This window comes from Henckelia pumila, chromosome 1 (genome assembly GCF_033568475.1).
Source record: "Henckelia pumila isolate YLH828 chromosome 1, ASM3356847v2, whole genome shotgun sequence".
NCBI lineage: Eukaryota > Viridiplantae > Streptophyta > Magnoliopsida > Lamiales > Gesneriaceae > Henckelia > Henckelia pumila.
The window spans coordinates 155,671,085-155,743,173 of record NC_133120.1 but is presented as its reverse complement, the minus strand read 5'-3'; the positions used below and the strand labels follow the sequence as shown (position 1 = coordinate 155,743,173).

General features: G+C 37.0%; 5 protein-coding genes and 1 pseudogene across 12 annotated transcripts in view; 5 read left to right on the top strand and 1 right to left on the bottom strand.

Annotated features, from left to right (window-relative positions):
• LOC140891240 (chlorophyll a-b binding protein CP24 10A, chloroplastic-like) overlaps window positions 1–3,624 on the top strand; it is a 5,126-nt gene extending 1,502 nt beyond the window's left edge. For 6 of the 8 annotated variants that reach the window (XM_073299661.1, XM_073299670.1, XM_073299654.1 and 3 more), the window contains 4 exons: window positions 1–50; window positions 888–1,081; window positions 1,539–2,906; window positions 3,000–3,624. The exon at window positions 1–50 is cut by the window's left edge and continues 34 nt beyond it. In XM_073299661.1, coding sequence (XP_073155762.1) covers window positions 2,644–2,906; window positions 3,000–3,549 — 813 coding nt within the window. In that variant the 5' untranslated portion in view covers window positions 1–50; window positions 888–1,081; window positions 1,539–2,643 and the 3' untranslated portion in view covers window positions 3,550–3,624. Of the gene's footprint in view, window positions 51–887; window positions 1,082–1,538; window positions 2,907–2,999 lie in introns of those variants that run through there. The other 2 variants (XM_073299630.1, XR_012152476.1) reach the window with 2 other exon arrangements.
• A 15,479-nt stretch (window positions 3,625–19,103) lies between these two features.
• Window positions 19,104–24,532, top strand: LOC140874281 (3-dehydroquinate synthase, chloroplastic-like; annotated as a pseudogene).
• An 11,891-nt stretch (window positions 24,533–36,423) lies between these two features.
• On the bottom strand, window positions 36,424–36,900 carry LOC140874280 (uncharacterized). Its single transcript, XM_073277555.1, has one exon. It carries the CDS (start codon window positions 36,898–36,900, stop codon window positions 36,424–36,426), a length of 477 nt encoding a protein of 158 aa, XP_073133656.1.
• Window positions 36,901–46,196: 9,296 nt separating this feature from the next.
• LOC140874279 (protein FAR-RED IMPAIRED RESPONSE 1-like) lies at window positions 46,197–48,194 on the top strand. The gene has a single exon (XM_073277554.1). It carries the CDS (start codon window positions 46,197–46,199, stop codon window positions 48,192–48,194), a length of 1,998 nt encoding a protein of 665 aa, XP_073133655.1.
• A 1,118-nt stretch (window positions 48,195–49,312) lies between these two features.
• Window positions 49,313–50,291, top strand: LOC140874989 (probable glutathione S-transferase). The gene is made up of 2 exons (XM_073278502.1): window positions 49,313–49,675; window positions 49,758–50,291. The coding sequence occupies exons 1-2, from the start codon at window positions 49,358–49,360 to the stop codon at window positions 50,094–50,096; spliced, it is 657 nt and encodes a 218-aa protein (XP_073134603.1). The 5' UTR covers window positions 49,313–49,357; the 3' UTR covers window positions 50,097–50,291.
• A 6,753-nt stretch (window positions 50,292–57,044) lies between these two features.
• LOC140874278 (MADS-box transcription factor 23-like) lies at window positions 57,045–57,602 on the top strand. The gene has a single exon (XM_073277553.1). The coding sequence runs from the start codon at window positions 57,045–57,047 to the stop codon at window positions 57,600–57,602; it is 558 nt and encodes a 185-aa protein (XP_073133654.1).
• Window positions 57,603–72,089: the final 14,487 nt, after the last annotated feature.

Genomic DNA, 72,089 nt, shown 5'->3' with positions numbered 1-72,089 from the left:
ATGTGCAGGAGGACGATTTAATTTTGTCAAAGCAGTTTCATGATCTTCAGGTTGCAAAACATAGTTTTTTCCCTTACAGATCAAAATATGGGTAAATTGCACGGGCATTGCTTGATGTTATATATAATTACAAAAATCCATCTGTGTTATGTAACCACCATTCAGTAGTATAATGGGTGGATTTTTAGTGAAAGCATTTTTCCCTTACATTTTACCCTTTTTCTTATAACTTTGCTTTCCAAAATTCTCGAACTCCCACCACCACACATTCTGCTTCTCTGTAATTTGGAATACATAAAACATATATTTTTTCTTAAAAAAAATTCACCGTCAACTTAAATTTAAACATGAAATAAATGAAACACATTTAAATTCTACATTTGAATATCTTTGACTTTTCTGACGAACAATTCTTTAAAAAATTTAATCTTTATTTTATGGTTTGTGATAAATGGTCCAGCTTAGAGTTGGTGAGCATGTCTCCTTGATTGAGTACAAAGCTGGACTGAGATTTTTTCTCACCCAATTTAATTTGTTCTGAACAGTGTAATTTATTTATATTTGTAATCTTTACAAATTCAATTGGTTGATTGCATGCAAAAATAGATATTAACTTTATGATACATTAGCTGACATTCATTGATTGGTGTCTATTCCAAGATTCTCTGGTTCATATACTCTGTTGCTGTTCTTTTACTGGTTGCATAGGTTTTCTGAAAAGATTTAACTTTTCTAGTTGCTGATGGTGGTGCTGTGTTGTTGCCAATGTTCTTAGAGGGGAGGTTATCTCCCTTCATAAAAATGTGCCTTGGTTTCTTTTCATTTCTGGTCCTCAGAAGAGGCAACAGAGATTTTTTCTAATTTGTTTCCTATATTGCTATTATTAGCATGTACTGGAGCATGGAAAGCCACATGGACAGTCTGCCATTATTAGGAGTTAGCTGGAAGGATAGTTCAAATGAGCCAGCAGAGGTTTGCATCGAATGTGGTTGAGAAATGCTTAGCTTTTGGCGACCAAAGTGAATGCCAACTGTTGGTGAACGAGATGCTTGGAACAACTAATGAAAATGAGCCTCTTCAGGTTATTTCAGTCTATTCATTTGTTTTATTTTTTACTGTGCTATTATTTTCTACTAGATTTAATTGCATTTTTATCTTACGTTTTAGCAGTCATATCTGCATTTTGTGTCTTAGGCTTTACTTTCTTTGCTTTTTGGGTGGGTGAATTTTTTCGCTCAAAGACCACGAACTATTTTATATTAATCCACTTGAAGAAAATTTGAAAAATTAGTTAGCCAGATATGTCGTCTAAATTGTTGATTGTAGCAGTTAGTTTAGAGCTCTGAGTTCCAGCACCTTGAGAGAATAGCTTGCGCCTTATTTTTTATTTTTTTATTTATTTCTGCAGTTTTTTCGTATGATTGGAATTTGGAACACAGAAGAGCATTAAATTTTCTTACTCTTATAGTTTTGTTCCTCATTTTTCTAGCTTATTCGATCAAAACTTAAAAGTGTCCTAAATTTTTTTTTCCAACCAGGCTATGATGAAAGATTAATTTGCGAATTATGTCGTACAGAAAGTGCATGAAACTTGTAATGATCAGCAGCATGAATTTATCATGTCAAGAATCAAAATCCATTTGAATGCCGTAAGTACACTTATGGAAAGCATATAGTAACTCGTGTAGAGAAACTTGTGGCTGGTGGAGAAATCTTTATCACTAGGTGCAGAACCAGAGAAAGGACCTGGTAGTTACTCAAGTAAGAATGTTTCCATTGATTAGTTGTAGTGATGTACTGTGATGCATATGCTTATGTTGATCTCAATTATTAATTAGAGTCTGTTTAAGTTTATTTTAGAAAGTTACAAGAAGTGATTTTATCACATTACCAGCCATTTAATCCCAATATTTATGTGATTGAAAAAGAAAAGGAAACTGTGGGGCATGTCTCATACTAAAGAAAGGGATGGCTAAAAGCTCATCAAAATTCTGAGTTTTCGTGGCCTTTGAAAGATCTTCTATTTTAAGTTCATGATTTATCATATGGTCTTGATTGATGTTATGGGTTTGGCTTTTTTTGTGTTGTAAATGTAAATGATTTGTTCTTGTGGATCTATTATTTCCACTGCTAGTCTTTATGTGTGAACATGCCCTTGTGATGTTGTCTTGCTAGTTTGTATGGACTATGGTATGCAAGTGAGATTAGTTCATGCTTTCACATCTCATTAATCATCTCATAGTCGTCATATATTTTTGTTGATTTCCTACTTCTGTTTGTGGCTCTCATTTGTTTTATTTTGAATTATTTACTCAGGCGCACACCAAATCACGTCTATGCTTCATTGCGCATTTGCCCCAAGTTTTATGAAAGTATCAAGTCAAGAACGCCGACTCTGGTTTCACTAAATAAAAAATACCCATACCCACGTCCTCATTGGATGGTTACTGGTTACATATTTTGTTGCATCATTGAAAACTTTAGTCGCATTTTATAAAATTAGCCATTTATATCTTTCATCTCTAAAGTTTTTGTTCCCTCTTTCCCAGTATTTGGTTGTAGAAAATAAAAAAAACATTGCTCTTATGCTTCAGTAGTTAGTAATGCTTTTGTGATCCACTTAAATTGAAATGAATAAAATACATGTTTAATTTTGTTTTGAGTAAATACATGGAAATGGCTTCTACTTCTGCAGCATTGGTCAATGGCTTAGGATCTGCCTTCCTCACCGATGGCAAGAAGAGCCAGGCCTTGTTTTCTGCTCCCGTCTCTGCCAGAGTCGGCGGTGTTGTGGCCGCCGCTCCCAAGAGGCTCATCGTGGCAGCTGCCGCAGCTGCTAAGAAATCTTGGCTCCCTGGTGTTAGAGGCGGCGGAAACTTCGTCAACCCCGAGTGGCTCGATGGCTCGTAAGTGCTCTGTTTCAGATGTCAACTGATGCTGATTTGTCCTTTGGAGGATTTGTTTGCTGATTTTTTTATGAATGAGTTGATTTTTCGCAGGCTTGCTGGTGACTATGGATTCGACCCATTGGGTCTAGGGAAGGATCCAGCTTTCTTGAAATGGTACAGGGAAGCTGAGCTTATCCATGGGAGGTGGGCGATGGCGGCTGTAGTCGGCATCTTCATGGGCCAGGCATGGAGCGGCATCCCCTGGTTCGAGGCCGGAGCCGCCCCCGGCGCGATGGCGCCGTTCTCTTTTGACACGCTGCTCGGTACCCAGCTCCTTCTCATGGGGTGGGTGGAGAGCAAAAGATGGGTCGATTTCTTCAACCCGGAGTCGCAAGCTGTCGAATGGGCGACGCCATGGTCAAGAACTGCCGAGAATTTCACCAATTCTACAGGGGAACAGGGCTATCCTGGCGGCAAATTCTTCGACCCCTTGTCAGTTGCCGGTACATTGAAGGATGGAGTGTACATCCCGGACAATGAAAAGCTCGAAAGATTGAAGCTTGCTGAGATTAAGCATGCTAGGATCGCAATGTTGGCTATGCTCATCTTCTACTTTGAGGCAGGGCAGGGGAAAACACCCCTTGGTGCACTTGGCTTGTAATTTTCTTCAATCTTGCATAATGTTTGTGTAAAAAGATCGATTATTTTTTTATCTGAATGATTTATAATATTGAAATACTCTATATTAAATTTTATTTACAAATTTTTGAATTTTGAGTGATTTATAATATTGAAAATTTGTGAATTATTTTTTTTGTTTTTTATTTGAACAAAGACAACGCTGTTTTTGCCAGAAAAGACAACGCTTCTTTCCAGATACTACGACGGTTAAAAAACGTTGTCGTTTCCAGAAACGACAACGTTTTTTCCGTGTTGTCTTTGAGCGTGGTCTTTTACAACACTGGCTACGACAACGCTTTTTTGGGGACATTAACAATGCGGAAAAAGCGTTGTCTTTAGCCATTTTTCTTGTAGTGCATGTTCTCCTCATACTCTTTCATCATCTCCACATCAGATTCATAATCATATGGTATGGGAGAAGGCACAGACACCTCAGCTTTTGATTTCCTGATGCTATCAATGAAAGTAGCCAATGAGGCTTCATCGTCATAAAAAAAATAGAGCTCATCAGGAGCAATAGCAGAAACATCTTCTGTAGAAGCAGAGGGCTTATCAGCAGTAAGAGCCACACCAGATGGAGCAGCCTCATCCTCATCAGAAGAGGAACTCTCATCCGCAGACCCCACAGCAACAGTGCCAGAGGTTTTTGGCCAAGCCACAACCTCAAAGTCTTGATCACCAGAATCATCTTCAAAGGAAAAATATGGGTCGTCCAGCAACCGGCGAGAAGTCTCCCCTTTCCTCGGAATCTTTTCAAAGGACTAAAATCCAGATTGTATCATTCTTGACGCTTTGACCGTTGTTCTATCACCGATGTGAAAGAGTTGATGCCCCGTTAGCCAACTTGTGGCTAAGGGCTTTGAGAGTCTCTTTTTGTAAACAATCTTTGTTTAATATAATATACGTTCTTTAAATGACGTTCACTTTATCTTATTATTATATAATGATATACTATTGCTATTTTGATAAAGACCTTGAATATACTAAAGTAAGATGTGGTAGCACATGGGGATGGCTATCATGAAACACATCTTATAGTCACTGTATATTCTAAACAGTTCCTAGTCGATTGAGCCGTCCATTAATAAGGATAAGGATCGTTCGAGATTGAGACTAGCATTTGCGATGCCGAGTACCACGTTTCATTGGTATGGAACATAGAGATGTTCAAAGCATGCAAATGGATATTCATATGATGAATGATCGAACTACCCTATCCGGACTTTCCAAGTGGTTATCACTTATCGAGTGGATAAAGTCCGCGGTTTTGGTTGTACACCATTAGTCCTTACTACTTGAAACATCATTGAGACTCTATATGCTAGTACTGTACTTTGACTCGTTTACCGACTCTATTGGGGTCATCAGGTGTCGGAATTGGGTACAGTTACGACACATATAGGAGTCGATATTTTGTTGTCAAGGATTCACCACATACTTGCGAGTGTGGATATCCTATGCGATATGAGGAGATATTAGTGTGACGAATCTCTGGCCAGAGTACATGATGTGTTTTAGGTTACTCGGTGTTCCTAGTAACACATGCGATGTCACTATTTGATCTCCAAGATGTAATGCATAGTTATCGAATCTCGAACGACTCTCGATTTACCAATGGTTGTTGATTCGATCGGGATATATGGATGAAGGGACCGTACTGTACGCTAACCAAAATCTATTGGTTCTTGCAGACACTATCAGTGATACCTAGGGAATCATGGGGCGATGTTGCTAGGCGCTCTTACCATGATTCGTTGGGTAAGTCGAAAATTGTTGTTTCGAGTCACAAGGAGTTGTGAGCCCACGGCTAGCTGTATCCCTGAACCATTGAGGGTTACACAAGTAATGGATTTTTAATCCCCGTTGAGATAATTAAATTTAAAGAGTTAAATTTAGTGAATAAAGAAGTGGGACTTCTTATTTAAGAGAAGAGGGAGTAAGATTTTCTAAAATGACATAGTGATGGACATTTTTGGAAACCACTGAATTCGGATTCAGAAAATTTGTCTTGACTTTAAAAGATGCAGAAATGATTTCTGTGCACATTGGTGAAATTGGTTTATCAATCTGAGTCACGATGAATTTTATATTAATTTCTGAACATGCGGGCTTTGCTTGTCAGGCTTGAACTTATGACTAATGGGCCCTAAGCTGTTAGCAGCCCACATTATAAATAAGTTATTGCAGTGCAGAAATTACACAACAGAAGGTCATAAATTTTCGAAAACCCTAGAGAGTTTCTCTCTAGTATCGGTCGCCCCCCTTCCCTCTGTCTTTGAGATTTTTCAGTCTGCAAATTTCGAATTTACAGTCTGAATTAGCAGATCAAATCTGTTATTTCTCTTCGTAGAAACTTCTGATAGACTTTCTAGTGCAGTCTATCAGAGGGATTAAACTTCTGTTCGTGGACCTGATTGAAGAAACGTTTGTTCATCAGTTCCTGGGATATACAACAAGAGTAGTTTAATCTGTTGGTATCCATAATCTCGTTTCGAGATTTTAAGGTAAAATTTACATTGTTTAAATTTTATGTTATCAATTTTAATCGTAGGAATTTGATACCCATATGGAATCGTTCCATATAAAATTTTAAAACTTCCGCTGCAACGGGTATCACTTTCTTTTTCGATCCGGAGAACGACCGTGTTCCAACAGTGGTATCAGAGTCAGGTTGTTCTCGAATTTTACGATTAAAATTTATTCGACTGTACCGGCCTTGATTTTTCAGAAAAATAAAACGAAAATTTTAAATTAAATTCCAGGGCAATCGGGCAGCGATCGTCGCTGCTTAGGGCAGCGATTTGATCGCTGCCCACGGGCAGCGATTGGCTGCCCACCTCCACGTGGGCAGCCCTGTCCCACGTGGAGGCTGGGCTGCCCGGGATTGTCCCGGGCAGTTCGGAAATTTTAAAATATAATTTTTTATTTTTTGAAATTTTTGAAATTTTAGTTTTTGGTCCCATTGAAAATTATTTTTGATTGGTCCACGAGGCATCGAATCAAATTGTTTGAGTCCGAAATTTTAAAAATTGATTTTTGGATAAATTTGAATTTTTGGAAAATTTATAAATTTTATCCATTAAATTAGATTTTATAAAATTAATAATTATGGTACAATTGATAATAAAATATGATTTTATGTATAAATAGGATTTTATATGTAAAATATGATTTTATGGATAAACTAGATAAAATATGATTTTATATATAAAATAAGATTTTATGTATGAAATATGATTTTATCTATTTATATTTATTGTCATTGCATGATATCCAATAAATTAATTTTTGAATTAAATATTATTGGATAAGGATGATTGATTGCCATGACCAATGTTATAGGTATATGTTAGGTTGTTTACATTTGGTTTTAATTATTGTTGTTGGATTTATTAATGAGCCTGGTTTATGGCCCAATATGAATTGTCATATGTAATAAAAGTAGGTTTGGTTTATGGCCCGTTCCCACCCCTTAAATATGTATCCCCTGTTTGTCATCGAAATTTATTGTAAATTTTAGACTTAGTGGGAGATGAAGATTTGAAGACAAAGGTGGGCCCAGCAGACAATAAAGATCGAAGAAATGTAAATTGGAAGCTCAATGTAATAGGATTGCATTGCATACTTGCATATTACCTAGGATTGGACTTAGACTCGTGATTGGCAACCACGGGTCGATTAGTAATGGAATCGATCATCCTAAAATAATATATGATATTATTGTTGTATGCATGTTTAGACTAAATTGTATGAATCCCGCAAGCATACAAATTTTAAATGATGAGACAAATTTTCGAAATTAAAATCCCTCATTTTAAATATGATTTAAAATTGATATCAAGATAAACAAAAGGACATTTAAATATTGTTTAAATGTTCTTACCTTCCATCAACGATCAATGTATGAGATGCTACCCGCGGATACGGTCCGGCTCATATTATTGGGGGGCCCGTTCGTCGGAAAGCTGTACATTGGATCGACACATGTTGTAAGTTGGATGGAACTCCCATGGGATTGGCTCATATTATTGGGGATCCACATGGCGACCGTCCATCACAACTTAATATTGATGGGTCATCTTGACGTGTCACAATAAACGGCGTCATATTATTGGGCCCTTATTGGACATGAGGTAAAAAACATGGAGGTTGCTTTGGAAGCAATTGGGCTCTACCATTTGAAAATTATGGTTGGCTGATATTATTCGGGACTATAGTTTGTCAATTGGATTCCATGTTCCCACTAAAGAAAATGTTTCTCGTTTTCACTAGAGGGTAGTGAAATCGTTAAAATAGTGGGAGTGAGATTCATAAAATAAATTTCGCCTTATTTTATGTCTTAGTAAATTAATTAAACAATCACTAATTATTGTCTGTTTCTTTTCAGTATTTCATTAAGATGAATTCGCGCAATCCATTATTCTCTATTCTCGAACAAAACAAACTGACTGGCGCAAACTATACGGAATGGTTCCGTAAGTTGAAGATTGTCTTGACCTCAGAGAATATGTTCTACGTGTTAGAAAAATCTCCTCCGAAGGAAGCACCAGCTGATATAAGTCCGAAAGAGTTGGCCAAACTTGATAAATGGTGGGACCATGATATCAAGGCCAAATGCTATATGCAAGCTTCGATGTCTGATGAACTCCAGAGGCGATTTGAGGATACCGTGAATGCTGCTGACATTCACGCACAACTCAAGGAACTTTTTGGGGCTCAATCGAGAGCTGAAAGGTTCGCTACTGTAAAAGAGTTAATGACGTGTCGCATGCGTAAAGGGACTTCGGTCCGTGATCATGGGGTACGCGTGATTTGGCTCATTCAGAAGTTGGTAACGCTTGAATTGGTATTGGAGCATGAACTCAATGTGGACTTATTACTTCTCTCTCTTCCTTCATCGTTTGACGGTTTTGTGGTGAATTTCAATATGAACAAGATAGAGGCCTCCCTTGAAGAGATGGTCAATATGCTTGTAACTTATGAAGCCACTTTAAAGAAAGATAAACCGGCTCTCTTGGTGGGCTCCTATTCTTCTGCTAAGAAGGGGTCAAGTACAAAGGGTAAGAAACGTTCTGCCCCATCCAAGAAAACCGGACCCGAGAAGAAGAACAAGACAAAGGCTTCAAACATGGAAAAATCCAAGGATGTTTGCCATCACTGCAAGAAACCCGGTCATTGGAAACGTAACTGCAAGGAATATCTCGAGCAGTTGCGAACTGCGAAGGGTATGTTTTATATTGAAATAAATGTTTCACTTAATACTACTTCTTGGGTATTGGATACCGGATGTGGATCTCACATTTGCAATGATTTGCAGGTGAAGACAAGAAGTCGCAAGCTTAGGATGGGTGAGACCCAGCTGAGGCTCGGAAATGGTTCTCGAGTTGATGCCAAAGCTGTGGGAGACTTTTGTTTAATTTTGCAGAATGATTTTAAGTTATTTTTGAGAGATGTTTTATATGTGCCAGATTTGGTTAAAAACATTATTTCTCTTTCTATGCTTGATAGAGATGGTTTTTCTTGCAATTTTGTGAATGAGATTTGCAATATTTACAAGAATGAATGTTTAATTGGATGTGGACAACTTGAAAACGATCTATATAACTTAAAATTAAAAGACGTTCCAATTAATTATGTTGATAAACCGGTAACAACAAATAAAAGGAAAATTGATAATCAAAACCCAGCAAACCTTTGGCATGCTAGGCTAGGTCATATTTCTTCAAGGAGGATGAACAAGCTAGTGGGAGAGGGCATGTTTGATATGTCTGATATTAACTTTCTACCTACTTGTGAGTCCTGCCTCAAAGGAAAAATGACTAAATCTCCTTTCAAAAAGAAGCCAGAGCGTAGTCAAAATCTATTGGATTTGATCCATACAGATGTTTGCGGACCATTTAGTATTGGTACAAAATTTGGTCACACCTACTTCATTACCTTTACTGATGATTATTCTAGGTATGGGTACTTATATTTGATGAAATATAAGTCTGAATCATTTGAAAAGTTCAAAGAATTCAAGGTTGAAGTAGAAAACAAATTAGGTAAGAGTATTAAAGCACTTCGATCAGATCGAGGTGGAGAATACTTAAGTACCGAGTTCTTGGATTATCTAAAAGAGAATGAGATTCTCTCTCAGTGGACTCCTCCTATGACACCTCAGCTGAATGGTGTTTCGGAGCGTCGCAATCGAACCTTGTTGGACATGGTTCAATCTATGATGAGCTTCACTGAGCTCTCACCTTCGTTTTGGGGCTATGCTCTTGAAACGGCGGTATTGTTGTTGAACAACGTCCACACTAAAGCAGTGGACAAAACACCATACGAGTTATGGAATGGCAAAGCTCCTAAGTATTCGTACTTGAGGATTTGGGGATGTCCTGCTTATGTGAAGCAGACAGTGGGAGATAAGTTGGATAGTCGATCCATCTTATGTTATTTTGTAGGGTATCTGAAGAATTCAATCGGATATTATTTCTATCATCCTACTGAAACAAAAGTGTTTGTTTCAAGGAATGCCACCTTCTTGGAGAAGGAGTTCTTATTGGATAAGAAAGGCAAGATGATGGAACTCAAAGAAATTCGAGAAGAACCCGAGATACAAAATAACGATCCTATACCTCAAGAATCATCACAAGACACGCCTATTACTAGAAGATCCGAGAGGACTTCTAGGCCTCCTATTAGATATGGTCTTCTTCTTGAAGGGGATCAAAGTGAACCCGACATTGGATGTGATCCAAGAAACTTCAAGGAAGCAATTTCTGATGCGGATTCGAATTTATGGCTTGAAGCTATGCAGTCGGAAATAGATTCGATGCATACAAACCAAGTTTGGTCTTTAGTAGATCCTCCCAATGGAATTGTTCCAATAGGGTGTAAATGGATCTACAAGAAAAAACTTGGGCCTGATTGAAAGATACTGACCTACAAGGCACGATTGTTGGCAAAAGGTTATACTCAAAGACAAGGAGTTGACTATGATGAAACTTTTTCACCAGTCGCAATGTTCAAGTCCATAAGAATCCTTATTGCCATAACAGCTTGGTATGACTATGAGATATGGCAAATGGATGTGAAGACTGCATTTCTTAATGGAAACATTAAGGAAGATATCTATATGATGCAGCCTGAGGGATACACATCCATGGAAAGCGAGCATAAGGTATGCAAGCTTCAGAGATCAATTTATGGTCTCAAAAAAGCATCAAGAAGTTGGAACTAGAAATTTGATGAAACAATAAAGGATTTTGGTTTCATCAAGAACTCGAAGGAACCGTGCGTGTACAAGAAAGTAGTTAAGGATGCTGTGACATTCTTGGTACTTTATGTTGATGACATCTTACTCATTGGGAATGATATAGGGATGTTGCAGTCAACAAAGATATGGTTTTCAGGTAGATTCTCGATGAAGGATTTGGGTGAGGCGTCCTATATTCTAGGGATACAGATCTATAGAGATAGATCTAAGAGAATGATAGGACTTACTCAAGCTACCTACATCGACACTATACTGAAAAGGTTTTCAATGGATGAGTCCAAGAGAGGACATCTACCTATGTGTCATGGAGTCTCTCTATCCAAGTCTATGTGTCCCAAGACTGACGAAGAGATAGAGAAAATGACACACATACCATATGCGTCAGCCATAGGGAGTATCATGTATGGGATGATATCTACCAGACCGGATGTGGCATTTGCTCTGAGTGTCACGAGCAGATATCAAGCCAATCCCAGTCAAATGCATTGGAAAGCCGTGAAGGATATTCATAAGTACTTGAGAAGAACTAAGAATGTATTCATGGTTTATGGAGGAAGAGAACTGAAATTGGAAGGCTATACCGACTCTAGCTTCCAAAGTGGCGTGGATGACTCAAAGTCAACCTCTGGATTTGTGTTCATGCTCAATGGCGGTGCTGTCTCTTGGAAGAGTTCCAAGCAGGACACCACAGCGGATTCCACCACTGAGGCAGAATACATTGCGGCATCAGCTGCTGCTAAAGAGGCCGTTTGGATGAGGAATTTCGTCCAAGAGTTGGGCGTTATTCCTGAAGCTGTTGGTCCAGTCCCGGTGTACTGTGACAACACGGGTGTCGTTGCTCAGGCAAAGGAACCAAGGTCTCATCAAAGATCCAAACACATACTGAGGAAATACCACATCATCCGGGAGATCGTGGAAAGAGGAGACATCACTGTCGAGAGAGAGGCCTCTGCAGATAATATCGCTGATCCACTTACTAAGCCCTTGCCAGGACCATTATTTGACAAACATCGCGAAGCAATGAGACTACGTAGTATGACTAGTTGGCTTTAGGGCAAGTGAGATATTGAAAGAGTTGATGCCCCATTAGCCAACTTGTGACTAAGGGCTTTGAGAGTCTTTTTTGTAAACAATCTTTGTTTAATATAATATACGTTCTTTAAATGGCATTCACTTTATGTTATTATTATATAATGATATACTATTGTTATTTTGATAAAGACCTTGAATATACTAAAGTAAGATGTGGTAGCACATGGGGATGGCTATCATGAAACACATCTTATAGTCACTGTATATTCTAAACAGTTCCTAGTCGATTGAGCCGTCCGTTAATAAGGATAAGGATCGCTCGAGATTGAGACTAGCATTTGCGATGCCGAGTACCACGTTTCATTGGTATGGAACATAGAGATGTTCAAAGCATGCAAATGGATATTCATATGATGAATGATCGAACTACCCTATCCGGACATTCCAAGTGGTTATCACTTATCGAGTGGATAAAGTCCGCGGTTTTGGTTGTACACCATTAGTCCTTACTACTTGAAACATCATTGAGACTCTATATGCTAGTACTGTACTTTGACTCGATTACCGACTCTATTGGGGTCATCAGGTGTTGGGATTGAGTACAGTTACGACACATATAGGAGTCGATGCTTTGTTGTCAAGGATTCACCACATACTTGCGAGTGTGGATATCCTATGCGATATGAGGAGATATTAGTGTGACGAATCTCTGGCCAGAGTACATGATGTGTTTTAGGTTACTCGGTGTTCCTAGTAACACATGCGATGTCACTATTTGATCTCCAAGATGTAATGCATAGTTATCGAATCTCGAACGACTCTCGATTTACCAATGGTTGTTGATTCGATCGGGATATATGGATGAAGGGACCGTACTGTACGCTAACCAAAATCTATTGGTTCTTGCAGGCACTATCAGTGATACCTAGGGAATCATGGGGCGATGTTGCTAGGCGCTCTTACCATGATTCATTGGGTAAGTTGGAAATTGTTGTTCTGAGTCACAAGGAGTTGTGAGCCCACGGCTAGCTGTATCCCTGAACCATTGAGGGTTACACAAGTAATGGATTTTTAATCCCCGTTGAGATAATTAAATTTAAAGAGTTAAATTTAGTGAATAAAGAAGTGGGACTTCTTATTTAAGAGAAGAGAGAGTAAGATTTCCTAAAATGACATAGTGATGGACATTTTTGGAAACCACTGAATTCGGATTCAGAAAATTTGTCTTGACTTTAAAAGATGCAGAAATGATTTCTGTGCACATTGGTGAAATTGGTTTATCAATCTGAGTCACGATAAATTTTATATTAATTTCTGAACATGCGAGATTTGCTTGTCAGGCTTGAACTTATGACTAATGGGCCCTAAGCTGTTAGCAGCCCACATTATAAATAAGTTATTGCAGTGCAGAAATTACACAACAGAAGGTCATAAATTTTCGAAAACCCTAGAGAGTTTCTCTCTAGTTTCGGCCGCCCCCCTTCCCTCTGTCTTTGAGATTTTTCAGTCTGCAAATTTCGAATTTGCAGTCTGAATTAGCAGATCAAATATGTTATTTCTCTTCGTAGAAACTTCTGATAGACTTTCTAGTGCAGTCTATCAGAGGGATTAAACTTCTGTTCGTGGACCTGATTGAAGAAATGTTCGTTCATCAGTTTCTGGGATATACAACAAGAGCAGTTTAATCTGTTGGTGTCCATAATCTCGTTTCGAGATTTTAAGGTAAAATTTACATTGTCTAAATTTTATGTTATCAATTTTAATTGTAGGAATTTGATACCCATATGGAATCGTTCCATATAAAATTTTAAAACTTCCGCTGCAACGGGTATCACTTTCTTTTTCGATCCGGAGAACGACCGTGTTCCAACACGATGATGGGAACACTTGGTTCAACACTATGAAATATGGTAGATTTTTTATGTAAATATCATTTTCAGGCTTTCCAAAGGCAATGATTTCCAGTGGTTCAGGTTGGACACTGGCTGGAACAATTTGGTTGTATTCTGCTGGTGTAGTAATTATTTAAGTTTTCGCAGTTTATCTATGATTTATTGTTAATTGCATGCATAATTAAGCTTTAACCTCTTATTAGTAGTGGATCCGGGTTAAGTCACTACAAAATCCTATGTCAACGGGTGGATAAAATCTTATTCAACTGGAGTTTTACAATTAAAACGCAAGCTACAACTCAAGAACTCAAGACAAAATCCATTGAAGTCAAATCTTTTGACACCTTTGATCTTCTTTCAATCACTCATGTTTAACAGTTCTTGTACTCACTCACGAATTTGCCAAAATCGCCAAAACCCTCTCTTCTTCCAGCTAACTGATGTATTTATAGGCGCCTTGATTTGTTGTCTATGAGAGATTTTTTCCTGTTGTCTTTGATTTTTTTTAAATTATTCTAAAAATAAAAAAAAGATACGCTTCTCTCTCTCTCTCTCTTTCTCTCTCTCCCCACAATCGATCCCCAACATATTCCCAACCCTACCCTCCACTCCGCCACCTTGATTTGAGGTTGTGGTTGCTAGAAAATCTAAAATTGACCACCGATTTGGGTAGTATTTGATCTAATCTACCTATGGATACTAACATCTCGAAGAAATTTGAACCTGAGCCCATTTTTTTTCTCAAGCGCTCGTTGTGGCCATCATGCTTTGTTGCTTTGGGAGAGAAATACTACTTGGGTGGGGATTTCTCCCATTCCTTGAGCATCGATGCCACCGTACTGCGTCGAAAAGATGTCCGACCGCCGTGCATCTAGGTACGATCGAAAGCCCTAAATCCAATCTCTGAAATTTTAAGTCTTGAGCATGAAATCACAGGCACATGCACCCATAGAAGATTTCAAATATGGCCTGAATCGAAACCTTCTCACCTCATTTTCTCCCTATCTAACCCTTGTCATGGGAGGTACTGTGTGAATTATTTTATGCAAGATTACAGTTGATTGTTGTTGTTTTATCTAGATTTAGGTCATGGATTTCTTAGTTTTGTACTTCTGTTAGATGTAATAACTCAAAAGTTTCTCCTGATGGATCATTTCACCATGAACATGTAAGTCCATGTCTAATTTGTAAGGGGGTTTCATCTAGTATGTAATTTTCATCTACCCATGCATTGACAACTCACTACAACAAAATTGGTCATCGACAACAGTTGAAAGACAACGCTTTTTACAAAAAGCGTTGTTAAAAAAGAAAACACAACGCTTTTATGATAAAGCGTTGTCTTTATTTTTTAAAACTTGTAAAAGACAACATTTTTTCGTCATCCACAACGCTTTTTAAAAAGCGTTGTAGATAAGCGTTTTTTTTATGTACAACAACGTTTTTTGTAGATAATATTTTTTTAATTTTAAATAATAATAATATAATAAAAGTTAAAATACATCTATTATATTACCCTTACCCTTACCCTTCACGTCTGAAAAAAAAAAACCCAAAATCCCCAAACCCTTAATCGCGATTTCTCCCTTTCTTTTTTTGCTATCTTTCGATTCCAATTTGACAAAACCTTAATCGCTATTTCTTCCTCTTCTTTCTGCTTTCTCCCCGAACCCTAGCAGCCTTTCCATGTCGTCGATTTACCACCCTAACGGCCGGAAAGATACAAGCTGAAGCTAGAAAAGGTAAGATTTCGTACTTTGCTTCAATTTAATACCAAAATATTGAGGAATCTTAGGCCAAAGCTCAAACCATGGCGTCCTGTTCGCGACTGGAGCTGCGTGGGTTTTTGTTCTTCGCGACTTTGAACCATTTCTGGTCGTTTCTTGGTTTTCCAGATTTGCTATCAATTAATCGTCTCTCCCCTTCGCTCACTCGATCGTCTCCCCTACTCCGCATTACTCTCTTTGAAATTAGCCGCCGGGAAACTACCGATTGCACAGTTGGTTTGACGCTGGGTAAGATTGGTTATTTGCCTTGAGCTCTTGTAGATTCTCTAATTTGTGTTTATTTTATTAACAATCCAGGATTCTTGACTATGTAAGCGTTGATTCACTTTGTTCTGCTCTGTTGGTTTATTAACTATCTAAGTGTTATGTGACATTGATATTATCCTTCTTATGTTTTCTCCTACAGGAAAGCCTTCGATTTTTCGAGGACCACGCAGGTAGATTTCGAGCATTTAGTTTAGTTTGTATTGTGCCATGTTATTGAGTCGTGAATCTTTGTTTTTTAATCTTGCATTTTTTGGTTGGTGGAATTGTAAATGCTGTCATGTTAGGCTAGTAGTACATGTATCTATCTCCTCATATGGTTTACCAAGAAATTTCGTTTATCAAATATGAATTTTTAGTGAATTGTGCATGAAATCGAAAACTTTATTCAGTTGAGATGAATTCTGCTCGCTGGCCCTTGCTTGTGTGACGAAAGAGAATAAATAGCATACATTAATAGTGGAAATTACTGAATGTGTCTTATTGGATTCTATAAGCTAGGCAATGACTGAAGACTACGGGTTCATATAAACCAATAAGTTTCTGAAGTAGAAGTTAAAATGCAAGCTTTCGGTATTCTTGTTCAAGTAAAATTCACATGGACGATTTGGTGCTAAATACCAGCTCTACTTGTTTTCGCTTTCAGCAACATTGATGAGATGATTGCAAAATATGCTCAACTTACACCAAAAGAAAGGGCTAAAAGGTACACGGTGATAGTTACACTTGATTTTGTTTTTGTCAAGTTGAAGCATTGTGGACGCAACTCGAGAAAGATATACTTGATAAAGCAGATGCTGAACGAAAGTATTTATGCCGAATCAGGTGACTCGACTATTTACTCTTGGAAACTCATGAAGCTATAATGCAAGTATTCTTATTTTCTTTGTAAATTTTTGAAGTTTGTGTTGATATTTAACATCCTCAACCGATCTTTCACTAGGGCTTGATTGATGATGTTTATGTTAATGTTTGGAATTGAAGTTAGGTTCCAGTTTTCAGCCAGAAATTGAACGAGGCATCCGTTGTGAAAATTGAATAATAGCATTAGTGGGGGATGTTAGTTCAGGGGTTAACGTTTAGGACTCAGAAAATTATATATTTGTTATGTAACCTATTTACATATTAGTCTCTGAATTTTGATTGAGAGGAGTTTCAATCACGGAGGTGACATCAGTTGTATCCCAAAATTGATTTAGTACGTATGTTGTCATGAAGGTTGCAATTTGTTGTTGAATTTTGAATTTAGCATAGTTGTCAAAGGGTTTTATAGTCAACCGTATTGGGGTAATTTAATCATAATTCAATATTTATACTTTATATAATTAACTCGATAATTTATCGTGCATGCTGTTAATTCTTGTGAATGCAATTTTTAGGTTAGTGAACTTGATTTATAAATTATGGGGCTAAAATTTTTATCACTGTTTGGTTTGTTTAAACATGCATAGATTAATTTTTTTCCTTTCTTTTTTTTTAAAAAAAGAAATGTAGATTAGTTTTAATGGAGTCCTCCAGTGGTTATTTGATTAAATATTGATGATTATTAGACTCTTTAGCTTTTCTCATTCTCATTTTTAAATCAGTGGGTTATGCATAAAATTGCTTAAATATGTGTGTGTAACTATCAAATTTGGAGTTTTGGATTTGGTTTGATTATTTTTAGGCTATTTATTTGTATTTCATTAGGTTTGATTCACTTTCATGTTAATTATCCTTCCCAAATTATGTGGCTTTCTAACAACTGACACGTTGCAACTGGGATCATCAGGCATGCTTCCGTTGCATTGAACGTTTGGCAGCCGGAGGTCGTTCGAGCCAGGCAAGAGCAGATGGTTCGGCAATGCACTGTACCTGTTAAATCTCGAATCAAGACAGTTGAAATGGAGCTTAGCTCTTGCAAAAATCAGATTGCATGTCTCCGAAAGAACCTCGTAAGCCACGTGTTTTCTAATTATATAGTGTTGCACACTGACTCGGATTGGTCACGCCCTCTTACCGCTATCATCTCATGCTTTTTACAGATCACTGAAAAGAGGAGGAGACAAAAAGGTTTTTGCTCTTAGTAGCAATTCGATAGCTAGCTAGATTTCTTGATATAAATACATAGTTATCCATGCTGCTATATATGCCACACACGAAATTAACCTCTTAAAATAATGGAGTCATTCTTCAATATATATATTATATTATATTATTTTATAACGTAATTTTCATAATAAGCACAATTAATAATGAAATTCGATCTCTCAGTTTAATTAGAGACATGTTTATTATATTCCAGTCATTAATGTTGTAATTTTGATCTGCATGCTTTAAAAATTAATATTAGTTTACATCACTCCAAATAAAAATGTCCACTTGTATCGATCGATCAAGAAAAAATCAAATGTAAATGCAAATTAATTCCCCGTTTAATTAATTAGTCAATGAAAATGGCGAGTACTCTACTATATAATAAGTTGGTTTCAAAGTGAATATCCCTCCCAAAGTCCAACCACCACTGTGCCTCAGTCCTTGTAGCTGATTCAATGTCTGTTTCTGGATTAATCCAAGGTCAACTCCTAGAGATAACATGTATATATCTTTTGATTTTTGGTGTTTAATTTCTTAATTAGTTCTAACTTTTTGTCTCCTAATTAAATTGATCGATCTGGGATATATATATGCATGCAGTTGTTGGTTGTAATAAGTTTAGAAACACCGAGTGGATTTCACGGCAAGATCCCTACGTTTGTGTGGATTATGCCTGCTCCAAGCATCGTACACGTACTCGTCATGGTCAGCCCTGCATATGCATGCATCTATATACATACATATATATAAAAATTTATTATTGATTAATGTATTAATTTTGTTGATGCATGCAGGAGGAGGGAGATATCCTACCTTTCAAGAGAAATTCGAGATTACATTGGTACAAGGGTTATTGGAGATTAATATTACTGTCTGGAATAGCAACAAATTGACTTCTGACGATTTTATTGGAAATGGAAAGTAAATATATATATATATCTGAATTAATATTTTATCTGATGATTTACATATTAGCTAGCTATTGCAGGGAGTTTATTTTAGGGCTACGACGACAGTTGTTGGCCTTTTAAGGATAGGAAAGGCAGGTATATATGGTCCGCGGCGTCATGACTTTCCGATCGATATATATTCAGCATGCATGTAAAAGATTATATTTTTATGTTGTTTGATGTTTTTTCATGAAGCATACATACTTGATGCCACTATTTATGATTTTCAATGGTTACATTTGTTTTTTGAACTTAGTAGCAATTTGGATACAATGACTTGGATTCGTGGTCGTTGTCCGATGTAAGTTTCCCACTGCATTCCTGAATCTACATTATAAGTTATTGACAAGCATTGCGTTTCAGACACTTTATCGTGCAGATTTATTCTACTGTATGTTTTTCATTTTTCTTCCCATGTTCTCTCTGTTTCCCCTCTCCTACAGCTTGAGCAGAAACAGAAGTATGCCACATGGAAAGCGGCAGATATAAGGAAGGCTATAAAAGAAGGGAGGAAGCCTCTGCTAGGCCCGAGAGGTAACAGATGGTTTATGCTTGTAGCATTCGATTCAGCTCCATATATATAATTTCTTTGATAAAAGTGAATCTTGTATTTCGTTCCTCTAAGAAACATGCATACAGAACTACTGTATTTCTCTCATGAGAAATCTCTGCCTTGTTTTGAATCAGCCAATAGACAGGTTTTGAATCGGCCAGTAGACATGTTTTGATGTGTTTCATATGATTTTTCATTCTGTATGGCTTAGGAGATTAAATATAAGGTTTGGATAAATAAATATTGATAAGTTTCATATATTATTCATGAAATGGGATGCTGTTTTTCTTTCGCAAATAGTTGACTCCACACTGTAGTTATGAAATCATTGATCACGGTGGTTGTGAAACTTTGAAAGGAGTATTATAGTGTTTTTTTTAAGTTCTTACTAACTCAATCAAGTTAACTTTTCTCATGGTTTTATTCTTGTTTGCTATTATTGTTCAGCACATTCCCAGTTCTCCAAATGGATTTAGCATTCTGAGAGTTGGTCTGATCGCCGACTCCGGTTTGAAGCAGAAAGCATAGCGCATGGCCGAGATGAACACGAAGAATTCGATTATTTGTTATATTTGAATGATTTTTGTTATATTTGAATGATTTATAATATTGAAATATTGTATATTAGATTTAATTTTCAAAAATTTTGAATATTGAGTGATAATATTGAAAATTTGTGAATTATATTTTTTTTTTGTTTTTTATTTGAAAAAAGACAACGCTTTTTAAACGTTGTCGTAGGTGGAAAAAGCGTTGTCGTTACTAAAAAAGAAAACGCTTAAAAAGCTTTTGAACTACGACAACGCTTTTTTGTGACAAAGACAACGCGGAAAAAGCGTTGTCGTTTTTAGATACGACAACGCTTTTTAAGAAACGACAACGCTTTTTCCGCGTTGTCTTTGAGTGTGGTCTTTTACAACACTGGCTACGACAACGCTTTTTCGGGGACATTAACAACGCGGAAAAAGCGTTGTCTTTGGCCGTTTTTCTTGTAGTGACTTCTTCTCCCAAGGGTTTCATCTAGAATATTGCATGCATCATGTTATTGTTTACGAACCAATTTTTCAGTTTATTATATTGTTGCTCTATTGTATCTTGATAAAAAAAAAAATTGGGCTTTAAATGACCAAAATCCTATTGTCAAAGTTGAGAGCGTAATTTTGCCAGATGGAGAGCAATATAAGAACATGGTAAGTATCCTATGTTTTTAGGACATTATCATCAGGAATCAATTAATCTATTGCAACTCAGGTTCACTGTCATTCTTGTGTGTTTTCATAGGACACTCTCATGAAAGTTTTTGATGAAGCAATCGAGTCAAGAATGGACCAACGTTGTACATTTGTGGCTCTTGGTGGTGGAGTCATTGGTGACATGTGTGGATATGTTGCGGATTCTTACCTGTGAAGAGTAAATTTCATTCAGATTCCTATTAATGTCATGGCACAGGTATAACACTGATAGTCTAGTTTCATCTCAGATAGTTCAGCAAATTTTTATAGAATTTATTCTGCTATGTTTTTTACTTCAGGTAGATTATTCGGTTGGGGGTAAACTTGGAATCAACCACACACTAGGTAAAAATATTATTGGAGCATTCTACCAACTACAATGTGTGCTCATAGAAACTGATACTATGAACACATTATCGGATCGAGAATTAGTATCAGGGTTGGCTGAAGTCATTAAATATGGGCTTATTCGAGATGCCAAATTTTTTGAGTGGCAGGAAAATAACATGCAAGCATTTATGGCAAGGTATAGTTTTTTTAGTTGTATTTGCATATTCACTTGCCTCTAAAATGGCAAGATTTATTTGTTCGTTGGATGTCGAAGTAATAGAAGTATTTGAATGAGACCTCGTTAAATTACCGAGATCTACATTAATCAAAGATTAGGTGAATGAAATGAGCGAATCTCAACTGCTTTTGTATAGGAAATTTTTTTATCTATTGTCCATGAGTATTTGGTTTCATTTGGTGATGATTTGACCTGTACCATTGAAGAGCTATCTCCTTTGCAGGGATTCCAGTGCACTTACCTATGCTATCAAGCGGTCGTGAAAAAATAAGCTGAGATTGTGTGAGGACCTCGGTTCGAATCATCTAATCATAAAATCGATCAAACAATAACAAATGTCGAGGCAGGAATAAGTAAAAAAAATTAAAAAAAAGAATGCACAGACCCCGTGCATACCTCCGTGCCCGGGTCCGTGCATTAAGCTGTAGCCAAAGGTTCGAATACTATGAATACATGGACCCCATGCACACCTCCGTGCCTGGGTCCGTGCACAAAATGCACAAAATCTCAACTATTTGCCTCAACAGTAAACTCACACGAACCCTTACACGGAATTGGCATGGGGTCCGTGAATGTCAAACACAAGAAATCAAACTCGGACAGAGGGCACACGGACCCTTGCATGGAGGTTGCACAGGTTCCGTGCATATCAAACCTCAAACAAAATCCTCGGGCAGAAGACACACGGACCCATGCAGGACCCATGCACGGAGGTGGCATGAGGTCCATGCCCTGTTACACCAATAAAAATAAAAAGCATAACAGAATACTTCTTCAATTCTAACTCAAATAAAAACTCAAACATGCATTAAAACCATCATTCAACATAATAAAATACATGAAGTTCTAGAGATGCTTGTACTTTCAAAGAAGAGTACATGCATCGAATCGAGTCTTGATTTAAACTACAAAGTACATAACAAGTTCGAATACAAAGTTCGACTCCTAAACACCAAGTCCCCACTTATATCATCACAACTCGATCTAGCCATGCGGTCTCTGACTTGATCCTACCCCACCTGTTGTCAAGCACACATACAAAGACAAGACAACAACCGGATAAATTCGATGAGAATAATATTCCCAGTAAAAGAGACATAACATGCAATAACAAATCATGATATATATATATATATATATATATATATATATATATATATATATATATATATATATATATCAACAATGTAATTGAAAGACGAACTAAAATGAGATGCATGTCTTTAAAATTCGGGATTATCTAATGTGATAATCAAAAGGTATTTCGGTTCTTCGATTCTTTGGTTGGGATCCCGAGGACAAAATATTACAAAAATCACACCGACTCTCCCATTAGAGGTGGACGATGCATATTTCAATCCTCTAGACTATGTAGCAACTATAAAGAGTTTTTGGGATATTGGAGTAACTCGACGACCAATGACATTCGACTATAGTCCCCAGAACGTCTAATTCAAAATAAAAAAGAATAATTTGGATCAATATGAATGTATGTGCAATTAATCATTCAATCAAGTAAATTCAAGTAATTCAAATAACATGCAAGTATGTAATTTCTTGGGAAACTCAAAAATCAACTCGGATTCGAGTATTCGTCCCATTCAAGTCGATGTCGTCTTATACCTTTTCTCGATCCGAAGGTGTTCCAACCTGGATAACAAATGATAATCCCATATCAAAACTCATTTGAATCCCAAAACAATCTCTTCAAAAGAGAAATCAATTCTATACCGGCTTCAACTCTATCTGTTCGAATTTTGCCAACTCTGGATTCACCAACTTTGAAACCAATCTGAAATGAAGCATAATAGGATCAATAAAGACATTCAAACTCAACGAAACACGGCTCAAATAGTTCAAACAAATCGATATCCCAAAACTCAAACTGGCGGCATAACGACTTAAAAACGAACAAACCGAAAAACCACAACTCATCATAACAATCAAATACCATCCATAACAACTTCAATCTCAACAAAAAAACTCAAAATCAACTCCATTCCAAACCCCCATTTCGAATTAATTCTTCAAAAATTCATAACAATTCCGAACGTCGTTCTTTTTCCTACCCGACTTTAAATACACAATCTATGCTAGCTCAAGAACGATATATCCGAAAATAACTCGATTCCAAAAACATCCAAAAAACTAAATATATCCGATTGAAAAAGTACTTACGATATAACGAAGCCTTCGATGTCGTGATCGCAAATATGCCTTCAGATTGAATTTATATCAGACGGATTGGACGAAATCGGAGAATTAAAAGATTGAAGAAATATCCATCGCTTCTTACGGCTAAGGGAGGAGAATGAGAGGAGAGATGAATGTGATAAGTCAACAATAAAGCCAAGATATTTATATTAAATCCCTTTTTTGCACTTTGGTCCTTGAACTCCTCAAATATTTGCAATTCGATCCCTGCTGAAATATCAATTCAATCCCTCAAAATCTAATCTCGGAATAACAATAATAAACTCAATTAAAATATTTTGGGGCGTTACAAATTTTGTCCTTAGATGAGAAGGAAAGTGGATTGAGGGCAACATTGAATTTGGGTCACACTTTTGGTTATGTGAGTTTGATAATTCGATATCTGAATAATGTTTACTTTTAGAAATACAGTCACAACATGTTATTTTCCTCATGAAATGCAAAAATATTGAATTGTAAATTCTATTAATCAAGTCATTTTTCTGATGAGCTATCAACTGATATTCATAGGCTATTGAGACTGGTGTTGGATATGGGCAGTGGCTTCATGGGGAAACAGTTGCTGCTAGAACGGTTTGAAGGCTGTCGCTTTCTAATTTCTATAGACTATGACAATTTCATTTTATTGATTTGCACTCTTTCTTTAGCTTCCTGAATGATCGCATCAGTGTGTTACAAATGTAGAGCCTCATAATAAACCAAATTTTCCGCCACTAGCTTTAAGTGGTTGGTTACAAATTTATCTCAAGGATGCCATATTTTACAACTTCAGGTCATGGAAGTTGACATGTCTCACCGACTCGACTGGATTGATGATTCATTGGTAAAACGGGTGTATAATATCTTTCAACAAGCCAAGTTACCCACAGCTCCTGCAGAATCCATGACTGTAGAAAAGTTTAAATATGTGATGGCGATGAGGAAGAACAAAATAAAACACATATAATACTCATTAACATTCACGTTTACGTTCTTGGCGTAATGTTGCTTCATTAAATTCAGGTGGATAAGATTGTAGCCGATGGTCTGTTAAGGCTTATTCTGTTGAAAGGTCCGCTTGGCAGCTGCATCTTCACTGGTGAGTACGATAGGTAGGCCCTCAAGGACATGTTGCATGCTTTTTGTAAGTCTTGATTTGATCTTACTTGTAGCTGTTTAACCACTGTTCGAGTGATTGTAATTTTGGTTGCTGATGTAGTAAAAAATAACTTGTATATGACACGTTGCTTCCGCAAAGTCCGGAGTATCAACGGATCCTTGTATATTCCCGGTGGAGATCTTCAGTGGGTTGTTCCTACGTCACAATACAAAGTCAGAGGAGCCGGGAGGGTTTACGGCGAAGGCACTCCGACGCTCAAGTCAGCGATTACTCAAGGAATAATAATCAAGAGTAGAGCGTTATAGTGCTAAAAAAAGTGTATACCTTAATAATGAGGTGACTTGAGCTATTTATAGATATTCGGAGATTTTCATGGGCTTGAGCCTCTTATGGGCTTTTGTAGAATTCAGGGTCTGCTTGATTTAAATATATATAATATTTAAATAATCTTGGGCCTGAAAAATATTTGGAGTGGACCTTCATGATTGGGCTCAGGCCCAATTGAATTTTTAGGTGTAACCTATCATAGGCCCCCCACTCTCGGGCGTGTCGTGTGTGCTGAGAGGACCCAGAGTAGAATTTTTATCGGAGTATTGTCAAAAATTTAGCTGTCGAGAACGAATATTGTGTGCCACTGCGAAAATTACGGGGATCGACCTGCCCAGTCAGGTCGCGGGGATCAACCTGGGCAACGCCCCCGAAATCTCTTCAGATATGGAGATAACATGATGGATAAAACGTAGTAGGACTGTGATACAGTGGAATTAAAATCCTGGCAGAATAATAATAATCACCACGTAATTGGATAGAATCAAAATCCTACTAGAATATTAATTGTAGAATCCGAGTAGAACTCTGTCAACTACTGTCATTATAAATTCAATGCTAGAGTAGGTGTTCATCACAACTTACTAACGAGATTATTTCTGAATTTTTTGTTGTAGTATTTGTACGATCGCGTATCAAACATAAACGTAGGAGAGACAAAGTTACATGGCAAGTAATAATTAATTGTACACCATGTGCCCATTATTATTTCTCTCTCCTGTTTGTATTTCATGTATCGGTGGGTTCCCCCTTTTGTTTGTTCTTTCTTGCTTCCTCTTTACCTGAGTTGTATGTATCTATGTGTGAATCTTTATCTTCCTTTGCAAAAAATTTATTGTCATGTATGTATGTGTGTATCGTGTGTATACGGCCTCTGTCCTCCTCGACACCAAATTTCTTCTCATCCACTTTCACTCACGGCCTATTGGGGCGGCGATGTCCGTTAGGCAGCGGTAGCAGGAGAGGAGGCAGCGCTCGGCGGTCGACTTCCAGCCTTGGAGTAGCTTCCGAGCTCTCCTAATCTGGCTCGACGGAGGCTGCGTCGCCATGGCGTTTTTGTGCGAAGATGGTGGTGGGGCGAGGGATGCTGCTGCGCTAGGAGTGTTCGGCCGAGGAAGTTTCTATGTGAAGAAAGGACGGTGATGGGCTCCCGTCGACTTCCAGCCTTGGAGTAGCTTTCGAGCTCTCCTAATCTGGCTCGACGGAAGCTGATCGAGGAGTATGGTGCGGCTTGTGCGAGGGCAGGGGATCGGTGGTAAATCAGAGATGGTGGTGGCGTGACTGTACAAGGGAGCTGCATATTGAAGATGGTGACCATCGACCATGATAATCGTCAGAGATGGCTGCCAGCGGCAGCGGGGCGGCGGCGGCAGCAGCTGTGACGAGGGTTGTGGGTGCGTTTGAGGATGATGTTGATGAATCCGGTCAAGATGGAGATAGGGGCCTATACATAGATATATACATATATACACGTCCAAAAATAAACAATTAATTTTTATTTCCAAGAATTTGACGCTATTATTCGTTACTATATTTTGGTTGATTTATGTGGTATTACTCTTTGGTAAAATTAATTTTAAAAATCATTGCAGGGCATCCTTTACGAGGTAAGGTACTTTCGGTGTTGGTTCCTAATCGAGATACTTATCCCTCGTCGCCCGCGGGGTCTGGCGGTGGCAGTGAAATTGACGAGTGTCTATCTCCCTTGAGTTATTTGAATTCATGTAATAAAAGTGGTGTCCAAGAGTCTTTGGGAGGAGTGAGAGAGATAACTTGGAGATTTTAAGTCCATGCCGAAAATTGGAATTATCACCTAGACACATTCCTAAGATTCCCAAAAATGGAGATTTCTGTCACGAACCGCCTCCGGGTTATTTTACTGTATATTTGGAGTACTTTAATTTTGGTTTTTTGCTTCTGCCTCCTGCCCTTTTGATAGAAATTGTTGATAGTCTTGGGGTGAGTTTAAGTCAATTAACACCAAGTGCGTCGTTCCATGCCGGGTTCCTATATTTATTTTCTACTTCGAGGAGATTGTAAGTTTTTATCTCATTGTCCATCTCCGAAAAGCGATTGGAGAAAAAGGTTTGTTTACGTCTGGGATTATGGTTGGGGGGTTCCCATAGTATGGAGTCCGGGCCATAGAAAAATTATTTTTAGCAAAACACATCGTGAGTTGCAACTCGAATGTCACTCCTTAGGTCTTTTAAAGAAGTTGGTTGATCCACAAACTTTGCTTCCTGCCGGTATTTGCTTTTTAATTCTCTTGCCTGCTATTGCATTTAATTTTTAATCTACTTTACCTTGCTCGGTGTAATTTATGAACTTCTTGTATTTATTTATGTATTATCCTCTTTGTTTTTTTATAGGGGGAAAAATAAGTTTGGCCGAGGTCCGGGCGTGCATAGAGAAAAATGAGAGGGAAGCATCGAAACAGCTAAGAAAAGACTCAACAAAGGAGCGAGCTATCGTTTGTTCTCAAGAGCTTCCTCGGAGGAGAAAATCTCCCGGGCCATCAAATCATGCTCATCGTTCTGCCCCACTATCCAAAATATCCGATGTGCATGATAGAAAAACTGGTGGCAAAAGAAAAGATGTTGCAACTGTACCTGACATTGATGCACACAGTAAAAAGGTTGAAAATCCAAGAGACACGAAGAAAAAACGTGACGACGAACAAGTAATTGATCTGGAAGCTCTCGAGGGTCGTCACTTATTTGTGGAAGGGGTGAACCATAAAAATAATGCTGGATGTTTTTTGGGATTTGAAAGATCCAGAAATTGGTTGGAGAACGGGGGCGGACCTGATTGGAGATCATGATAGGTTGCATCTACTACCACAACCTACCGAAGTGTTGACTCGGTCTCTTGATTCGTCCGTCTTTCAGGTATATTATTACTCGCTTGTTATTTATTATGATTTTGTCATAATAAATAATTTTCTTTATCTATGGATGTTTACAGATTTTATCGCTTGCTCACACTTTTCAATTTCGAGAAGAGAGGTTTCGAAATTTCGGGAAAAAATTTGATGACGAGCTGACGTCCTTAAGGGGTGAGTGCAAAAGACTTGGCGAGGAAAACACTAAGGCTCAAGATGATTTTCTCAAGTCGCAAAAGGAGCTTGAAGAAAAATCCAAAAAGTACGATGCGCTGTGTAAGGAGATGGAGCAACTTAAGGGGAAATATTCCCATGAATCGGAGACCGAAGAGAACTTTCTCAACTCGACAGTAGGCAAGAGTCTTTTGCGAAGTACCGTAGAAAAAGCGATTGAAGGCTATCTGAAACATCCTAAAAGTACTACTGATTTTTTTTTTTTTAACTCTCTAACTATAACATAATGAATATAAATATATATATGCCCATACATATATATATCATACTTATAAATAACTTCACTTAATTTAAAATACAAATACACAAAAAAATACAATAAAAGTACACACATGCAATTAAATACTTAAAATAAATTACTAAATAATAATTTATAAAAATGCCATAATAAAATTCCTAAATAATATTTCTTCACAAAAATTCATGAAAACATAGAAAATAAATACTCAAATCTAAATTCCATGCACATACTGAAAATCTATAATAATAAAACATATGCGAAAATAAACATTCTACTCTCAAAACATCAATATCATAAATGAGCTATGGTCACGGGTTCTAGCTGCCTGGATACTCATGCGCCCTCGCCGCCAGTCGGAAACACATTATTCTTATTGACATTTTGCTCACCTGCACCATTTAAATCTAGTGAGCCTAGAGGCTCAGCACGTTCTATCCTTACATAATAAAATGAAACCACACACAAGCACACATCATATAAAATACGTGAATAATAATTATACGTGCATGATCTTAAAATTATATGCATATAAACATAAATAAATAATCATACTGCTTCATCATCATGCTAAATATATATCATCATACTTAATAAATCTCATAAAATAACTTATCATGATTTCTTAGTTCTCAACAGGTCGTATCCATGTCGGTGGCATCATACTAAACGATTGATCAATCTATAAACCAACGTACGTGGCGGTGGGGTTTCCACCTCTGTGCTGCCACTTCACCAGCCCTCTCAGCTGGATCCATAAGCTCATCATACTTATACATCATTAGGAAGGTCACCGGGCCCAGGTATCCCGGCCTCCAACCACATCAATTTCCACCTTCAATTCAACTTCCATAAAAATATATTTTTCTTAACATACATTTAAACTTATCATAAAAATTCTTACATGATGCATGAACTTAAAAAAAAATCTCATTTATTTCTTTATTTCATGAAAATTTGTCCGTAAATATATATTTAATTTATTTTCTTAAAAATCATAGTTATATATCTAATAAAAATGCATGCATGAATTAAATATATATTTACGGACATTTATTTTTTCAAGGACTTGTTCGAGCTGCTGACCACTTAACTTAAAGTCAAAAATTCCTAGACTAACTCAAAAACCCAAAAGCCCAACCTGACCTGGCCCATTAAGTTTCATGGGCCTCCAGACCCATGGAAAACGGCTCACTTAAAACATATTTAGGCCCATCAACTTATTAACTTAAATTTAAATTAATAAATTATTAACTAACTATTAACTTATAAAATTTACCGATAAAATTTCTAAACCCGACACAACTTGGCCAATTAATTTTCATGAATCACACGGCCCATGACAAATTAGTGGGCTCACCTCAATAATTATTAAAGCTCATTAAATTAGTTCAATTAATTAAATAAATAAACCCATAAATTACTAACTTAAACACTCAATTAATTAAAAATAAAATAACCAATCCCAAATATAAAAATCTAGACCCTTACCCATCTCGTACAGTGGCCCCTTATTCCCTATTCTCGGCCATGAGCAGCAGGCCATTATGGCCTGCGCCGGCCAGCTCCGGCCACCCGCCGGCCGGAGCTCTAGCGCCCAGACGTAGCCCACGTCTGGGCGGTTCCAATGAGCTATGACTCGACTAAAATCGATCCCGACACCGCCCTAGCGAACCACGATTCGGGAATCCCGAAACTGCCGTATTCTGCTTTGCAACCAAGGAAGAAGGCTTCGGTCCTAGCCGTCTCCAGCCCCTTACCACCCACCTAACCTGACCCTAAGGGACCCTAACACGGCCCCTTACCCATGAACCAGCAGCCATGTTCAATCCATCACAAGAAAACGTGAAGAATGTCCATGCACAATACAAGCAACGTGAGTTTCTCCCTTTCCCAATCAAGACAAAGCTTACTGCTGGGTTCCCTTGTACAGCCCATACCCAGCAGCTTACACCACCACTTCTAGGTCGGAACCCACTAGTTAATTCAACCCTAGGGACCTTGACTCAGACCTCTAACAGTGGAGCAGCAGACGCGAATGACCATGGGTGGAAATTATGCCAAAGAACCGAGTCCATGCACACAAATGAAAATAAAACATGAAGAACATGGATCAATGAAATCGTAGGCATGCATCAGATCACTCAAGCTTAAAAAATTGTAATATGATTCAAATGGTGTTCAAGAATGGAATTAAACGTGCCTTGAGAATTATTTAGACGAAACGACGTAAACGACGCGTATCGGGCTCGCCGGGACGAACGAATCTTCTAAATAACCCAAAAAATTTTAACGCTCGACTATGGGGCTAAGAAATATCTGATGGAACAATGAAGATGGTGGAGAAGAGGGTGATGGAGGCGGCTAAGGTATACGATCGTAGGTTTGGGAGGGATTTTGGGTAGATACTTAGGATAAACTAGGTTAATTAGTTAATAAATAATTAGGATAGATAAATACTATAATTTAAACTTAAAATAAATACATGATAATTTGCTAAAAACTTAATAATCTCGAAATAATAAAATAGGAGATTTTTAAAGGTTAATAAAAGTAATTAAAATAACTTATTTTGGGTAAAAACTAGCACATAAATAAATATATATATATATATATAAATACCATAATTTTCTTCAAATTATACCTTAAAATAATATTTTAAGGCTCTTAAAAATCTCATAAAACATTTTGGGTGAAAACAACATCTCGTCCGTCCACGGTCCCGCCTACGCGATCATTAAATAAACTTTCTCAAATAAATTCATAAATCACATCATACAGATTTAAATGCCGAAATAATATTTAAAACATGCAAATAAATCAATTAATTTAAATAATCACTCATAAAAATAATTTAACACATTTTCACATTATTATAAAATTATAAAATCCCCTAGTTATGCATGCGAATTTACGTGACGAATTTCTGGGCGTTACAATTCTCTCCCCCTTAAATGAAATTTCGTCCTCAAAATTGAAACAAACTCTAGGCAAGAACAAGTTTCCTCGTGTAGTTCCGAATCGAGCAATCCAAATGCGACAAATTTAATGCGTTAAATAAAATTACCCATGATGCGCAAAGTATCCGGTACTGCTTCCTCCGCCTGCATCACATAGACTCGTCCGGCAGCATTCTTCTTGGGACAGTGCAGCATAATGTGTCCCGGTTCCTTGCAATGGTAGCACATGCCTGATCCCTTCATGCATGGTCCTGGATGGGGCTTCTGGCATTTCTGGCAGAGAGGTAGTGTTTTTGCACGAGGAACGATAGCTCCCTGCTGTCTCGATGGATTTGGGCCCTTCAACGGCCCAATGGACTGCTTCTTTGCATCCTGCTGTAGATACGACTCGTGGTACGATGGTTGGAACTTCCTTTTCCTCTGCTGCTCCCTCAAGATCTCCTTCCTACCATCCTCGGATCGTAGTGCCCTACTCACCGCTGCCTCATAAGTGGTGACGTCCATCATTCGTACATCATGCTTGATTGTCCGCCCTAAGCCCATCGACGAACTGTCTCATCTTCTCCTCGGCACTATCAGCAATCAGGGGCACAAAATGACACCCCCTCTCGAACTGCTTGATATACTCAACCACCGTCTTGTCCCCCTGCCGGAGACTCATGAACTCCCGAATCATTCGGCTGCGCATATCCTCAGTAAAATATTTGGCGAAGAACATCCGCTTGAACTCCTCCCATGTCAAAGTCTGTGGGTTCACACCTCGAACTGCGCCCTCCCACCAAATGGCTGCATCGTCTTTCATCATGTACACCGCGCACTATACTTTATCGGCATCAGTGAGTCCCATATAAGCAAATATGGTCTCCAAGGAACGGATCCACCCCTCAGCCACGAGTGGATCAGTGGAACCAGAAAACTCCTTCGATCCTTTCTTCTGAAACCGTTCCGCAACGTCCTCGTCGTGTGTAAGTCGGGGTTGTGCTGCATGTTGCTCCAACAGTGCGGTGATCCCTGTCATCATATTAGCACTTGTCTGCTCCAGTGTTGTGAGCGAATTTTGTTGAGGAGGAGTTGGAGGATTCCCGCGTCGGTTTATCTGTCTAGGAGGCATACTGCACCACCACATATTTTCCCACGTAAATCGCAATGCATAACTAATATTTTTGAATTTAAGACTGTCGTAACTTTAAATTATCTTTTTCATAAATCATTAAAAATATAACTCCTGTGTCCCATGCATAAATAATAATTTAAAACACTTAAAACTTACAGACTGGCAGTGCGGCTTCTGAGCTCCGAGAAGCAGACTAGTCACCCTCCAAGGACCATGGCTCTGATACCAAATGAAATATCCTAAAAGTACTACTGATATTTTTTTTTAAACTCTCTAACTATAACATAATGAATATAAATATATATATGCCCATACATATATATATCATACTTATAAATAACTTCACTTAATTTAAAATACAAATACACAAAATAATACAATAAAAGTACACACATGCAATTAAATACTTAAAATAAATTACTAAATAATAATTTATAAGAATGCCATAATAAAATTCCTAAATAATATTTCTTCACAAAAATTCATGAAAATTTAGAAAATAAATACTCAAATCTAAATTTCATGCACATACTGAAAATCTATAATAATAAAACATATGCGAAAATAAACATTCTAGTCTCAAAACATCAATATCATAAATGAGCTATGGTCACGGGTTCTAGCTGCCTGGATACTCATACGCCCTCGCCGCCAGTCGGGAACACATTATCCTTATTGACATTTTGCTCACCTGCACCATTTAAATCTAGTGAGCCTAGAGGCTCAGCACGTTCTATCCTTACATAACAAAATGAAACCACACACAAGCACACATCATATAAAATACGTGAATAATAATTATACGTGCATGATCTTAAAATTATATGCATATAAACATAAATAAATAATCATACTGCTTCATCATCATGCTAAATATATATCATCATACTTAATAAATCTCATAAAATAACTTATCATGATTTCTTAGTTCTCAATAGGTCGTATCCATGTCGGTGGCATCATACTAAACGATTGATCAATCTATAAACCAACGTATGTGGCGGTAGGATTTCCACCTCTGTGCTGCCACTTCACCAGCCCTCTCAGCTGGATCCATAAGCTCATCATACTTACACATCATTAGGAAGGTCACCGGGCCCAGGTATCCCGGCCTCCAACCACATCACTTTCCACCTTCACTTCAACTTCCATAAAAATATATTTTTCTTAACATACATTTAAATTTATCATAAAAATTCTTACATGATGCATGAACTTAAAAAAAAAATCTCATTTATTTCTTTATTTCATGAAAATTTGTCCTTAAATATATATTTAATTTATTTTCTTAAAAATCATAGTTATATATCTAATAAAAATGCATGCATGAATTAAATATATATTTACGGACATTTATTTTTCCAAGGACTTGTTCGAGCTGCTGACCACTTAACTTAAAGTCAAAAATTCCTAGACTAACTCAAAAACCCAAAAGCCCAACCTGACCTGGCCCATTAAGTTTCATGGGCCTCCAGACCCATGGAAAACGGCTCACTTAAAACATATTTAGGCCCATCAACTTATTAACTTAAAGTTAAATTAATAAAATTATTAACTAACTATTAACTTATAAATTTTACCGATAAAATTTCTAAACCAGACACAACTTGGCCAATTAATTTTCATGAATCACACGGCCCATGACAAATTAGTGGACTCACCTCAATAATTATTAAGGCTCATTAAATTAGTTCAATTAATTAATTAAATAAACCCATAAATTACTAACTTAAACACTCAATTAATTAAAAATAAAATAACCAATCCCAAATATAAAAATCTAGACCCTTACCCATCTCGTACAGTAGCCCCTTATTCCCTTTTCTCGGCCGTGAGCAGCAGGCCATTATGGCCTGCGCCGGCCGGAGCTCCAGCGCCCAGACGTAGCCCACGTCTGGGTGGTTCCAACGAGCTATGACTCGACTAAAATCTATCCCTACACCGCCCTAGCGAACCACGATTCGGGAATCCCGAAACTGCCGTATTCTGCTTTGCAACCAAGGAAGAAGGCTTCGGTCCTAGCCGTCTCCAGCCCCTTACCACCCACCTAACCTGACCCTAAGGGACCCTAACACGGCCCCTTACCCATGAACCAGCAGCCATGTTCAATCCATCACAAGAAAACGTGAAGAATGTCCATGCACAATACAAGCAACGTGAGTTTCTCCCTTTCCCAATCAAGACAAAGCTTACTGCGTGGGTTCCCTTGTACAGCCCACACCCAGCAGCTTACACCACCACTTCTAGGTCGGAACCCACTAGTTAATTCAACCCTAGGGACATTGACTCAGACCTCTAACAGTGGAGCAGCAGACGCGAATGACCATGGGTGGAAATTATGCCAAAGAACCGAGTCCATGCACACAAATGAAAATAAAACATGAAGAACATGGATCAATGAAATCGTAGGCATGCATCAGATCACTCAAGCTTAAAAAATTGTAATATGATTCAAATGGTGTTCAAGAATGGAATTAAACGTGCCTTGAGAATTATTTAGATGAAACGACGTAAACGACGCGCATCGGGCTCGCCGGGACGAACGAATCTTCTAAATAACCCAAAAAATTTTAACGCTCGGCTATGGGGCTAAGAAATATCTGATAGAACAATGAAGATGGTGGAGAAGAGGGTGATGGAGGCGGCTAGGGGATACGATCGTAGGTTTGGGAGGGATTTTGGGTAGATACTTAGGGTAAACTAGGTTAATTAGTTAATAAATAATTATGATAGATAAATACTATAATTTAAACTTAAAATAAATACATGATAATTTGCTAAAAACTTAATAATCTCAAAATAATAAAATAGGAGATTTTTAAAGGTTAATAAAAGTAATTAAAATAACTTATTTTGGGTAAAAACTAGCACATAAATAAATATATATATAAATACCATAATTTTCTTCAAATTATACCTTAAAATAATATTTTAAGGCTCTTAAAAATCTCATAAAACATTTTGGATAAAAACAACATCTCGTCCGTCCACGGTCCCGCCTACGCGATCATAAAATAAACTTTCTCAAATAAATTCATAAATCACATCATACAGATTTAAATGCCGAAATAATATTTAAAACATGCAAATAAATCAATTAATTTAAATAATCACTCATAAAAACAATTTAACACATTTTCACATTATTATAAAATTATAAAATCCCCTAGTTATGCATGCGAATTTACGTGACGAATTTCTGGGCGTTACACTATCGAGAATCCACAACTTTTAGAGATGAAGTGATTCAGCGGGCGATTGTTATTCATGATGAAGTTGTCGTGGATTGTCGCCAAGAACTATGGGATACTAAACTAGTTTCGGAGGAAATTATTATGATGATTCATCCTACAATTCCGGAGCCTAGTACTGCAAGAGTTGAGGATAATTCGGATCCTCCCTTAGGAGATTTATTGAGAGGTCTGGGTGATGAGAAGATGATCGAAGCTTTGCGTTTGAATTTTTAGCTCATACAATCAATAATGACGGTGTGCGTCGAAACTACATAGAGACTACTCTTTGGAGCCATGGAGCAGTTTAGCTTTATTATTTCTTGCCACTTTTGGGCAAATTTTTTTTGTAACAAAGTCAAAGTCAAAGACTTTGTTTGTTTTTTTTTAGTAAGTAAGTAGTTGGTGGAGGAATAAAGGAAAAACAATAATTTCTTTTATATATATATATATATATATTCAATTTTGTCGATTATCATATCTCTTTTGCATTTTGAATTCGCTATTGCATATTTGTTTGATGAATAAAATACTATCGCTTTAATATCGGAGTACTTGGGAGGGGATCAATCTCCAAAGATTTTGTCTCATGGGGAAGTCCTAAACCCACTTGATATGTGGTGAGGTATCCCGGAACTTGTAATATTATTATTTCGTCCTGACCTCTTACAGCGTCATAAGTTCAAATGTCCCATGGGGTTGGCCAAGCCTCTTATTGTTGGGAATTTTTTTTTTATGATTGCTTGGGTCTATGGCGTTTATGTCGTAAGTAAGCGTTAGTATAGGAGAGGAGATATGATTTTCAACAAAGTAATCTGCTTATATAACAAAATAATCAAATTAGTTGAAAAATGTATCACAAAATTGAAATATGAAAACATAAGGAAAATATGCTAATAACAAAAAAGGTAAATATAGCCTAATGTTGGAGGGAGTTGCAATTTATGCATAAACTTTCTTCAGGTTGGCCACATTCCAAGGTCTAAAAAGTATTCTTCCATCTGAATGTTGGAGGCGATATGTTCCCATCTTCACTATCTCAATTACTTTGTATGGGCCTTTCCATTTCGGATCTAGCTTGCCAACGGACTTCAAGATGTCAGATTTTCTCAATACAAGGTCTCCAACTTGGAAAGACCTTGGCTTGACTCTATCATTGTATGCTTTAGTCATACAAACTCGATATCTCTCGGCTCGTATCGAAGCTTCATCTCTCAATTCATCCACCAAGTCCAATGAAATTCGAAGGGCTTGGTCATTTCCAGATGAAGTGTATTGTTTCACTTGCCATGATTGCTCTCCAATTTTGGTAGGAGCCACAGCTTCCGCTCCGTAGGCCAAGTTGAAAGGAGATTCTCCAGTTGAAGAGCGTGGAGTGTGGAGTGGTTCGATATGCCCATAGTTCACTTGGCAACTCATCACCCATTTTCCTTTGACATTGCCTAGGCGTATTTTGAGGTGTTGTAGAATGGTTCGGTTGGTGATCTCGGTTTGCCCATTCGCTTAAGGATTCCCGACAGAAGTGAAGAACTTCTTGATGAAAAGTCCTTTGCACCAATCTTTTATTTTCGCTCCAGAGAACTGAGTTTCATTGCCTGAAACCAAGGTTTGAGGAATGCCAAATCTGCATACTATATTCTTCCATAAGAAATTGATTACATCTCTTTCGGATATTTGGCCAATGGTTCAGCTTCGACCCATTTGGTGAAATAATCCACAGCAACTATCAGAAATTTTCTTTGTCCGGTAGCAGGAGAAAAATGACCTACCAAATCCATTTCCCATTGAGCAAAAGGTAAAGGACTCTCTAGGGGCTGCAAGATTGTGGCCGGCTGGTGATGGAAGTTAGCATGCTCCTGACATGCATGACAATGCTTTGCTAACTCGATAGCATCTTGCTTCATCGTTGGACAGAAGTATCCTTGGAATAATGCTTTCCCTGCAAGAGATCTTCCAGCTAAGTGATTTCCACATATTCCTTCATGAATTTTACGGAGCACATATTTTCCCTTAGCTGGCGTTAGACACTTTAGGTAAGGTAAAGAGAAACATCTTTTTTACAGTTCTCCGTCAATGATCGTGAACCGGGCAGCTCTCACTCTAAGTTTTCGAGCTTCGACTTAATTAGCAGGTAGGTTATCCCGCATCAAATTGTCGATTATTTCATCTTTTCAACTAGGTTCTTCGCTGTCAGCACAGAAGATTGTAACATCACTTCCATCAATTTTTTCCTTGTCATATGTTAGGAATGTAATTTTCCTATTATCAATGTTGGCCAAGGAGCTTGCTAACTTGGCGAGACGGTCCGCTGACTCATTCTCCATTCTAGGTATCTGCTTCACATGGTAGCTGTCCAAACGTGAGAGAAGCTCATTCACTTGAGTGAGGTACCCAAGCATTTTATCTTCCTTCACTTCATAATTTCCATTAACTTGACTGACAATCAGTTGGGAGTCGCTGTGTATCATCAGTCTCTTTGCTCCTACCAATAGGGCCAATTTAATTCCCATGATGAAAGCTTCATATTCTGCCTCATTATTCGTCGCAGGGAATAAAAATTTTATGGCATATTGAAATTTATCTCCCTGTGGGCTCTTCACAACTATACCTGCACCGCTTCCTGTAGAGGTTGATGACCCGTCGACATAAACCATCCATGTCGGGGTGGAGCTTTTTCTTAAGTTACTGTCATCTCTACTAGAAAATCAGCCAAAATCTGTGCTTTAATCGCTGGACACGGGCGATGTTCAATTTCATATTGGCTCAATTCGACAGCCCACTTAACCATTCTCCCTAATGCTTCAGGACACGAAATAATTTGTTTGAGAGGATGGTTGGTGAGTACAATTATTGGATGCGACTGAAAGTAAGGACGTTGTTTTCTCACTGCAGTTACCAAAGCCAGTGCCAGTTTCTCGATCTTTGTATATCTTAATTCTGCTCCGTGTAAAGTTCGACTGATATAATAAACTGGTTTGTGCTCACGTCTTACTTCAGAGACCAATACTGCACTTACCGCTTCCGAGATAAATCAATAGGGTGTCACCTTCGTTTGGTTTTACCAACAACGGCGGAGAGGTCAGATGCACTTTCAACTCGTCAAATGCTTGCTGACACTCTTCTGTCCATCGAAAACCTTTCCCACTTCTCAGCATTTTGAAGAATGGTAAACCCTTGTCTGCAGATCTTGAGATAAATCAGTTGAGGGCGGCCAAACGTCCTGTCAACTCTTGGATGCCTTTTACACTCTTCGGAGGATTCATGTTTAAAATTGCTTTGATTTTTTCAGGGTTGGCCTCTATTCCTCGTTCTGACACCATATAGCCAAGAAATTTGCCTCCTCGTACACCAAAAGTGCATTTATCCGAATTAAGTTTCATCTTGTATTTTCTGAGTATACTGAAGCATTCCTCAAGATCTTTCAAGTGATTAGACGCTTGAATACTTTTGACGAGCATGTCATCTATATAAACTTCCATGTTACGCCCGATCAAGTGTCCGAACATGGTATTTACTAGACGTTGATAGGTAGCTCCAGCATTTTTCAACCAAAACGGCATAACATCATAACAATAAATTTCTCGGTCAGTGATGAAACTTGCTTTTTCCTGGTCTTCTGGCGCTAGGCCAATCTGATTGTATCCTTGATATGCATCAAGAAAAGTGAGCAGTTTGCATCCTGCTGTCGAATCGACTAACAAATCAATTCGTGGGAGTGGAAATGGATCTTTGGGGCATGCTTTGTTGAGATCAATGAAATCTATACACAAACGCCATTTTCCTCCAGGTTTTGGTACTCAGACAACATTTGCAAGCCAATCTGGGTATGAAACTGGCCTGATGTATCTTGCTGCTAAGAGTTTTTCCACTTCAGCGGCTATATACCGATTTTTCTCTGGGCCAAATGCTCTTTTCTTTTGCTTCATCGGTCTCATTTTCAGATCAACACGGAGGTGATGGAGCGCATATTCATGAGGTATTCCTGGCAGAGGCTCATCACCCCAAGCAAATACGTCCAAATTATGACCAAGAAAATTTTTCAACTTCTCTTCCAATTCAGGAGGTAATTCGGTCCCGATTTTCAGTGTCTTCTTAGGATCACTTGGTACGATTTCTACATGCTTTAGAGTTTTGGTTGCTGTTATTCTTTCTTTGCTCTCGGCTTCCTCATCCACCAAGTGTATTCCGTTTTCACGTGAAATTTTACCAGGTTTCGGTGCTCTTTCCTCACTAGAAACTTGTCTTTTACGATTTCCTGATGAACCCCGTAGTGTCACCGCATGACACTCTCTGGCTAGACGATGGTCACCAATGGCTTCTCATATTCCTCCTGGAGTCGAAAACTTCAGTTTCATATGATATGTCAATCCGATGGCTTGGAATATATTGAGACTTGGTCGTCCCAATATCACATTGTATGCAGATGAAGACTTTACTACAAGGAATTTCACCATCTTAGTAGACCGTTTGGGGTAAGAACCCAAGGAAAGAGGAAGCGTTACTTCGCCCAAAGCTTCAACTATTTTTCCGGAAAATCCGACTAGTGGAGTGTTGACTGGAGTTAACTGTGCATTATTAATACCCAATTTGACGAATGCATCATGAAAAATTATGTCGGTCGAACTTCCTGAATCTACTAGAATTTTCTTTACTCAAAAATTGAAGATTGTGGCTGAGATGATTAAAGCATCATTATGGGTACCCCGTGGGTTCTCCAGATCTTTGTCACTGAATGATAATCCATCTTGGATGGTTCCAATTTCATATATCTACAAGGATGTGGGGCTAGATAAATTGTTGGTTCCTTTTGCTGCCCGCAGAAGAGCTTTTCTTGCATTGTTCGAGTTGCCACAAGCAGGCCCCCCAGTGATTACGATGATTACCCCTCCCGAGGGCAAATTTTCATCAGCTCGTTCATGTTGTTTCCCAGTTTCATCATGGCGCTTTTGATAGTCACGTTTTGGTTGTTCGTCCCGACGCCTCTCATCTCACTTCTCACCGCGGGATTTGTCCACAAAATTCGCCAAGTGTTCGCGCTTTATGAGTTTTTCAATTTCTGCTCGCAAACTGAAGCAATCTTCTGTAGTATGAAATTTATATTTATGAAAATGGCAGTACTTTTCCGAACGTTGGCGCTTTGGGTTATTCTGCATTGGGATAGGGGGACGCAACAATCCTTTTTTTTCAGCCACTACCAGTATATCGGTCAGACGTGTATTGAGGGGTATATTCTGGAGGCGGGGGCTCTGTGCTGTTCGCTTCTCGTCTCGCTTTCTATTATCTGGTTTATCTTCTTCCCTCTTTCTTTTATTCAAGTAGTGTGGCTCTACAGATTCTTCAACCCGTATGTATTTTTCAGCTCTTTCCAGTAATTCCTCTAGGTTTTTGGGCAGCCTTCCTGCTATTGATTCCTAGAACTTCCGATGGCACAAGTTTTGCTGCATTATTCCAGCTAACAAATCATGGTTCACGTGTAAGACTTCGTGAACCGCGTGAGTAAACAGTCGAACATAGTCCCTCAAACTTTCCCCTTCTTTCTGAATGATTGTGAACAGATACGCTGCTGTTTTTGGGTATTTCTTGTTAATTGAGAATTGTTGGATGAAGCAGTCAGTAAGTTGCTCCAAATTGCCAATATGATCTTGGGGGTCACTAGTTCCATCGAACTCAGGTAAGCTGGGGATTTTGACTCCCTTTGGTAATGCTTCAGATAATATGTCATCAGTGAAGGGGCTTCGATGTGACGGCAAAATTGCGGACATATTCTCTCCAGTTACATGTGTGCGAGATCCATCCTTCCGAGTTGGATTAGTGATCTTGTTTTCGCCAGAGGTGTCATGAACTGTGTGAACACTTGCTTCACCGTCTTTCTGAGTAGTATTTTTCTTGGTCCCCCCTTGATCTTTATCATTCACTTTAGACTTATCTTTATGTGGGTCTTCGTTATTAGGGTCAAGAGATGACGAGCCTTCAGTCTGAGCCTTTTTCTTGCTGCTTTTGCGCTTACGGGTTTCTAGGTACTGAGCAACTGAATCTTTTGCTGCGAGTGCTGCTGTGTTTTCCATTAGCGCAGTCAAGTCTTCACGGGTGATAGTAATACTCGGTGGTGCGTTTTCATTGTTATTATTTCCTTGAGACATTTTTGAAGTAATATGTGCTCTCAATGACGTAAAGAACAGTTTTCCAAAGACGGCGCCAAGCTGATGTAGCCAAAAATAACTTATATATGACACGTTGCTTCTGCAAAGTCTGGAGTATCAACGGATCCTTGTATGTTCCCGGTGGAGATCTTCAGCGGGTTGTTCCTACGTCACAAAACAAAGTCAGAGGAGCCGGGAGGGTTTCCAGCGAAGACACTCCGACGCTCAAGTCAGCGATTACTCAAGGAATAATAATCAAGAGTAGAGCATTATAGTGCTAAAGAAAGTGTGTACCTTAATAATGAGGTGACTTGAGCTATTTATAGATATTCAGAGAGTTTCATGGGCTTGAGCCTCTTATGGGCTTTTGTAGAATTCAGGGTCTGCTTGATTTAAATATATATAATATTTAAATAATCTTGAGCCTGAAAAATATTTGGAGTGAACCTTCATGATTGGGCTCAGGCCCAGTTGAATTTTTAGGTGTAATCTATCAGTTGCCAACTTTGTATATTCTACCATGTGATTTCGTTTTTCCTTGTTTCTTTGCAAGGTTTTTCTTGTAACATTATGTTGAGAACATTGTATAAAAAGCCTCACGTATTGTAATTGATAACTAATTATCTTTCTTAACTCTGATAAGTGTAATAACATTGGATTCCTTATTTCATAAACTGAAAAATAGTTGCTAGGATTCGGCCGGGGTGGAATCTTTCGGAAACATTTAGTTGAAACTAGAGAGATGTTGTGGTCGAATAATTTAGTCTAGGTTTCACTCTTCAGGTATTTATGGCTTTAGACTTTTTACAAGTTCTGTACGCTATTTTTTCTTGCTCCGCTCCCTTACGAACATTCTTTACAAATGAGTAATTCCACGTGTTCTTCTTGAAGGGCTTTACATGAAAAGTTCCACCAGCAGAACACAATATCTTGATAGTTTTAGCTTGCAGCTTTTGCTACTACCTTTTCTCGAGGTATTTCTTTACGATGTTGACATCCTTTTCTTGGGTTTGTTGGTTTTTGCCTAATTAGTCCGTATTTGTGCAATAACTAGGCTCGGGTTTAGAAGGTATTGGAATTGTGTTATATCTTTTTATCCAGGTTGATGTACATAATAAGATCGGATGCAGTACAGACCCACCCTTGAGAAAAGAAGTTGCTAAATCACCAGAAAATATTATTGCTAGTGTTTTTCCCAAATTGTATATTAATTTATTATTTTTTTTTTGTATTTTGTATTTTGAATTTCATGAATATTTTTTTGTATATTTTAAAATTGTATATTAAATTTATTTTGAATTATTTAAAATATTAGAAAATTTTATATTAAATTTTAATTTTTTTGTTTTTTTTCCTGAAAAAAGACAATGATTTTTTCCGATTGTCTTTTCCATCAAACTTTTGTTAAAGCTCATGTTGCTAAAAAAACACGTTCAAAGACAACAGTTTAAAACCATTGTCTTTGAAGGCAAAAACGAGTTTTTCACCGTTGTAAAACTGTTGTCTTTGCCTTCAAAGCGCCCTCTTTCACAACACTGCTTTTAACAACAGATTTTTAGGGCCTACGACAACAGTTTTTCACCGTTAATGAGAGTTTTTCTTGTAGCAGGCCTCAACAAACTAACATACTGGAACTGACTTGTATGGACCACTAAATGAGTACGAGCTTCATTTCAGTCTTTGCTTCCTCGACTATTTATTAAGTTGAGCTTCCTTCACTTTCCCTAGCTGATCTCTTTAGTTGTTGAGCTTGTGACTTCAGTTATACTCGAAATTCAGCTGTCACTTCCAATCGTTGTTCCCTCACTTCAGTTTTGATCTCTGAACTGAGGCCAGCCAGCCTTTTAGACACTTCAATTTCAACATGAAGATGACGGCTTTCAATCACCAAATTTTTTGAAATAATCTAAATAACGGGTCTGTCTATGTCAGCACATAGGCACTGCTCATGTGCTGCATCCAACGACCCTTATTTTTTGCATTTAAGATGTTCACATAAACATTTCAAATGCAAAAAAATAAATAAAAATGGACCGTTAAATCCTCATTTTGGCAATGCCCGAATGAGACAGCATAGGCAAAACCCTAAATAACTATACAATCATTTCAATAACCAAACAAAACTTTTAAAAGGAATCATTTTAATATTACATGAATATTTCAAAAGCAAAAAAATAATAGATCGTTAGATCCTCATTCGGACAGTGCCCGAATGAAACATCATAAACAAAACCTTAAATAACTATGAATAATGCTAGAGGTACAACCAATATATCGTACAACGATATTTACAACAATTATGTCGTGATATTTTGCTATTATCTCGTGAGATTTTGATATGATATCGTGAGATTTTGCATTTAATGTATGGTGAGATTTGATAAATTGAAATTTTGTATTGAATTTTTTGTGGTGTACAAATTGTTATACAAATTTGATTGTACATGTAGCATTACTCAATTAATAACTATACAGTCATTTCAATAACCAAACACAACTTTTAAAAGGAATCATTCCAATATTCTCGAAACTTCATCCAAATGTGCGATTTCCCCTTCTTCGAGACGAGATGGTATGAGCTCTTGGCATTCGTCAGCTTTGAGTTTTTCCCATTTTTTTCCTTTTCACGAAAGGTCATCTCTCATCTTTGAATTTTGGTTCTAATTAATAGTTTAAATAACATTATCAGCTGAGCTAGACTAGAAAAGGTCAAATAACATTAAATATTTTTTTTCTTTCAATATATATTAATTGATTTTAGTTCAAATTTTATTTTATTGAGAAAAGTGTGTCAAGGGTACACTCCTCCCATCTTCTGTAACAGTTTTAATCATTTCACTTTTTGTATTATATTTTTTTTGCCTACCTTCCCCGAAATCAACTTTTTGTCTCATAAGTTTATCCAATGACAAAAAGGTCTTCAACTCAATAATAATCATTCTCATTAATTATTTTTTCAAAATACAATGGGATATTTTTATTTTTATCACTTAAAAATAATATATTTCTCACAAATAATATAAATTTTTTTAAAATAAAAAATACAATAATGAAATAAATATCGTGTAATAATCGATCCATTAATTAATATTTTTAGAAGGTGTAATTAATAATTATAGATAATATACATTTATTATATTCTATCTAAAAAGTGTGAATAGATGAAAAAAAATTCATTAGAAAATTACAATATTATATCAAAGTATAATTCTTAGAAAATCTAAAAACAAATATTTATACTATATATAAAGCAATGGATAATGCTATATGTACAAATAGATTTACAAATTGGATTACAAGTTTTCTCATCAAAATCTCACCAATTGAATTATAATCAATTTCTCACGATAATTTGAATTTTTCCAATTTGTTTTACTACTCTTCACAAGGCCCACATTATTCATGATAGGGCGTGAAAAATTGATCTTTAACCCTAATTACGCAAGCTACGTACAACATCGCTCGGACGGAGTAGGCAACCATCGTAGTTTCAGTAAGTATATTTCACCGTATTTTTGTCAAATACGCTTAATTTGGATTTGTTTTGTTTAGTTTAGTTAATTTTTGTACGTGAATTTTTGCATGAATGATTTTAGGGTTCTTGGTCTCTGAAGTCTTTGGTGACACTGCAGAAGTGTAAGTCTATTAATTTCATCAATTCGAATGTTATAACGACGATTTTTATCTGTCTTTATCGTTGATATTATAGGATTTTCGCTCTAATTTTGTATGCATGTACAGTCATAGCCTGCATATTAATTCAAGAAAGACAAAACCACTAATTATGATGTTGCTTGTTTGTTCACGTTAATGAAACACGGTAGAAGCTGAGACTAAGAATATTAATTTTGTGTGAATTGATAAGAAAAAAACGAAAAATGTTAAGTAACTTCTCTCAACATTATATTTGGACTTTTTTCTTTTTTAAAAAAAGATTTGGAATTTTTTTTTGGCTTTTTAACTAATGATTTTATAAGTTCTGGGCATTAATATAATTCAGACTCTATTACATTAACACCATATATTTCTGGTCTCTAATTTAGATTATGCATATATATATATATATATATATATATATATATATTGCTCTAAATTTATACATAAATCGATATCTAATATTAATCTAATATTAATAATCATATGCTGTAGGAATAAGTTTTTTTAATTTATGGATGTGTCTTGTTAATTCCACTAAAGAATCGGTGGATATCTGGTTTTTTTTTTCTTTTAGAATTTTGGTGTTTGCGTTGCTCAATTGATTAACCAAGAATATAAGTGGAGGAGCGTCATTTTCTTGTACTCGTTGGCAAAGCTTGCTCATGTCTGAAATAGGTAATTTCATGTCACATCTCATTTCTATTATTATGATATGGAAATAGAATTTTGGGGACTTTGGATTTCATAAAATAATGTAATTGTAAGTTTGCAAAATATTTTTTTGTGTAGGTGTTGTAAATTCAGTAGATAGTGGTTTAATGAATGATACACCTTTACTTGTGAAAGATAGTGAGATTGAGCCCAAGGTGGGGATGAAGTTTAAAAATGAGAATGAAATTTTTGAATTCTACAAGAAATATGTCTATCGTGTTGGTTTTACAGTTAGAAAAAGAACTTCACAAAAGAATAACATTTGTTACATTTTTTGTGTTCACATGTAGTCGAGAAGGTTGCAGAAGTAGTAATACAAGCACTACACTGAAGCCCCAACCAACCAGTCAAACAGGTTGCAAAGCTAGGTTGTCAGCTTGTTCAGATGCTACTGGAGTATGGAAAATTACCAGTGTCTATCTCGAGCACAATCACGAAATTAGCCCATCCAAATTCAGAGTATTTCGTTGCTATCGTGAGTTGAATGCTCATGTGAAACGACAATTAGAGGTGAATGATATAGCAGGTATTCCTCTTCATAAAAGTTTTAACTCGGTTGTTGTTGAAAAAGGTGGATATGAAAATATGACTTTTATTGAAAAAGATTGTCGTAATTATATCGATAAGGTCAGAAAATTAAGACTTGGAGAGGGAGATGCAGCTGCTATTCAAGCTTATTTCTCGAAAATGCAGTCTCTTTGTCCTGGTTTTTTCTTTAGCTTAGATTTGGATGATGATGGTCGATTAAAAAATGTATTTTGGGCAGATAATAGGAGTAGGCAAGCTTACAAGGAATTTGGTGATGTAGTGACTTTTGATACAGCATATTTGACTAATAAGTATGACATGACATTTGCTCCTTTCATCGGTGTAAATCATCATGGACAGTCGACACTACTTGGATGTGGTATACTTTCTAATGAGGATACAGAGACATTTGTATGGTTGTTTAGGATATGGCAAGAGTGCATGGAATTTCAGACACCTCAAGGGATAATCACTGATCAGGACAAGACAATGCAGAATGCCATAGAAATCGTATTTCCTAACACAAAAAATAGGTGGTGTTTATGGCATATACTTAAGAAATTACCTGAAAAATTTGGATATCATTCTCAAAAGGCTTCCATACTCTGTTCTGTGCACGAATTGGTGTATGAATCACAAAGTGAGAATGAGTTCGAACAGGGCTGGGTTTCTATGCTTGATATGTATGAATTGCAAAATAATGATTGGTTGATAGGGCTTTATAGGGAGAGACGTCGTTGGGTTCCTTGTTTTCTCATAACATCATTTTGGGCCGGAATGTCAACAACTCAACGAAGTGAGGGTATCAATGCTTTTTTTTATGGGTATGTGCATTCAAAAATATCTTTAAAACAGTTTGTCGAGCAATATGAGCAAGCTCTAAGAAGTAAATTTGAGAAAGAGTTCCAAGCCGATTTTAAGTCCTTCTCCCAGGTGGTCCCTTGCGTTACTCGATTTGATATGGAGAGGCAATTTCAAAGTGCTTATACAATTGTAAAATTTAAAGAATTTCAACAAGAATTGACAGAAAAGATGTATTGTGACATTGAATCCACTGATGAGGGGTCCTTTGGTGTGAGATATGTGATTACTGAAGATTTTACCGTGCATGAGAAAGTTAAGGAAAAAATATTTGAAATTATGTTTGAGAGAGACAAATGCACATTTTCTTGTAGTTGTCACCTATTTGAGTTCAGAGGAATAATTTGTAGGCATGTTATTATAGTTTTGATCCGCAATAAGTTTTCGGTCGTTCCCGAGCAATATATACTTCGGCGTTGGAGGAAGGATGTGCGTAGATTATATACGAGGGTGAAGATCAATTATAATGGATGGATAACTACTCCTGTTCAGTTAAATTATGAGAAGTTGTGTGACGCATTTAAAAATGTTGCAGATTTGGCTGCAGATAATGATAATGAAACTCAAATGCTCCTCGAGTGGATTGAAAGTAAAACAAGTGATCTTGCTATTTCAAAGTTGCAATTAGATTGTGGTCGTAATTTGGTATCACCTCCAAGCATGCAAGTGCAGTCTGATCGTGTTGATAATTTATACCAAACTTCTACTTGCAAAGTTCTTGATCCAAAATATACTAAAACAAAAGGAGCCCCTAAGAAACTTCGAAAAAAAGTTCATTGGAGAAGTGCTAAAGATATTAATTTTATATTTTATTAGTTTTGGACATTTATCAAAACAAAAGATTATATTCTATTATTATTGAGTAGGGGTGATCACATTTTTTCAAAAACCGCCTGAACCGACCACCCCGCACCGTCCCGCACTGTCGTATCTCATGTTTAAATAACCGCGGTTTTTTAAAAAAATGAAAAACGTCCCACCGTCATGGTTCGGTTATAATTTTTGGCCCAAACAGCCCCGCACCGCGTGCATAGTGGTATTTAGCTAGGGTTATATTTATAGCACATTGTATATACATTATACACAATAGATTCGATCCTATGCCGCCTCCACTATCTTCTCTCTCAACTTTTTTCAAAAAAATTTCCCCTCTTTCTTTCTTCATAATCTATTTACTACTTCTTTATACAAATATTAATCTTCCACCTTGTCTAAACATATTATAGTTGATTAACTTTATTTTGTCGTTTGATTGTTATTTTATTTAGTTTTATTTTGTTTATTATAGTTTTCATTCATTATTCTAATAATTTGAATAGTTTTATTTTTTTTTTCATTTTACCTATCATTAAAAAAAACCGCGAACCGACCGCAACCGCTTAAAAGCGCGAAAAAGATTTTAAATATAAAATCGCAACAAAAAAAATAAAATATAACCGAACCGCAATTGACAATTCGCTTTGAATTTCTTATGAAAAACCGCCAAACCGCACCGTGATCATATTGAGGATTTCATCTTAATCGAAAAATTCACACGAAATCCAGACCGAGAAATGAATTGAAATTTAACGATTCTGTTCAATTAAAAATCGAATTTCTGTTTCTCATTTCGGTTCAGGTTCGATTTTACGAAATTTTCATTTTTTTTAATATTTATTATCAATAAAAATAAATATTATAAAACGATATAATAACTGTAAAAAAAATCGATATCCAGTTTGGTTCGATTAACGGCCAAAAAAATGGAAACCAAACTGAAAATAAAAATAAAAAGAAATCAGAAAAACTAAAAATCGTAAGCACTGACCTCTCCAGTCTCCATTCCCAAGCCTCCGAACAAGTCAACAAGTCAACATATTATTTAATACACTTTCTTAGCCGACAAGTCAAATTTCCCTATAAAAAAGGAGCTCTCACTCAAAACAACTACCAACTACACCTACAGAATCAAACGCAACCAAGAAATCTATCGGATTACAATGGCGGAAGTGAAGGTATTCGGTTTTTGGTCAAGCCCATATAGCCGGAGAGTCGAAATGGCGCTGAAACTGAAAGGTGTCGAATACGAATACATAGAAGAAGATCTAGGCAACAGCAACAAGTCCCCGCAGCTTCTTCAATACAATCCAGTCCACAAAAAAGTTCCCGTGCTGCTGCACAATGGTAAGCCCATTGCGGAGTCGTTGGTGATTCTTGAATATATCGACGAAACTTGGAAAAATGGGCCATCCATCTTGCCCAAGAATCCTTATGACAGAGCCATGGCGCGTTTTTGGGCTAAATTTATAGATGAAAAGGTACATTAATAATTCTTTCCTTTATTTTAATTTCAAGATTTCGTGTAATTAAAGTGGGGAAAATTTAATTTTCATGGTCCAGTGCGTGCCGGCTATGTGGAAGGCTTGCTCGAGTACAGGGGAGGAGCAAGAGAAAGGCAAGGAAGAAGCACAAGAGCTGCTAAAATTTCTTGAGAATGAGCTAAAAGGCAAGAAATTCTTCGGGGGAGCTGATAGCATCGGGCTGGTCGATATTGCTGCCAATTCCGTCGGCTATTGGTATGTGATTATCGCTGAATTGGTGGGACTCAAAATCATAACGACAGAGAAGTTCCCAAATTTGTGTAGATGGATAGACGAGTACGTGAACTCGAGCTCTGTGAAGGAACATCTGCCTGATCGGGAGAAACTGGCCGAGTATTTCAGGGCTCATTTAACATGAGAGCTGCTAGCCATCCAGAATTTCAGAGCTGGCCCTGTTTCTTTCTTTGTATTTTGTATGTTTTGGGGGAAAATAAGGTTGGAGACCTTTGTGTATTCATGAATTTTGTAGGTGGCCTCGTTTGTCTCGCGTGTTTTAAGTCCATTTTATAAACTACTAATATGTTTTGTATGAAGTACGTAGTTTCTTGTGAGATTGAAGTGCTTCAGATTTTAATAATAATAATAATAAAATTTAAAAAACTTTTTAGTCTTGATTATAAAAATTTTTAGTAACCCACAACCCGTTTCATAAGATTAAATGATAAAACATGATTAAATGATTACAATCTTAATTAACAAGTTGTTTAATCGAATAAAAAATGAAGAATCCAGTCTTAAAGAACTAACTAGGAGTTCCGAACCCCAGATAGGAAGGACTGAAGTATATTTTTGTTGGAGTTCGAAAACAGGGCAGTTTGAAAGATCCAAATTGAGAACTATTAGGAATCAATTCGAAATTTGGTTATCGAGAATTCACCAAGCAAACGAAACATACAAATAAGAACAATAATCCCAGAAAGCAGATAAAATCAACGCAGACAGATCAAACTCAACAAACTCACGCGAAAGAAATAAACAAAGCAAGTATTTACGTGGTTCGGCAAAGAGTTGTCTACGTCCACGGGAGAGCAACACATACTTTTATTAATCACCAACAAAAACAACCAAGCTCAAGAACAGAGCTTATTACAGAGATGGACTCAGACAAACTATCAAGCTAGATACAGACACGATTCAAGCTATTGATACTTGAATCTTCCCGTCACAATCTACGCTTAGTTTTCTCCTCCGAAATCTCTCCTTCTTCTCTCAATATATTCTGAAAAATTTTGATTTTCTGTTATTCTCGTTGCAGCCAGCTTCTGTTATATAGAGAATTAGACCGACTTTCATCTTGGGCTTTAGGTCAACAGTAACTTACAGCCCAGAACAAAGTCAACATGGTCCAGCCCGATAAGCCTTCATTCATCAGTCTGATCTGCCCTTGTATTTCAATCTGCATCAATCTTCCTGCAAGCGTATAGCTTCTCAGACACTTCATCTGACTTCTAACCAAGTCACAATACTCGAGCAATCTCTCTGCATGAACTCATCCGAAGACTCATCTGACCATCACATCGATCTGATCCCAGTATTCGATCTTCACCATGAACTCATCTGAACACCGAGCTCACCTGATCTGTACTATTAGATCCGATCTCTTTTTTATTTCCATTTAATCTGATAGAAGCATACTTCAACAAACTCCACCTTGATTCTTTTAGGTTGAATGCTGCTCTCCATCCTAGCCTCATTGGCTAATTCTCAATCACCGCATTGACTAAGTCCAGACATTTCTTAAACTTAGCATACGGCAGTGACTTCGTCATAGCATCTGCAGGATTTTCTTCTGATGCTATCTTCACAAGGATCATATCTCCTTTTTCAATCACATCTCTCACGAAATGCATCTTCACATCTATGTGTTTCGATCGTTCATGATGGAATTGGTGTTTCGTCAAGTGTATTGCACTTTGGTTATCACAGTGTATTACAACTTGATCTTGTTTTACACCCAACTCCGCTATCATTCCTTTTAACCACAATCCTTCCTCTATGGCCTCAGTAACAGCTATGAATTCTACCTCAGTGGTAGAAAGGGCAACCACTTACTGTAGATTTGACTTCCAGGTCATCGTTGTGTCATAAAAAGTGAACACATAACCAGTCAATGACTTTCTCGTGTCTAAGTTCCCAGCAAAATCTGAATCCACATATCCAACTACCGGATCAATCCCATCTTGCTGTTTCTCAAACTTCAACCCCAGCCCAGTTGTGTTTATGAGATATCGGAGAATCCATTTCAGACAATGATATGTACCCGGATTAGCCATAAATCTTGACACTACACTGATTGCATATGCCAGATCAGGACTACTACACACCATTCCATATGTGAGACTCCTCACTCCACTAACATATGGAATACCAGCCATCTTCATCTTGTCTTCCTCACTTTCAGGTGAATGACTCGCAGATAGCTTCAAATGCTGTCCCAGAGGGGTCAAGACAGATTTTGTTTGATTCATGTTGTACCGTAGAACAATCTTCTTCAAATAGTTCTTCTGACTCAGATGAATCTCCTGCCTTTTCCTGTTTCTCACTATATCCATGCCCAGAATTCTCTTCGCTTCACCCAGATCTTTAATCTCAAACTCTGTGTTGAGCTATTGTTTCAAGGATGATATATTTGTCCTACTTTTACTTGCAATCAATATATCATCAACGTAAATCAATAGGTACAAGATAACCTGCCCATCATCCTTCTTCAGATAGACACATCTGTCATATTGGCTTCTCACAAAACCAATACCAATCATGAACTCATCAAACCTCTTGTTCCACTGCCTCGGACTCTGCTTTAGCCCATACAATGATTTTCTCAATAAGCAGACTTTGTTCTGGGTTTTCTGATGTATGAAGCCCTTTGGTTGTTCCATATAAATGGTTTCTTCCAGGTCACCGTGTAGAAACGCAGTCTTCACATCCATCTGTTCAAGCTCTAAGTCGAGCTGGTTCACCAGTGCTAACATAATCCGGATGGAACAATTTTTGACCATTGGAGAATAGACCTCATTAAAATCTATTCCTTCTACTTGACCAAAATCCTTTGCAACCAATCTTGCTTTATACTTGATCTGATCTGTACCAGGAGTTCCTTTCTTCTGTTTATAGATCCACTTGCATCCTAATGTCTTTTGATGATTCGGTCTGTCTACTAACGTCCAGGTTTGATTCTTCTCAAGTGAGTTCATCTCTTCATTCATAGCTTCAATCCACTTGTTTTTCTGTTTACTCACCATAGCTTCATCATAATTATTTGGCTCTGAATACTCCACCTCCTCAGCTACTCTCAACGCATAGCAAGCCAGATCAGCTTCACCAAACCTCTTAGGAGCTCTGATCTCCCTTCTGGTTCTGTTCCTTGCAAGATTGTAAGTGCTAAAATCCTCTGTTTGATCTCTTGCTGTCACATTCTCATCTTGCATCTCATCTGACCCTTCATCTGGCACAGAAGACTCCACCTCAATCGGTAGTTTGTCATTCACACTGATCTGACTGTCCTTTCCAACTATATTCATTTTATATCCAAGTTTGGATTCATCAAACTTCACATCCCTAGTGTTGAAGCACTTTGGACCTCTTGTCTCCAGGTTCTAAACTTTATAACCCTTCACACCATCCGGATATCCAATGAATATACATCTGACTGCCCTTGATTCTAACTTGTCCTGTTTCAGATGAGCATATGCAAGACATCCGAATACCCTCAAGTTTGAGTAGTCTGCAAGTGTTCCACTCTACTTCTCCATTGGTGTCTTGAAACCAATCGCACTGGATGGACACCTATTGACCAAGTAGCACGCAGTAGATAATGCTTCTCCCCAGAAGGACTTAGGAAGAGAAGCATTGATCAACATACATCTGACCCTTTTTAGAAGAGTTCTGTTCATTCTATCTACCAGGCCATTTTGTTGTGGCGTTCCTGCCACTGTTCTGTGTCTGATAATGCCTTTCTCCTTGCATAGCTTGACAAACTTATCTGATAATTATTCCAGCCCATTATCTGTTCTCAGGTGTTTAACTCTTCGATCACTCTTGTTTTCAACTGCCAGCAGCCATTCTCTGAACTTGTCATACGCTTCATCCTTAGTCTTTAAGATGAATATTCATACTCTCCTTGAGTAATCATCTATCAAAGACATGAAGTATCTGCCTCCATCATGAGTTTCTGTCCGAGAAGGACCCCATAGATCTGAATGAATGTAGACCAATGGTTGCTCAGTTGTATGACTTTCTTGACCAAACGATACTCTTTTAGATTTTCCAAGAGCACAACTATCACACAGCTCAAGTGATTCGATCTTATCTCCACCTAACAGACCCTGTTTAGACAGCTCATGTAATCCCTTCTCACTTACATGTCCAAGCCTCAGATGTCATAGCTTGGTTCTGTCTTGCTGTTCCTGAATACTTGTTGTACTTCCAATCATTGTTTCACCTTGTAGTACATATAGGAGGTTCCTTTTGACAGCCTTCATAACAACAAGAGATCCTTTTGACACTGAGATACTGTCTGCTCCTGATTTGAATGAATATCCCTGAGCATCAAGCGTTCCCAATGATATCAAGTTTCTCTTCAACTCGGGCACATACCTTACCTTGGTGAGTACTCTGTCGATCCCATCATTCATCCTTATTCTGATGTTTCCAGAGCCCTTTATTCTGCATGATTGATTATTCCCCAACAATACCATGCCATGATCTGATTCCTCTAATTTTTCAAACCAAGATCTTATCGAACACATGTGAAAGGAGCATCTTGAATCCAATATCCATTCATGGTTTTGATCACCTTTAGAAACCACCAATACATATGCCGAGTCATATCCATTTGAAACTATGGCTAGGGTACCATCTTCCTTGGGTTTTTAATGTTGATTCCCTTTTCTTTCCGGACAATCTCTTCGCAGATGTCCAACCTTCTGACAAGCATAGCACTTCATATTATCCAAGTTTCTGTTCTGGTATCTTCCTTGACTCTTCGACCTGGACTTTGGCCTGTATTTCCCACTGGATGTCCTCTTATCACTTCTGCCCCTCGCCGTAAGACCTTCTCCATGTGATTCAGTGTCTGTGTTCGATTTTCTCTGAAGTTCCTTGGATTGAACAGCAGACATAACTTCTTCCAATGTTATCGTCTGTTCTCTTCCATATAGAAAAGCATCTCTGAAATTTTCATATGCTTTTGAAAGAGCATTCAGAAGTATCAAGGCCCGATCTTCATCCTCAAGCTTTACTTCAATATTCTCCAAGTCATCCAATATTTTTGTGAATTCTTCGATCTGGTCTTCCAGGTTCTTCTCATCCTTGATCACAAAAAAATACAACCTCTGTTTCATGTACAGACGGTTAGCCAGGGATTTTGTCATATATAGATTCTCAAGTTTAAGCCACACAGCCGCTGCAGATTCTTCTCTAGCCACCTCCCGAAGAGGTCTATCACCCAAACAGAGAATAATTGCACTGTGTGCTTTCTCGAGCAATTCATCCTTGTTCTTTATCTCATCGGACATCTCATCCTTATTCTTAAGAGCTTCCACCAATTCTTGTTGTATCAGGATTGCACGCATCTTAATTCTCCAGAGCGAGAATCGTTCTTGCCCGTAAACTTCTCAATATCAAACTTCATTGATCCCACCATCTTTGCTTGGTTTCCCACAGACGACGCCACTTGTTAGGAATCAATCCGAAATTTGGTTATCGAGAATTCACCAAGCAAACGAAACACACAAATAAGAACAATAATCCCAGAAAGCAGATAAAACCAACACACACAAATCAAACTCAACCAACTCACGCGAAAGCAATAAACAACGCAAGTATTTACGTGGTTCGGCAAAGAGTTGCCTACGTCCACGGGAGAGCAACACACACTTTTATTAATCACCAACAGAAACAACCAAGCTCAAGAACAGAACTTATTACAGAGATGGACTCAGACAAACTATCAAGCTAGATACAGACATGATTCAAGCTATTGATACTTGAATCTTTCCGTCACAATCTACGCTTAGTTTTCTCCTCCGAAATCTCTCCTTCTTCTCTCAATATATTCTGAAGAATTTTGATTTTTTGTTATTCTCGTTGCGGCCAACTTCCATCTGCTTATATAGAGAATTAGAACGACTTTCATCTTGGGCTTTAGGTCAACAGTAACTTACAGCCCAGAACAAAGTCAACATGGTCCAGCCCGATAAGCCTTCATTCATCAGTCTGATATGCCCTCGTATTTCGATCTGCATCGATCTGCCTGCAAGCGTATAGCTTCTCGGACACTTTATCTGACTTCTAACCAAGTCACAATACTTGAGCAATCTCTCTGCATGAACTCATCCGAAGACTCATCTGACCATCACATCGATCTGATCCCAGTATTCAATCTGCACCATGAACTCATCTGAACACCGAGCTCACCTGATCTGTACTATTAGATCTGATCTCTTCTTTATTCAAATTCAATCTGATAGAAGCATACTTCAACAAGATCGAAACGTCCGAACGAGTTTGGAGGCACTGTTCAAAGTACAGAAGAAAAGGGTGCATTTTGGAAGATCCGAACCAGGATCCGATCGTAGCCAGGTCACGCAATTAGTGAGTTGTCAAATATGCACAGACACTTGGGAGTTCGGAAGTTCCGAACCCAGCCAGTCACAATGGTGTCAAGAGGCTTTAGACACATCGATGCATGCATGGATCGGAAGGTTCCAAGGAGGAGATCGAAGCTTCCGATCGTTGCCTATAAATAGGGAATCCAAGTGGACAACATTTTTGTATTAGATATAATTCATGTTATAAAATTTGGTTGAAATAAAATTTTGCATATATTGACGAACTCATGAAATTGCTTGGTTTCATGATTTTAGACGGATATTACTACCTAAAACCATTAATTATAAGTATATGTAAAATAAAATTTGAGTTGAAATTAATATTATTAAATAATTGAAATATATTGATCTTCTTTTACTCTAGTAAAATTATTTAATTTAACTCATCCTCGATTAACTTATCAGTGTACGTAAGATCCTAATACGCGGTTTTTAATTTGAGAAAATCACCATGGACAACACTCGATTATTTTATTTCCTTAAATGGGATTGCTATTTGGTAAAAATAATTGGTAATATTCCCCAAATCTGAAGGTAGCCGCTGCACTGGCCAATGAAATTGCGGGGTTAGTTTGAGCAGCATTAATTACACATAAAATAATATTAATCTGTTTCGGACATGTATAAATACGTGCAAATATACAATCGAACTCTCTGCAACAAAAAGGTCTCGTTTTATTTGTCTTAATTCAGACATGGGGAGAGTACTCCTGCATGATAGCAAGAAGCTTACAATGGGTCGTCGCAAAATCGAAATAAAAAAAATACAGAAGAAAACGAGCTTGCAAGTCACGTTCACCAAAAGACGGACCGGGCTATTCAAAAAAGCCGGTGAATTAAGCGTTCTCTGCGGTTCGGATGTCTCCATTATCGTACGATCTCCGGCAAACAAGGTTTACGCATTCGGCACCCCTTCGGTGGAACGTGTGTTCCACAGATACGAGATGGGGGCAAGTTTTGTTGCCGATGATCATCACTGTACCGGTCTTGGAGATCACGATGCAGCCAAAAGACGTGAGTACGAGAAGGCTGTTAGAAAATTGCAGGAAAAGAAGATGGAAATGATCAGGGCATTGATGGGTCATGAAATAATTGATGAGAATGGATTCTGGTGGGATCAGCAGATCATTGAGGGGATCATGGAAGTGCTGGAACTTGAGGAATATCTGGAAAGTTTAGAAGATTTGAGGAACAAAGTTTCGTGCAGAATTGAAGAGATGGAGATCAAAGAGAAACAATTACCGCCAACTTAGTCACGAATCAGGGATCAATGGAGGAGAGTGATGCTTTTGGTACTGGATTGCAATATGATCAGAATACTTCTGATCATGTTGATGATAATCAAGAATTAGAAGTGAGTATAATTAATATCTTTTCTTACGTAAGTACTATGTATCCATCGATGTTAATTAACTCTGATTGTCGTAAGGATTTATTTTGATCTCTTTGTTTCTTTGCAGAAACTCATGGAAGTCAATATTGGTGACGCTGCTGATGATCATCATGCACAGATGAAATTAGAAGACGATGGTGAATTTGGTTATTCAAATCTCGTCTGGATGAATACGAGTTACAACCTTGATTTCGATAATATTGAGTTGTTTTGCAAGTTGAACTATGGGAATTATTCCAGTACTACTTTTAATGATGTGGAAGATTTTCTTGGAGGATTCTGAATCTGAATATCTATGTAAAGTTGAGGGTACTGATCATGCATGAAGTACATGCAGCACTAGGCCAGCCTAGGGTTTATGTCTTCCTATGATTTAATTGTATTCTTGTTATGTCTATAAATGAAGGACGCGTTAAGCACAAATTTGATGAACATCCTCTGGATCTCGTTTACAACACTAAAATTCAAATCCAACATGAAGAAGATAAAGAAAAGCAACACCTCTACTTATGTGAGTTCTGCGAGGCAGATATCGATCCAAAGTTTTGGTTTTACTATTGTGGCATATGTGATCAATCCTTTCATGTTAAGTGCATTCCATCGACTGGGAAGTTGTCGAAGATCAAGTTCGGACGCAATCTTGATCATCTACCAAGGCAAGTTCATGATCATCCCGTGACTCTGACTCGCATGCTTGTTATGGGAAGCCAAAGGTACTGTGGATTTTGCAAGAATACGATTCAAGGTTTCGTGGATACTATGGCTTTTCATTGCTCAATTTGTGACTTTTGGATCCTTTTTCTATGCGCAAAGAAAGTGTCTGGCTTTGATCTTACTTGGAGAGAAGAACGAGAAGAATATATGTTCATGAAGTAGAAGAAGAAGACAACGACAACGACAATGACAATGACAACGACCATATATGAAATTTTATATTTAAATTTTTGTACTCCTCATTTCTGTTCGATTCATTGAAATGATGATTTTTTGCAACTAGGAGAATCGATGATTTTTTGCAACTATATATATAAGAACATAATAGGTTTTGTTTTTTTTATTATCTAAAGTTTGAAATTATATCTTGTTATCTTTGATTTTTCTTTTCTTGATTATTATCAATAAGACATACATTGGAAGATTTCATTACTTAAATCGGAAAAACGACAATTCGATAAAACAAGACGTGCATATAAAAAGTGGACAAAATAATGTTAAGATGTTTTGTCCGCGTTTTAGTCTCCGAGCGTCACCATCACATGGTTGCAACCATGCAATGAGATCTCATTCATATCGACTGATTTATGCACAAACACTTGGGAGTTTGGAAGTTCCGACCCCAGCCAGTCACAATGGTGTCAAGAGGCTTTAGACACGTCGATGCATGCATGATCGGAAGGTCCGTAGGAAGGAGATCGGAACTTCCGATCGTTGCCTATAAATAGAAATCCGAGAGTTGTACCAATATATCTAATACAAAAATGTTGCGACTTGTAGTCTTGTACTCCTTTAGTAAGATTATTTTTGTAAAACAAACAAAACAAAACAAAACAAATTTACTTTCAATATTATCAAATTATTTACTTGAAAAACTATTTAGGCATTGTATGCATTAAATAAATCTTTCTTCATATATAATATAGATGTATACAACAAGAAATTTTACTTTTTGCGACGTTTGATCACGTCGCTATATGTAAACCAAAACGTCGCGAAATATTTGGCGACGCAAGAACGCTTCGCTGCGCTGCGCCACAAAAGGTCCGTAGGAAAATGTCAGGTTGATCTTTGGCGACACAACATGCTATGCGCCGCCAAAAGTGTTGACATTTCGCGACGTTTTCAGGGCTTCGCGAACAATGGCAGAGCCAGAATTCGAAATCCACCCGAGCTATAATTCATGTCTACTGAATAAATAACATGTTGGTGCAGACAGGAAACTAAAGATAAGCACGACATGCTCGTCTAATTTTAATTTTAATCTAATAAAACGTATGTATAAATCAAATTTTAACCTTTTTTTTTTTTTTACTTCTAAACAAATAATCCTAATTTTAAATAAAAATTAATAAATGCTTCATTTTATGTGAATAAATGGAAAATTAGGCATTTTAGTTAAATTTCATGGAAAATTAGCTAGTATTCCGTTGATACGTAGCCATTAGTGTTCCAAAAAACGTAGTTTAAGATAGCTTCCATTGATACGTAACCCGTTAGATAGTTAGGGTCCGTTTAGTACGTGTGATGGGATAACTAAGAGATTGATAATTTGGTGGATAATAAGTGGATAATTTAAATATGATGTAGTTATGTATTGTTTGGTGTGAATGATTAATTTATGCATGTTTGTATATATTTTGTTTGGTTGAAATGATAAACTTATAGATAGATATGGTTCAATCACAAAGTACCTAAAATGCCCTTGCTACCACGTAAGCACTTCTCAAATCTATTCCACATATTCCAGAACCCACATCCTTATTCCTTCCTCTTTCATTTTTCCCCTTCATCTCGTGCCTTTTTCATGGAGAAAACGAAATAGCTTGTAAAGGTTGGATCTGACGCGTCTTTGACGAGCTTTGAAGGGTAAGGAATTCCATTTATTACCTTCTGGTTTGATATCCATTATTTTCTACTTTGATTTGATGCGCCTTTGATGAATTTGCACATCGCCAGATTTGTTTTAAAATTGTTTGGAATGTATGTGAATTCGACATTTGTAGATGTTGAAGGTGAAGTGCAAATTATAGTTGAACACATATTCTTCAGTTCGTGTTAATTTTGTTCTAAATAATTATTTTGTGTTTGATTATTTCTCAATTTCCACCGGTGATTGATACTGGAAATAGTAAGGCACACCAAACCAATATATGAGTTGATGAACAATTTTTCAGTATACAAGCACAACTTGGTCGAAGGCCAACACTTGTAATTTGATAGTATGAATGTTTCTAGTGATCACCTCTATCAATGCTTCCGTCTTTTCACCCTATATCATACTATGTTCAGATGTCCACTTCTTCAATAAATGCACTAGATTTTAGTTTGTTTAAAATATATATGCATACAGAGCCAATTCTGTTGACGAACCTTTGATCAAATAAAATAACTTGCAATTTGTAGTGACTATGTGAAGAATCTGAAACCCACTTTCAGATAAAATGACTCTTTTGTTTCTACATGTGCTTTTACATCTAATCTATTTTATAATTTCCATTTCTGCAGGTATTAGAATTCTCAGAATACTATAAATCAAATAGTGAGTAAACTCCAACATCGATTTGAAATGGTGATTTTCTCATTTTGCACTTGGAACCATATTTCTGAACAAAATGTATTGTGTATGCTTCTTAATTTTGCATTACTCCTCCTGTGACAGGGCAAGTCATATGTTGTGTTCAAAGGACGGAACCCCGGAATTTATAGTACATGGGAGGAAGCAGAGTTGGAGGTTACTGGTTTTAAACGCAATGTGCACAAGTCTTATCCTACTAGAGATGAAGCATTGAAGGCTTATACTAAGTACAACCAGAAGAGACAACCATTCCATGATACTTCTGCACCCATCCACAATGCATCCACTTCAACGGCAAATTCGAGTGCAAGTAATCCGTCTGAATCAATGAACTTACACCAACTTATAGAAGCACAAATTCAGTTGATGAACGAGCAGCGCCAACTTTCATTAAGGGTTGCGGAGATAAATGAGGTAATCGAGAAAAAGTTGCGTTCGTTTAAATTGCACTAGGATGCAAATTAGCTTTGCGTGGACTGTTTTCCTCTTGTTTGGTTGCTGAAAACAAAACCAATAGTATTTTTCTTAGTGTTTTGGGTGCTGATCTTCATTCCGTTTTATGTATGGTTAATCTCAACTAGTTGATGAACTTGTAATTTTGTGCTTCATGTTAACAAGTTTGTACCGAGAGAAGAGATTGATTTTGTTATGATAATATAAAACTAATGTATTCTCAAGATCCAAGAACAATGGTGAACCAGTTGAGTAACTATGTAACCCAAACTACTGTTGTTTATACTAATCTAATCATTGAGCCAAATCCAATAAGTATTAACCATTAACCAATAACACATGTCAGTGGTGCCGCACATAATCAATCTCCTCACTTGTATTATTTGAATCTACTTCCGGCACATCAATACCTCATCCCTCAATAGAAAACTGATATCTATGCTGCGTCTATGGTTTTCATTAATAACCACGGTCAAGAACCCTCTCCATACACCCCCATTCATGAAAATACACACTACAAGAAAATCGCAAAACGACAACGGATATTATCCGTTGTCGTAGGGGGGGATAAAACCGTTGTAACTGGGGGCGTTGTAAAAAGCGTGCCATATAACAACGGTTTATATCCGTTGTGGTAGCTATCCAACAACAATGGTTTTGCAACAGTTTGTAACCGTTGTCGTAAGTCTCCAAAGACAACGGTTCTGCAACAGTGTAAATCCGTTGTCATTTACTATTTAAGACAACGGTTTTGCCCAGTTTATATCCGTTGTTGTTTATGGCTTAGGACAACATATTTGCAACAGTTTATATCCGTTGTCGTTTGTGGATTACAAGAACGGTTTTGCAACAGTGTATATCTGTTGTCGTTTTTGAATGACGACAACGGTTTTTGCAACAGTGTATATCCGTTGTCGTTTGTGGTATACGACAACGGTTTTGCAATAACATAAATCAGTCGTATTTGGAGTCATTAAAACCGTTGCCTAATTAATCTTCATACGAACTATAAATATTAATAAAAAAATCAATATAAAATAAAATATTTACTACATTGAATCCATGAAAATATTCAAGTTCCAAAATAGTTACACACATCTAATTTGGAAGATAATACTACGTAGTCGAAACTCAAAATATCCCATCTAATATAATATAAATGTAACAAAAGTAGTTCCAAAAGATGGTTGTATCAAAACATAAATCATCATGTGTTTGTTCTTGATAACGATGTTCACGAGATGACTTCTACGTATTACCAAGGCGATCTGAAACACAGCTCAATCCTTGCATCAAAACCCCTTATGCATTACTCCCAAGTTACCTACAAGAAAACAAATTCTCAGTCCAAAATTATCAACAAAATCTTAGACCAATTTAAACATGGAATTCAATCTCAACTATCAAACTAATATCTCGCTTGTCATGGAAAAAAATAAAAGAAAAAAACTCAGCAACTCCAAAAGGGAAGGCAGTGCAGATTTTATTCAACTCATTTTGCATTTGTATTGATTGAATTCATAAAATATAGTAGGCACGGTTGACAAACCGTGGGCTCCGACCAACCCACAAGCCACAAGCTAAACCATGGATTTGGCACTTTCAAGTTCCACTCCACAACATCCCAATAACTCAAACCACACACCATTTCAAGTTTCACTCCACATCCCAATAAGCCAGCCTTCCAACTTTAATTCATACTAGCATGGATCTGCCTTCTTGTTTGATATCATAAGCAAATTAACATTATTTTAGGTACATGTAAAATACAAATACTTTTGATTCCAAAAGTATTATACAACAAGATCAAAACACAAGCCTCAAGTAAAAAAATAATTAAAAAACAACCATAAACAATTTATTTAGCAGCTTTATCGTAGTGAACTTGACATAAACCAGCCGGACATAATGTTTTCTGCAAAAATTTAACAAGTATCAGCCTATCATGTATATTATCAATGCACGTGGCTATCTTAGGGACCTGTGGAAAGCTAAATCCCAAGGTGTTTCCATATAGAGGAATAAATCTGATCCATCCAAATTTAGATTGCAGATATCATATATTTGTGCATCCGCATTATTATCACTTTATAAGCAAGAAACATATCATATGAATAAGTTTTTGAATTTAAACCGAGATAATAGTAAGGACAAAAATTGATATGTATGATACCTTGTTATTTCTTTCCTCAGCTATAATTTCGTCGAGAACACCCATGATATGGATTTGGCTAGATTGCGACACAGAATATTTTACGGTACACTTGTCTTCAATGATAACATTGTCATTGGTGATTTCCATTTTGGAAGCAGTATCAGATGAAAAACTTACTTCAGAATTGGATCTCTAATCTGTAAATTATTAAAAAGAAAAAATAAAAAAATCATAAACACAATTCAAGTATAAATAGAACAGAACTCAACAAATGCAAATGTAAAATTGCAAACTTCTAAAAGTATGGCCCTCAAATGAATGAAAGTGAAATCACCACATAGAATATTGGCTAAATAAAATAAAAATTATAGTCACTAGGTAATTAGCACTAAAATTATGAAGGAAATTAAATAGGAACCTGACTTGTTAGTTGTTCTGCCAAGATATCTGGGAAGGAAACCTACAAAAATAGCAAGAAAAGAGTCTCTGATGGATCCCATGTAAGTTATTCAATCGTCACCCTTCAAAATTCCAAGAACACCAATGCCCAACAGTAAATAAAGATATTGTTTCAAGAATCTAAGATCCGTACATAGAGATTTGAACATCATAAAACAAGTAAAACCAAATCTCAATCCTCAACCTTCATAACCTCCAGTTTAAAGACGATCTCAAGTTAAAGCAGCATATGAAAACCCAGCATGATCATGGATCATAAAACAACATAAAAGAGTATTATCATAATGTAGACAATTTGTCCAACTAATAAAACAATTGAAACATGAAGATAAAATATCAGAAGGCCTTCATAATGACAACTATTCCCAGAAAACTCCAGAAAAATATAGAAAACAAATTCGAGAAAATCATTTTTAATATAGTCATTATAATAAGATTACAAGCAATATACTGCATGAGAGTACTTTTTGAGTTACATACAAATGCTATTTTGACAATAAGGGGTATTCCATAGTTCAAACTTTTCAAGATATCTAATTTCACCCCAACACAAGTTTAGAAGAAAGAACAATTGAATACCCAAAAAAATATACCGATACTGCCCCAGGAAGCCAATATAAACCCACTTAGAAACCATTGCAAATTTGCATAAGTTCAACCAATGCGAAGAATGGGTACCTGCAGGAGTCACAACAACAACCTGAGCTTGAGAAACCACAGCCTGATATGCCAAGGAGGGCGGCAGCGGCAGAGCAGGGGCGTACAACACTAGAATTGTACGCATTCATGACATCCTGCATGCCCTTGAGCAGATTCTGAACCCAAAACTTCTCCTGTTCCAAACGGCCACGTTCTTGAACCAGCCAGACTTTCTGCTCCAACGTAATATACTCGTCCAAAATTCCAGCCAAACTCAACAAGATCTTCGGAGCCTTCAACATTAAATCATAAAATCAATAAGCAAACAAGACTCATCAAAAATTTCGGCATAAAAAACACAGAAAACCAAGAACGATGATTACCTTGTGAACGATGTATCAGTTTATATAAATGTATCATTTATCTAGTAAACAATGTTCCAAAAATAACATTGTCAACTCTTGTTCTTTCAATATGAAGAAGTTCGTTAAATGACCCTGCTTGAATTTACTCCATTATATGAAAGAACAAAAACAGAAAATTATTAATAAACTCGATCCATAAAATCAACATATCTTATAAAAATAATCCCAAAAATGAAAAAAATAAAAACAATTTTACTTTATGTTGTTAAATACTTGTGCTCTCAGCCATTAAACTCAAATACTTGTTCACATGTTCATCATTCTTAAAAACTCTAACTGTCCACAAAATCTTGTCCAAATTGAATTTTAAAAGTTTGAATGTTTCAATAGAAGTCGACGCCAAATAACTTCTACATAACCCCGGTCATCACACAAATAAATCATGATGTCTTCAATCAACAGGGAAAAAGGAGAGAAAAAGAACATGTCATCAAATTACAGGGGCAGTTTTAACAATCAATTATTCATAGAATTAAGATATAAGTTCTGTACGTAGAAGAAAGAAAAATATATATTAATATTAATTAACGGTAAAAAAAAAAAAGAAAGAAAATGGAAGATTTCGTGTTAGGAGTGAAAGAGAGTCGATCTTATCTTTAATTGTTTGACCCCTAATTTTCTCTTTGGAACAGATAATTCCACACATTTTGTACAGAGAGAGATCCAGCAGCTTCACAAGGGGACATAAATTTGACAAAAGAGTCATTAATAACAAGTCATAACAAAAGTAAATTACCATAGATATCAAAGTTGTTACCTCAATAAATTATATGGTTTGCAGCGGAGTCAAACAAACACTAACAATGTGCGAAGTCAAGTCAATCGGCACCAAACACAGAATCTCTTAATTAAAATTATGAGAAAAACACAAAATAAATGTGGGAATAAACATATCACGTAAATTAGAGAGTAGCAGCCACCTGGATTCCAAAAAAAATGTATATCTGTTACAGAAAACGTACCAATGATCGTTTCTGCTTTAATTAATCTAAAGACAATATGATAACATGTGTCTTGAATCAATAGAAAATTAATCAAAATCATGAAACATAAATAGCCAGATTACACCTACTTTAGATTGATCGATTACAGAGTTATGACCCCTTTTAGATTGACCGATTACAGGATCACCTCCCAGCATTTGGATAATTACCAGAGTTGGATTTCAAACAAGCATGTAGAACTCTAAAGAATGCTTCATAAATTAGTCCTTGGTCATATACTTTAATTTCGAAATAACTCACTTCAATATCTTTAAAAAGACAACTAAAAAAAATAAAGGAGAAATAAGACCGCAAGATATAATTCAAATAATGACAATAATCCATCTTAATCATGATTATACTAGCAAACTGACAACAAAAACCAAATAACGCAATGAAAGACAAAATATGATCATGTTTCATTTCGGTCCTCACTTCCTTAGTCCAATAATAATTAAATAGTAAGTCCCAGTTCTCTTCACATGACAGCAATAAATGGTTTTTCTCTACCTTTCGTGTCTCTTAAATTCAAAAGAGTAGATATACTGCAAGTTTGTTAAAACCAACCCAGGTTTATTCTGTAGACAAAAAAAAAATGGAAAAGTTGTGTCAGTTGCAATGAAATGCTTCCAGCATCATTTAGGTAATAAATATGCAATTTCCTCACATCCTTTTTCGTATGAGCATCTCTAACAAAGGTTGAGTATAATTCAGTGGCCAGTGAAACAGAATCATTGTTCAATACTTCTAAGATCCTGCTAAAAATACTTGGAAGAGACTGTATTGCATTTTCTACCAACTCATAGCACACATTAATACCCTGCAATGTCTAGAGACTTGTGTGTAAACTAGAAAAAGAAAGTTAAAAAAAACAATGACAGCACCGTAGGCCATACCTGCGATCCTAAATCCAGACAAGCCTCTGTGTATTTTGTAGGAGAAAGAGCAGCATTTATTTTTATATCAGTTTCCTTCCTCTCTAATTCTGCAAGCTGATGTTGGGCCTTTTGGAGTTTCTTCTTGTGATATGGACTTCATAATGGAAACAAATTTTGAAAGCATATAAAAGGCAAATTCTATGCTGGAATACCGTCTAAAAGACTACATTTGTTCTTACATTTCATAGTTTACATTTTGGACCATTATCTGAGCAGCCTCAGCAAGAAAAATATGATATCTTTTTCATAAGAACGCACTATTGTCTCCCAATCACCCTGTAAAACTCGTAAACATTTTGTCACAACTAGTACGTAAAAAGTTCAAAGGAACAAACAGACAGCAGAACAAAATTTACATAGCTATGAAATTGCGTGTCTTACAGCTGGAGCTGAAAGCCGGCCAAACATATTACAGCTCTCTTGAGTGTACTTGAGAAGAATCTCATACACTTTATTGGCCTCCAGGTAGTCAATCCCTGAAAACTCATAATGCTTAAAAATGGAAATCACATAAAGCACCGAGGAGTAGATAAAGATTGGAAGAACTAGAAAAAAAACCTTGGGGTCGAGGGTTAGGAAAAAAGGATCAACGTCTTTCGGGAGTGATGTAAACGTAGTCGTAATCTTTGCCCTCAAAGCAGCCATTCTCTTCCTCCAATCCAATGGAATACTCTTCCGATCCACCAACCATTCTTCAGAAGTGTAAACCTTTTTTTCCCTAATTTAACCGAAAAATTATCTAAAATATAAACAACAGATTCAGTGACAAACCTCTGAGGCGAGTAAATGTGATGTCGATAGGGAGGTTCGTTCTGAATTTCATCTTGCTTTTGCATCTTCATTCGCCGGCCTAAAAATAACAAAAACCAACAGTGACCAAAACTGATAGGTCAAAAAATCGATTTCAACAACATAAAATTGAAAGGCCAAGGTTCAGATATCTGCCCGAGAATAACAGAAAATAACTTATATTGTTTTTAAAATCTATCCAACAACAAACTTTGCGCAAAAATATTAGATCGAAAGAAAGATTGAAACCATTAATCGAAATAAAGAAAAACACATAATATGATTTGCTAACTCCCAAGAGAAATTTGGGTTAGCTAAAGCTTGGGGTAGCTTCAAGGAGGTCGGACGACTAGTTTCCAGCGATCGATCGGCGCCGGAGAAGAGCTGGGTTGAAGGGGGAGACGGGATGAGGGTTAGGGATTGGGTTTCTTTTTCTCGTTCCTTCACTTAAGCCTAAAGCTTGGTAGTAGTAGGTTATTATGTATTGCGTATATTTTTTAAAATAAAAAATAAAAATAAATTAAAAGTAACAACGACAACGGATTACAAAAAATGTTGTCTTACATCATAAAAAGCACGCACATAGACAACGGTTAATTAAAACCATTGTCGTAGGTCATAAAAAACCCGCTCATAGACAACGGTTTTTAAAAACCGTTGTCTTTGATATATGTAAGACAACGGTTTTTTAAAAACCGTTGTCGTTTTTAATTAATATATGGCCAACGACAACGTTTTTTGTAAAAACCGTTGTTAAAGACCAAACGACAACAGTTTATATATAAAACCGTTGTTTTTTTAGTGTGGTTAATTAACATATTTGTTGTAGTGACATCACTATTGTATGACAGATTTCCACACCAAACATAGCAGATTCTAAAATGAATAGTGTGAACCTTTAAATCCCATTTCTATTCTGACATAGACAACCACTGGAAATAACTCCTTCCATTTTCTGAACAATAGATATGTAAATTAGTTGTAAAACTTTGACTAAAATCCAAACATATGCATCTAACGTAAATGATCAAACAAAGTATTATATTGTACATCATTCTCTCTGCAAGGTATATTAACCATCCCGAAATTCTACTGCACCAAATCTTGTGTGCATGGATAGACAGTCATTATCGCAATCCCCTGGGAAAATAGCTATGGACTTGACCGAAGTGATGCATAACCACCGAGATGAATTGAAATCCATTAAATATTTCACAGCACTATATCTCATTGAATAATATAAATTTCAGTTTGGTGGTTGATAGGGCATTTAATACCCATCTTTGGCTTCCCACGTATATTATTATATTGCATCCAGCACATGCATTTCCAAACAAATATACTTCCCCTCCACCAAAGTTTTGTTCGCAAGGCAGTATTCCCATCAACTGCACAACATGTCTTTTGGGAATAGCTCTTCATCCTCTAATTCATGGCCAGTCAGCAACATGAAGAAAGATGAACCAATTGAAATTATACTCTTGTCAAGCGATTCCGAAGATGCTGAAGATGATGAAGATTTCCACATTGATGATGATGTGGAAGATGATGAAGATTTCCAGATTGATGAACAAGTCGAAGTTGTGCAGCTGTCTTCGGACGACGAAGACGAAGTTATAGATAACTCTAATCTTGGGAGTGAGTCAACAGACAAGTTTTCTGAAACTTCTTTCGAATCATCATTCCTTGATGTTGATAGTGCAAGTGCAGAAGTTGGTTCTCAAAGCACCGAAGGTAATGCTACCAGTAATGATACTTCCCTTATCGTCATTGAAGATAGCAACTCTGAATCACATAGAAGTGGCAACTCCGTCTCCTCGTCCTCACTTTTCTGAAGTAAGGCGTCGAGATAACATAATGATACACTAGTATGTAAAGTCAGTGTTCGATGATTGAACCTCGTATTTTGCCAACCATTTTCAACAAGGTTATCTTTGCCCTGTTCATTGTCGTTATAAGTGTTATATGCAGCACATGGATAACACAGGGTCTAACTAAGTGAGAGGTCCTGCATCGTCGATGTACCAACTTGGCTATGTAATGTGATGACATGATATGTGGAAATGTGATGCTATATCCGCACCATGTTAGGCTATAAACCTTCTGAAGTGCATGTTTTGTACTTCTCATTTTCCAAAACTTAAGTCTCTGCTTATGTGTTTGTTGTGTTAACTATATAAATTTACTCATTTCATAGCCTATTACTTAAGTGATCCCAGCTGCTGATAGAAATGTTATTTTGGTATCATTGGTTTATTAAATGATCAAGTAACATAATGTTTAGTACAAAGTATGTAACATGGCTGCTAAGTATATTTTTTGGGGAAACTTAAGTAAAAACATGCCTCATCAAGAAACACAATGTTTCACAATATTTGAAACAAAATATATACAGTTATGCACAAACATTCATGCTCGAAGACATCTGGTTTAGCAATTCTAAAATTACCATGCAAAACTCTGCAGATGGTTTCGAACCACAACCTCTACAGTTTTTGCCACTACTCATAAACGCCAAATGTGTTTCAAGGTAATGCTATGTGCAATCTCGCAATCCAAAATCATATTTATCACAAACAAAGAACTGCAAAAATCATGGAACACAATATGAAGCAAAATAATTATTATATATAAACACATCAGAGATCCAAAACCTCTGGAAAGTATGTTACAACATGCCTTTGTCAGATACATTGCGATATTACAGAAACAGATTACCACAATTCTGATGGACATTCCTTCAAAAACAGATTACCACAATACATATATTGCATCAAAGGCATGGTATCTTCTAAATGCACTTCATAAGTCCATGACTTCAAAAAAATAACTTCATTGATGACCATTCCACTAACACAATTCATCAAAAACCAGAAAATGGCCCTCCCCGTAGCAATCGTCTCGCTAAGCTCAATCTTTCAGGATGCTTGTAACGCAAGAACAATGATAACTTCGCGTGGTTGTCCACCAGCAACTCGGTCACAGTAACTTTCTCGTCATCAGTCAACTTAGGTATTGTTTCCATTGCCTTCACTACACTATCTTGTAGATGATTCAGCTTCTCCTCATCCTCATGTTTTTCTGTTTTCAATTCTTTGATGAGGTCCTTCATTGTATCCTTGGTCATGTGTGCAAAATTTGTTATGGCTTCTACAATTGCATCATCATCATCGTCATGTTGCTTACGTTTCTTACCCTTCTTTTTTCCAGCAGACAATGGTATGGACGAGGGTGTGACAGATACAGTCATCGACTCAGCAGCTCCCTCGTCAACATCAAACAAATCCTCTAAGGTCATCCTTGTATTTGTTGGTACTTCAGGTGTCATCGCAAGGACTTCTTGAACTGTAGACACAAAGTGATCACGTTTCTCGCCGTGTGCCCGATCGTTGCCAAAGATTTCTGTCCAGTCGTGGTAATAGGTCCACCTCTTGTGTCGTAGTGTACGTACATTGTGGTCTGCCTATGTATGAAAATCAGCAACAACAAAGTCAGTGGATGAATTGAAAACCAAGAAAATGCGTATAAATTTAAATAAATACCTTAATAAGTGAATCCCACACGTCCGCTGAAGCTTCAATTGTCTTCTCGGTATCATTCCATCTGACTCCACTTTTACTCAGTATTCCCACCAATGCACCATAAAGTTTCTTCCACACGTGAACCTTTGAGTGAATATGGGGATTCCCGCGCAAATTTGCTTCGGGGAATGCTTCTTTCAAGCGATTTTCCAGAAAGCCCAAGTACCCTGGCCGAAATCTGTTGCCGCTTTTCCAACCTTCATTGGATGCCTCTTTTAGCGCTTGTATCAGAACCTCTTCTTCACGTTCACTCCAAGTGCGTCTTATCTTATCAGTTTTCCTGCCCTTTCCAACACAACTCTCACCAGTTTCTCCACTGTCCATGATTCAGTAGTACTTGATAGTGTGTGCCTATTACCAAATGAAATATAATCCAAAGGTGAATCCACAACCCAAAATGAAAATTACCAGAAAACGCAGTAATGAAACCATACAATAATAATCAGAAACCCATCACACTAGATATTCAAACATAAAATACCATAAAATCCTTCAATGACATTCAAGAGGTTTAAAAAACTAAACAACATGTAATTCGAACAGTACATTCACTCAAACGTCATTACTACGAAGCACTATACAAGCTGAGTTTTTTAATTATAATTATTCCACATTGACATTGCAAGGTTCTCC

Bases quoted from the DNA above. Each gene is read 5' to 3' on its own strand.
- LOC140874280 (XM_073277555.1), bottom strand. From the start codon at position 36,900: ATGAGTTGCCAAGTGAACTATGGGCATATCGAACCACTCCACACTCCA.
- LOC140874279 (XM_073277554.1), top strand. From the start codon at position 46,197: ATGTCTATCGTGTTGGTTTTACAGTTAGAAAAAGAACTTCACAAAAGA.
- LOC140874989 (XM_073278502.1), top strand. From the start codon at position 49,358: ATGGCGGAAGTGAAGGTATTCGGTTTTTGGTCAAGCCCATATAGCCGG. The intron at 49,676-49,757 runs GTACATTAATAA...TTCATGGTCCAG, and splicing joins CTAAATTTATAGATGAAAAG to TGCGTGCCGGCTATGTGGAA.
- LOC140874278 (XM_073277553.1), top strand. From the start codon at position 57,045: ATGGGGAGAGTACTCCTGCATGATAGCAAGAAGCTTACAATGGGTCGT.